The sequence below is a fragment of the Schistocerca americana genome, chromosome 5, assembly GCF_021461395.2.
Source record: "Schistocerca americana isolate TAMUIC-IGC-003095 chromosome 5, iqSchAmer2.1, whole genome shotgun sequence".
In the NCBI taxonomy this organism is placed as follows: Eukaryota; Metazoa; Arthropoda; class Insecta; order Orthoptera; family Acrididae; genus Schistocerca; species Schistocerca americana.
The window spans coordinates 497451697-497523785 of NC_060123.1; positions in this window are offsets into that span (position 1 = coordinate 497451697).

The window sequence follows — 72089 nt, forward strand, 5'->3', positions numbered from 1 at the left end:
TGACTTCACATACGGAATAATATTCAGAAAGGCACTATTTTTGATTATTACAAGATTTATTTTAGAGGGAAAACACGTAACACAGAACTACGTAACAGTCTCAGACATCTTCGCTTTAACTGCACCTCACATCGTAGCAGGATCCTGAGGTATGTGGCGACGATGACACGTGACGCTAATATTTGACGATTCTGCGTCAAAACAAATGTCTCGTGATGCGTCATTTGTTCCAGGTAAGCAAATGCCTCCAGAGCTGTCGCAGCAAGTCTGATGTGGGATTGCAATTCAAAGAGTGCACAGTCATAAACAACAGTTTCTCTTTATTGAGACGACACAATGAAAACTTATTCTGATCAAAGCACAGTTACCGTAATGTTCAAATATGATATCCTGTGCGTGCATTCTTTCGCCAGTAATCCAGCGATTTGCGTCCATTGCGCATGTCAAGGTTACCAAAACAAGCCGCATGCGAAAACTTAGTTCATCAGGAAATAAAAACGTAGAGCAGAGCTCACAGTTTACTCAGTAGTTATCATTGTCTTTCTGCAGTTCAAATTGACACGGTCCATGAATTAATGTAAATCTTTTTCCGTGTCCTAACAAACAAATGCAATATGCTGGTTATGAAGTCACTTCCACAGCAATCAACGTCTCTCTCGTCAACTTTATTATCTCTAGGTAGTTCTGTTTCGATAGCCGAAACAGGCCTCCTTAATGATAGATACATAATGGTACATTCAACACTTACATTCGTAGAGATGTATTTGTAATACCTGAATGTAGCAACATTTATTACCAAGCATGGTACTGATATTCACTTGCTGAGCATTCTCTTCTTTTTGATTTGTTTCAGGTAATATACTCGACACCATCGAAGTCCACAAGACTCAGCTATAATTAAAGTGTCTGATGGTAATTGCGTAAGTACTTACTTTTTTTGTATGACTCGTGAAAAACAAATCTGGAACTTAAGAAGTACCGCTGTAGTACTGTTCGAATACATGCACATTAAGACTGAAGCACAACTGCCTTTGGGGTGAGAACGAAATATTATTAAATATGGAACGTACTTTTTAAATGTTCTGTTTTTCCTTCCACACTGTTATGAATCTTGCATGTTCAGAACTTTCGTACTTCAACTGAAATGTTCGATTTCGTATAAATTTCACCCTGACGTCAGCTAATTTTTATACTTAAATATCCCACATCTAAAGATAATTTCGCATATGTTTGATAGCCAAAACAATATTTTTCTGTAAATATAATTTTATTTTTCATATCGATCCATTGAGCAACATCGACCTTGAACCATGAAAATTACTAATCAAGTTCTTAACTTAAATGAATAAAAAACCACTTTACAATAAAATTAAATTATTGTGCTTCAGTTTTCATGTAAATACGATTTTGTTTTAATTTTTTTCGACAATTCAATCGCCAATTATACAAAGACTGGAAGCTGATTGTTTTTATGTGGTCAAAATTTGCAACTTTCATTGTGAATTATTAGGTGCATAAATCTTTATATAAATAATTACTTCCTGAAAACATAATGTACATTATACCTGAAAAGTAATTCCGAATAACTCATAATAAAATTCGCTTGAACTACACCCTTTTCTAGAAGTATCTCGAAGCTATGTGCGTAATACAGAAATTTTAGGCGCCAGACGCGCCATAATAGTTTTCAGTTGTTGTCGAGACTGGCCAATGTGTCTATCAAGCTCTTTGTTTTTGTTTACCAATTTTGCGAATAGGTTTTTCAGAGAAACAAAAAGGGAAGAAAGATAGTGTAAAACTCTGCTGCAAATTAATTCATTTGTGAGTTATTACTGTAAGAAAAATGAAATCATGGAGCGTAGCTGTAATTCCACACGTAGCTTAAAACTTCATTTTCGGAATTAGGTGTACCTTACGCTAAGCGCTTTTTAGTTTCTCTTAAATCGAACATGTTTCACTATTGTTAGGACATCGTTAATGGGTACAGTACCTATTCTGAAATTATTACGAATGTTACACATTGTACTTTGGCTACACATTGTACAATTTAGGAAAAATAATGTACCTACAGATGCCACCATTGTAAAGGACGAACATGTTTGACTGCTAAAGACAATATTTTTCGTGAAACAAACATGACCGTCAACGATCTTTAACCATAAACGTAAGTTGACCGACGAAGAGCAATTGCAAAAAGCACCAGAGGCAAAATGATTCGTGTAATTTAAATAAGATTAGGGTATGTCATGTTTCAGTCAGATTGTTCAACTTCCAGTGACAGATGGAAAATTAGAGGGCGGGGGCAGTTATACGCATGGCTTTTACTTTTGCTTGGTTTTAGGATATTTATGTGTGTGACACATGAAAGGTAATTGCCTATTGAGAAACTGTTTATCAATGTTTCTTGGAAATTAGCCTGAAATTTCAGCGTTGTCTTTTTTTCTGACAGCTTGTGTCAGTAAATTATTCGATAAATTTAAGCGTGTCGAAACTGAAAGGATGGCGTATTCAACATTTTTTTGGTTTCATAGCACTATAGAGTATTCTTGTGACATGGTAACTGTAACAATGTAACGTACTATACTCTTTCATCGTTAAGAAAACCTGAATTAATTCCGGACTTATAAGACGTTTTGCCTTTTAATGTGAGGAAGCCAAATATTGTCTAATTTTGACAATTCAAAAAAATTTTTCAGTATTTACCATACTTAAAACTTCGGAAGTAAATTCCTTTAAAACAGTACGTGAAACCAAATTTCATAATGCTTTGGTCAGTCCAGTACTAGCAGATGTACAGAAAATCCCAGCCGGCCGATGTGGCCGTGCGGTTCTAGGCGCTACAGTCTGGAACCGAGCGACCGCTACGGTCGCAGGTTCGAATCCTGCCTCGGGCATGGATGTGTGTGATGTCCTTAGGTTAGTTAGGTTTAATTAGTTCTAAGTTCTAGGCGACTGATGACCTTAGAAGTTAAGTCGCATAGTGCTCAGAGCCATTTGAACCATTTTGAACAGAAAATCCCGCACATCATCACAAACTCTGGAAGAGATATGTTAGAACATTATAATAATATCATTTAATGCTTTCTTTTTAAATTTTGTATCGGCAACTGTGAGGCAGTTATGGTATGAACTGACTCTGGAAATCCACAGCAACAGATTTTTCTCTTCATGTGTCACATCGCAGACACAATACCAAAGTGCAGACCAGACGAAGCGTTCTCCCGTATTACGTTAGGGCGTCCAGTTAGTCTCGGCCTAGGGAACATTTTATTTGCCTAGCGAGATGTGTAGCCGTTCACGAATCCCTTGGCACAAAACAAAAAGGAGTCTCTTTTTTTGTAGGGTGGTGGTGGAAGATGGGGGATTGAGGGGAGGGGGGGCGAAGAGTGGGGTTAAGCAAAACAAAACAAGCCTCCTATTTACTGATGAAAGCCAGCCGGGCTGAACGCATGCTAAATATCACAATGCGCCGAGTTTTGTGAGTTTTACTCCGAAACACTCGGGCATGGCTACGGTTTTATTCCAGGGTAAACATTAACAATGGCGGAGCAACCGGATTTCTGCACGCAGTTCGCAAAGCTTTCGGAGAGCCTCATGCATGTGCTGCCCGTTCTGGAGATACGCCTGGCGAGAGCTAACTGGAGTAGTTTGTTTAATGAACTGTTACAGAACGGTGCATATGAAACAGCATGCCGTCTCTCATAACTATTAAGCGACGAAAGGCAAGTCAGTACGTTAAAAATCGAAGTAGCGCAGTTTTTACACACACCTCACCTCGCCTCGCAGTGCGTACTGGATAGATATGTACGACCGTTATCTACTTCTGTATTTGAAACAAAGTTAAGTTTCTTCGAATATTCATGCTCCTAACATTTTCTTACCTGGTAGTCGTAGTGTAATGTTTACTTTAGAGGGTTACAAAATTCCTGCCAGTGAAACTGCAAGGCTAACACGTTCGTAAACATTTATGCAGTTGGCTGTTTCTACTTAAGCAATAACTTGGAACTGTTCCGAACCCGAGAGACACTGTGTCACCCTTATGTATATCCCTCTTGATAATCGTCTTCTTCATGACGGAATGACCATCACCACTCTTTTCTTTTGACGACACCCAAAATTGTAATTAAAAATAAAATGTACAAACGAGGGCATAACATAAAGGTGCAAAGTCACGCAGGAGACAGCCGACCATTGTTATAATACGCAGTATTATTATACGTGCATACGGGCTGACTGAGTCACAATGTAAAAGTCGAACACTGGCCAAGGAATGGCTTTATTGCTCATATGACGAGTTTCGGAATTTATCCATCATCAGATACCCAGGAGCTATTGCTGCACGTAGATATGCGTTACCAGTTGTATACGAAACGCCGGCGACTGTGGCCGAGCGGTTCTAGGCGCTTCAGTCCGGAACCGCGCTGCTGCTACGGTCGCAGGTTGGAGTCCCGCCTCGGGTATGGATGTGTGTGCTGTACTTAGGTCAGTTAGGTTTAAGTAGTTCTAAGTCTAGGGGACTGATGACCTCAGATGCTAAGTCCCATAGTGCTTAGAGCCATTTGAATCATTTTTTTGTACACGAAACAAACATCTGCATTCTGCATCAGGTTGGTAAATGCACACTGCATCAGATACACGTCACGCAAAAATTTAGAAAACGTTCTCACACTTGAACATGAGACTCATTCGAGATGCAGTCAGATGGGGTCCCCAGATTCCGTCCCGGATGGAAGTTGTGGCATGAGCAAGGGCACCTGGTCACCCAAAACGGCTAACATCGCCAAATTCAAAATAACACGCAGAACCCGTGGAGACAAGAGAAGAGGCTAGGAAGCAGGAGAAGAAGAAGAAGAAAAAGAAAAAAAATCAAAGCGCAATACCTCGCTTCAACATTCAATTAATTGGAGTTCAGAGCTGTAAATCATTTGCAAGGAATTCCTCCAAAAATTTAACAATTATAGTGTGATGCAGTGGCTTCAAAGACGACAGTAGAAACAAACTCTTAGACCCTAGACTTCGCAATTAGCTCTGTATAAAAATTGATATGTGCACTCAGAATTATTGCTATTTCACTTAGCACTACGACAGTAAACACAAACTCTGCAGACTACGGCTACACGGCTGGTTCGCAACGGGGTTTCTTGTTGACACCATATGTGGGCGCCTATGAAGGGGCGTTTTTACCTGTCTGAAATGTCTCCTGCAGCTGGTCAGGCCGCAAGCCGGTCACGTGAACTGTGTCCTGTTTTAAACATAGCTTGTTTTCTAGAATTTTTTGCCATTTTCGAGACTCTTAATTTGCACGCTGCGTAATTCTCCCAAAGTTAATAAATCTACATGAATACTCTGCAAATCACATTTAAGTGTCTGGCAGAGGGTTCATCGAACCACCTTCACAATTCTTATTCCACTCTCTTTACGAGAGCGCGCGGAAAGAATATCTTTCCGTACGAGCTCTGATTTCCCTTATTTTAGCGTGGTGATAGTTTCTCCCTATGTAGGTCGTTGTCAACGAAATATTTTCGCATTTGGAGGAGAAAATTGGTGATTGGAATTTCGTGAGAAGATTCCGTCGCAACGAAAAACGCGTTTCTTTTAATGATTTCCAGCCCAAATCCTGTATCATTTCTGTGACACTCTCTTCCATATTTCACGATAACACAAAACGTGCTGCCCTTCTTTGAACTTTTTCGGTGTACTCCTTCAGTCTTATCTGGTAAGGATCCTACACCGCGCAACAGTATTCTAAAAGAGGACGGACAAGGATAGTGTAGGCAGTCTCCTTAGCAGATCTGTTATATTTTCTAAGTGTCCTGCCAATAAAACGCAGTCTTTGGTTAGCCTTCCTCACAATATTTTCTATGTGTATTTAAGTTGTTCGTAATTGTAATACCTAGGTATTTAGTTGAATTTACTGCTTTTAGATTAGACTGATTTATCATGTAATCGAAGTTTAACGAATCCTTTTAGCACTCATGTGCCACTTGTCGCACCATTCAGATACCGTTTCTAAATCGTTTTGCAATTTCTTTTGATCTTCTGATGACTTTATTAGTCGATAAACGACAGCGTCACCTGCAAGTCACCCTAAGTCAGCTGCTCAGATGGTCTCCCAAACCTTTTATATAGATAAGGAACAGCAAAGGTCATATAACACTACCTTGGGGAACGCCAGAAATCACTTATCTTTTACTCGATGACTTTCGTCCTCTCTGTCAGGAAATCACAAATCCAGTCACATAACTGAGACGATATTCCACAAGCACGTCAGAAGCCCTCCGGAAATCCAGAAATACGGAATCGATCTGAAATCCATTGTCAGTAGCACTTAACACTTCATGTGAATAAAGAGCTAGTTGTGTTTCACAGGAACGATGTTTTCTAAACCCATATTGACTGTGTGTCAATAGACAGTACTCTTCCACACAGTTCATAAGTACATAGACCTAAATACTGGGAGTGACAGGGAGACTGTTCAGGGATATGACAGAAATGCTAATTTGAAGCGAAAAACTTCATATCGACATATGCCATATTTCGAATGGTTTTCGAGATAGAACAAGTTTGATGACATCGTTATTTATCGAACTGACGGCTTTACACCATCAGTTGGTGGTTGGAGAGACGACATCACAGTTTCAGGAAGTCTGCGTAAACCACTTGCTGGATCGTGATAACCCCTTCAGCTTCAACTAAGGCCTGAAGGTGGTGCACTGAAGCGCCGAAATTGATGGCTACACAAGAAATGACAACACAAGCAGGGCTGCAGATGTTTCATTTACTTACAATAGTTAACGTTCAAAAGCGCTCTGAACACAATGGGACTTAACAACTGAGGTAATCAGTCCCCTAGAACTACTTAAACCTAACTAACCTAAGGACATCACATAAATCCATGCCCGAGGCAGGATTCGAACCTGCGACCGTAGCGGTCTCGCGGTTCCAGACTGAAGCGCCTAGAACCGCTCGGGCACACAATAGTGAACGGCCTAGTCCTCCAGATCTCGTGGCACAAGGATGGACATACAAAAACTTACACACAAATAGTATCAATCACACTTCACAAACAGAACGCGAAAAGTTGCGCTCAATAATATAAGCATTTTCTTAAAGGTAGAACATTTCAGTGACTGGGGTGAAATCACAAAGGAAGACCCAAAAGGTTCAGGTCTGTGTCCTCGCCTGTTCCTATGGCAGCAAGGCATCCCGAGCAAAGAGGTTGAAAACAACGTGGTAAATTAGGCTACAACAAAACCTCTTAGATATTGGATGGGTAAGACTCGTAAGCGTGCGCAACTATCACGAAGACAAATGTACATGGGGCGTACAATAAGGAAATTTCACTATTTTATAGAAAAAAAACATTTAACACAATTTACCATGTTAAAATAATTTTATTGACATTGTACAATGCCTCCGGTCCTTCATACATAGTCACCGTGTTTTTCCAAACATTTTTGGTATCATGAAACCAGATCTCTCAAACCATTGTTGTAACAGGTCGTGTGGTGTTCTCATAACCTGCTGTTAGCTATTGGTGTTGCTTCATTAGCAGTGTGGAAGTACTTACCTGCAAGATGACCTCTCAGTGGGGGGAACATGTGAAAATCTCTTGGAGCAAAACGCAGTGAATATGAAGGATGAGAGAGCACTTAACAGTTGTATCTTCTGAGTTCCGCCTTGGTTATTCTATCTGTATGAGGAAGACTAGATTCCTCCATTGTGGTTTTACGAGTCAGCCAGTGAAGGAGCAAATCCCTCTGATATTCCAAAAAGATGGCTGCCATCATTTTCAGTTGCGAATGTGTGCCTTTTCTTCTTTTTTTGGTGGCATTTTCGCAAGTTTCTTCCACAACATGTTCTGACTTTTTGTCTCAGGAGTCGAATAATGGATCCAGGCCTCTTTCCCAATGACAAGCCGTTTGAAGGCTTGTGATGCACTACCAGAAACATTCTGGCCGAACTGCTGGTAGAGGAAATCACTCAGCAAACGTGGCACGTTTGGGGATCCTTGCGATGAATGAGCGTCTAGTTGCACCCTAAGTAGTTAGCCGCATTAGGATGTTAATGGTAAATCGACGATCGTCCTCTACAATACTGGGAACTGTAATAACGGCATCATCAGAAGTCATTGTAGTGCGCCTCCCAGTCCGCTGTTCGCCATCCACACCTTTACGTCCTTCCACAAACAGTTCACTCCAATATCGAACAATTGGGATCCTCATACTTCCTTCTTCATAGACAGAGGTTTGCTGCGACAAAACGGATGACAGACCGCAGCTCATATGAAGACACACTCCACCCTAAATGGCAGCGTACTGTTAAGATATTGTGGAGTGGATCATAAGCCGACGTGAACGTTTTCATTATCAATTGAACTCGCTAGTCCTCACGGGTCAAGGGAATAGTTTACTATGCAGAGAAATAAATTCGGAATCGTACTTACTGAACGACGCTGGTACATTAAAAGTGGTCTGTCTCGGAAACCATTTGGAAAAGGGCATAATTATGATCATATGAAGCTTTTTGCTTCAAATGAGCATCTCTGTCACATCCCTGCATATTGGCTATTCCTCTTGGGATACACTGTAAATACTAGGAGCGTTCAATAAGTAATGCAACACATTATTTTTCTGAGTCATGTTGGTTTTATTGAGGGTTCCAATACACCATTTTTGCTACAAAACCCTATTTCTCAATATAACCACCGTTCAATGCGACGGCCTTACGCCATCTTACTGGGAAGGCCTGTTTGCCTGCATTCTAAAATGGTTCAAATGGCTCTGAGCACTATGGGACTTAACATCTGAGGTCATCAGTCCTCTAGAACTTAGAACTACTTAAGGACATAACACACATCCAAGCCCGAGGCAGGATTCGAACCTGCGACCGTAGCGGTAGCGTGGTTCCAGACTGAAGCGCCTAGAACCGCTCGGCCACAGCGGCCGGCTATGTGCATTCTACAGGTGGAAACCGAAGCGAACTTTTTGCTGCATCAGTAAGCTCTCAATTATACACGTACTGCTTACCGCGGAGTGTATGGTTCATTGAGCCAGATTAGTTGCTCTTCATGGTCTCCTTTTCTGAGTCGAGGCCAACTAGTGGACGAGTGTGCCAGCTCTGCCAACAGAGACATCCAGTTGGGCAGTTAAGTCTTTTGACTGTGGTCCATCAGTCACCACGATGATCGAAAACTGAAACCAAGAGCTGTATTGTAACTGAAACGTTATTTACTCCAAACATGATTTCCAATACAGTTACTGGTTTCAGTTTTCACGACTCGAGTACTTTGGCTGCTCTCACACTGTCCTCGATGGATTACCAGAAACTTATTATTGTAGCTTGCGACTGGCTGGCAAACGGGAGATCGGACAGCTTTGCTCGACCTTGTTGGGATGACAGACACCTCACCCAACGCCAAGTCACCGTAGACATTGTCCGCCCCGATAGCTGAGTGGTCAGGGTGACGGATTGCCGTCCTATGGGCCCTGGTTCGATTCCCGGCTGTGTCGTGGATGGTCGTGCGGTAGCGTTCTCGCTTCCCGCGCCCGGGTTCCCGGGTTCGATTCCCGGCGGGGTCAGGGATTTTCTCTGCCTCGTGATGACTGGATGTTGTGTGATGTTCTTAGGTTAGTTAGGTTTAAGTAGTTCTAAGTTCTAGGGGACTGATGACCATAGATGTTAAGTCCCATAGTGCTCAAAGCCATTTGAGCCATTTGTGTCGTGGATTTTCTCCACTTAGGGACTGGGTGTTATGCTGTCTTCATCATCATTTCTCCCCCATCTGACGCGCAGGTCGCCCAATGTGGCGTCGAACGTAATAAGACCTGCACCAAGGCGGCCGGACCTGCCCCGCAAGAGGCCTCCCGGCCAAAGACGCCAAACACTCATTTCCATTACCGCAGACATTCTGCAAGTGCCTATGAATATTGGCGATGCTCTGGTTTGCCGCCAAAGGTAACCCAATGACAGCTCTCTGCTTGGAATGCAACTCAGTTACAGACGCCATTTCGAGGGCTATGTATTGCGTAGCAACCTGTCGAAACTTCATGAAACTGATGCGGGAGTATTCCACGATGTCCCATAACGAATGCCTCATTTTTCAACCTAAACTGAACACAGAAAAGAATGCATTATTTATTTAACGCCCTGTGGATAATGCTCGATTCCTACCCCCCTTCCTCCCTGCCGCCCCCCCCCTTCCAAAATTGACAACCACCGCCCCAGGCGCGCCTCCCTCATTGGACGACCTGCACGCGCCTGCACCGGGTTGCAAGCACTAACTGATGGTCCGATAATTGTAGCACGTATTTGTCCTTGTGGTCTATGCGTATACAAGTACGACACTAGGAGGCCGGCTGCATCGAGCCAGCCACCGCTGCGGTGACAGCAGGCGGCCACACGGCTGTTATCCGGAGCCGCCAGATGCAGCGGGCGTGCAGCGCGCCGCCTATCAGGCGCTGGCTGCGCGCAGTGCAGGGGAACCCCCGGGGCGGCGCCGGCTGATTTACGCCTGCTAGGAAGCGTTTACCACCGCCTGCCGTTCCTGGCGCGCTTATCGCCGAGTCCTCCCAGAGGCACAAATCATAGGCGCCGGCTGCCGCGTTACTGCCGGGGTCGCCGGGACGCCGGGCCGTATACTCGGCCACCTAATGTGCCGGCGGGGAACTCGCGGGGCAGTCCCACTGTCACTTCCACTCCTGAAACAAACACCTGCCCGCTGCACTGTGCCCATCCACTGCTGGCCGCTGGAACGAAATATGACGTTTCTGTAAAGTAGCCACGTACTGTAATAAAACACTGCAAACTCACGATTAACATGATGCTTAATATCCAGCTTGTGGATTAACCGCGCTTGCTTCGGTGACCAAAAAAAAAAAAAAAAAAAAAAAAGACAGTTGTATTGAGTATTCCATGAAGTATTCCGGCACTTCTGAGCTAGCAATGTGATGACATGGTAAATATCAGTCCAAGTCCACTCTTTCAATTGAATTTCTTTACTTCAATAGGCCTATTTCAGTGATAAGTGTCAACGTCTAGGTATCTGCGAATAATACGTAGAATTTTTTCATTATTTGCTTATTTTTTTTTTTTTGTAATTGCATGTTATGGCTATATGTTGTCCGTGCACTGACGTACAAATGTTATGGGATAGTGGCGCACAGATGGCGCAGGTGTGTAGTATGAGCACAACACAAACCCTTTGCCAGCTGCAGTTGCCGGCCGGAGTGGCCGAGCGGTTCCACTCGCTACAGTCTGGAACCGAGCGACCGCTGCGGTCGCAGGTTCAAATCCTGCCTCGAGCATGGATGTGTGTGATGTCCTTAGGTTAGTTAGGTTTAAGTAGTTCTAAGTTCTAGGAGACTGATGACCACAGCAGTTAAGTCCCATAGTGCTCATAGCCATTTGAACCATTTTTTTTAACTAGCTGCAGTTGTATAGGAGAACTTCTCAGAAGAGGTTGTGCAAGTGATTTATGTAACAAGCAACGTCGTCATGAGCTGACAACTTTCGAAGGGGGTATGGTGTTCGGTGACCGACGGATGGGAATTTCGATTTCAGGAGTGGTGCAGGAATTCGTCTTCACACGTTCAACCGTGTCCAGGGTGTATCTTGAATGACTGAGTGAGGGTTTCACAGTTCACAACAGACGATCTACCGGTCGTCGCGCGGAGTGGCTGCACGATTTGAGGCGCCGTGTCTCGGACTGAGCGAGCCCTCTGCCGGAGGTACAGGCCTCCTTCGGGCATGGGTGTGTGTGTGTGTTGTTCTCTGTGGAAATTAGCTTAATTTATGTAGTGCGTAAGTTTAGGGACCAATGACCTCAGCAATTTAGTCCCTTTGGAATTCACATACATTTGAATATTTTGAACTACCTGTCGTCCAGCACCATCGACGACCGTGTCGTCAGTAGTGACAGAATGGCAACGTTGTAATAAACCACGAGCTAGAGACGTATCCCAGGACAGCCCTTAGAAACATGGGTTCCATGGGGTACGTGGCCCGGTGCCGCACACAGGTTCCACCGTGAACCCAACGTCATCGAGCACTACGGTTTGCACTAGTCGCCAGTGGCCAGGGATGGACACTGGTGTAACGTGATATGGTCGGACGGGTCACGATTTCAACTGTACCGTGCCGTTGGGAGGCACCCTGTGTGGTGCAGACCACATGAATCGACGGATCTCGTTGCCAAGAAGATGTCATCCTAGGCGTAACGTCTCTGTAATGTTAGCATACTGGACCCCCTTTCGGGAGAACGACAGCTCAAACTCGTATCTGGCCATTCGGATCTGGGATTCCCTAAATCGCTCCATGCAAATTGCCGGATGGTTCGTTTGAAAGGGCATGGCCGATTTCCTTCACAATCCTAGACGCAATCCGAGCTTGTGCTCCGTTTCTAATGATCGCGATGTCGATGGAATTTGAAACCAAATCTTCCTTCTTTCCTTTCCTTCGTCGCTGTTATTGTCTGGTGTTCAATTTCGTGGTATGGAATGCCTCCACCCCACCCCTAGTTGTTCTGGAAGGGACTACGAATAGTCCACTGTATGTTGAGCTGTTCAGGGATCATGTCCACCCATTTTGATCTTCCAACATTCTGAAGTGCCCAGAGAGTTTCAATATGATAAAGCACCACCACACGTCGCCTATAATTGGTTCCAGGAGAGGTCCAAAAACTCAGATGGCCATCTCGGTGCCTAGATCTGATATCTGGGATGTCATGGAATGCAGGCTCTGTGCCGCGGATTCTGTACCCACAAGCAGACCAGATTTGGCTGCTGTGCTGCAAACGGTTTGGTGTCAGCTGCTTCCATAGGAATGCAAGGGACTTGTGGACTCACATCCATGGCTTCTCACTGCAATCCGCGGGGCCCCATGCGATATTAGGTACCTATCCCGTGATACTAAGTCAGTGTATACACGATATTGGTACCTACGTCTGATTATTCTTGACTACTATATCACATCCTCGGGTACTGTCACTTATTAAATTCCTTCTGTGCTTATGTTTGTATTTTAGCGATTTTGTGACAGCTTGTTGGTCCTTTTTCGCATCAGTGATATATAAATCCTTGTACGTACCGACGATGTATAATAAACTAACGCATTACTAAAAAAATACGGCAGTAAAATTCGCTTACCGAACTAGCAATAACGAATCACGAATCTACTCAGGGAAAACGGAATTACCAGTTCACTCTAGCCAATCAAATGTTAAAATTACGGAAAATTTTACATAGGCCAAACAGGGCGAAATTTGGTCACTTGATATCGAGAGCACGCTAGAGACTATGAGAGTAATGTTTCTACATTTTTTAAACAAACCGAGTACCGCAAAGCAGAACAAGCAATGAAAATCCTGCACATAATACCAAAAGGACTAACGATGTAAGTTCTTGAAGAAAATGGAAATTTAGCAACCGAGAAACATACTAAACGAACAAACATACTTTGGACATAAAAACTGTGGAGAAAATATTATTCAACTCTGAAATTACGATAGTGGATAAACACACATAACAAAAGCGCTTCATAGTCAAAGATAAAATTGCCAGTAAAGATCAAAAGGTTAATCAATTAAGTTCACACTCTACATATAGCTACTTTGTAGCCATATAGCATCGTTGGGGCAACAGTCAAATGTGCTGTTATAAATTCGCCAACATGTAAGTATAAACTAAACTACGTTGGATAGCATCCACTGACTAAAAAAAGGACCAACAGACTGTTACAAATTCACTAAAATACAAACATAGCCGTAGACAGCAATTTAATAAGCAACGTGGCCCATCGATGTGAAATAGAAGTCAAGAATAACGATACATAGGTACCAATGTAAATACACAAATCATATAACCATAATATGCAAATACAGGAAAAAGAAATTAAGCTTGTAACGATAAAATTCTATGTATTATTCTCAAATAGCTTGACAAAGGCAATTATAGCCGAAATAGGCCTATCGCAATAAAGAAATGCAGTTCAACCAGTTAATTTGGGTTTATGACACGTCTGGGATTAGCCCGGACAGTCCTGGTTTTTTAGGAAAGTGCGGGGTAATGTCCGGGTTGCAAAACTGTCTGGGGTTTGAGGATTTATGACTGGCGACGATTTTTTAAAATTCAGACTTGTATGTACGACATCGTGTTTTTAAACTTTCTCTTACGTCCTAGCCTACCTTGGAGCAACCGCTGACCACAAAGGCGTTGTTGACAGTTCTGTCACAGCTCTTCGCTTCGTAGTCGTTTGGCAACACAGCAGTTGCAATGTGTTACGTTGTTTTCGTAGGTAAAGTAACTCAGCTACTAGTTTTTCATCATTTTATCTCTTTTCGTTTCTTGTCCCAGCACTTAACAATGGTCAAAATAAAATGTGAGTGTTTAATGATAACCTGCAATATGAATACAGATTTTTGAAACTTTGCTTTCACAGCAACAATGACCGTGTTTATCGCACACTGTGTACCGGAAAATTTTCTGTTGCATGCAAAGAAATGGGTGGGTTTAAAGACCACGCGAAAAAAATTTAAACATGGGGACCCTATTAATACAGCACCATTGTCAAACATAAGATGGGAACTGGGATCTCATGTCCGCAGCTGAAGACCATTTCTGTACCACACTGCTGGACACGTAACCATTGTGTTTCAGAACATCAAACAGCACATTTCAATTGGTTACAAAGTTATATGATCCAAAATTTTCATCTGCTACTACAAAAGCAAGGCAATTGTTGCTAACGCTAGTTCGCCGTTTATGTTTGATAATGTGTTGAGTTTCTTTGGTATACATTAATTCTGTAACAGTAGGGATGGATATCTGACAATGGGTGGATCAAACAGAAGTGAAGTAAAACTTGATCCGAATGTTGTACGATATATCAGTCTAGAAGAGGGACTTCAAGTTAAACTTTCAAATTTCGATGATTTGTCAGGTGAAACTGCTCGCATTTCGACTCCGTATCTTGCACAGTGTGTGTGTGCCAGAATGCAAACTTGAAGAAAGGTTCGATATATTGCTGATAACGCTAACAAATTTTGGCGGTGTGAAGAGAAAGGTAAATGAAAATGGATTAAGAAAAGTTCAAACAGACCAATTTTGGAAAATGGCCGAACGTCAGATCAAACACCGGCGGATGATGTATAAACTAATCGCTGTTTCAAAAACCTACGGATGCCTGTCTTTGAATGCTGGCTCCTGTGGTGTCACCGCCAGACACCACACTTGCTAGGTGGTAGCCTTCAAATCGGCCGCGGTCCGTTAGTATACGTCGGACTGGCGTGTCGCCACTATCAGTGATTGCAGACCGAGCGCCGCCACACGGCAGGTCTAGAGAGACTTCCTAGCACTCGCCTCAGTTGTTCAGCCGACTTTGCTAGCGATGGTTCACTGACAAATTACGCTCTCGTTTGCCGAGACGATAGTTAGCATAGCCTTCAGGTACGTCATTTGCTACGACCTAGCAAGGCGCCATTACCAGTCACTATTGATGCTATAAAACATGTACCGTCAAGAGCGATGTTCACCAATTATGGATTAAAGTTAAGTATTCCAGAAGCTCCGTACTTTTTTTACTAGACTCAACTCCTTTAACTGTTCCAGACCTCACGCCAGCCTGCGTGAGCTTAAACGCGTGCCTTTCGGCTTCCTCCTAGTGGACTGGCTGTCTTGCCAGTCCACAACAGCTCCAATTTCGGCTGGATTAAAGGTGGGAATCTTCCTACATGTCGGTCGGGGTGCCTGCAAATGACGTATTATATCGCCGAAACTGGTAGCCCAATAAAACATAACAATTTGGAAATTCCCCAGACAGCTGAAAGGTGTTTAATTTGCCATTCTGTACGGAACAGCCGTGGTCCTGCAACCATCGGTGAAAAGATGGACATGCAGAGACTATTTTAGGTATTGGTTGTCAGGCCATATTGTACAAAAACAATTTCTGACAAAAGTTATGTCTAGTGAAAAACAGAAATGAATAAATGAAGTTGGATGTTTCAGTAAATGTTAAAACTTTTGCGTTGTTTCTAAAATATGTCCTGGGTTGAACCCAAAATAATACTGTATTATGTACTAGGTTGGACCAAAAAAAAAAAAGGTAAGCCTTTTAAGAGCTGCACTGTGCAATACACAACTGGACTGACTTTCAATCTGACAACAGATTTTGATCAAAGTGTCACCATCCTCGGGCCATTCCACAGGACTAGACATCCAATGTATGCAATAACTGTACATTGAGGTTCATTAAACATCTATCACCATATACACAAGCTTTATAAACAGTGCGGCACTTACGTATCTATGCATATTATGAATTAAAGTCTCCAGCTGCAGTTTCTGCCTGTATCTGACGCCATTCTCATAATGTACTGTAGAATTTTGATACATTGTTCACTAAACGGCAGAATGATTCTCGAAAAAGGTTTGTGTATATAATTTATCACATCTACATCAGACCAGTCGTCGAGCGGTAGATTCATAGTGCTGCACGTGCAAAGCTGGGGTGGGTCATTGTTAGTTATATAAGGCTATAGCTACAAAAGACATGTTTACCTGTGTGCTTGTGAAGGGCAAATTCTGCCTGAAATCTCATTTACTGGAGCATACTTGTCCTCAGTCATAAGTTCCGCTTCGGACTGAGACCCGATGACCAACAAAGATGTGTTGTCTTATATGTGTCTGGAGACCTCCTACCTCCTCCCTCCTCCTCCCCCCCCCCCCCCCCCCGGGACGGTGCTGGGATACCAGCATGAGTGTCGCTGCGCTCCTTTTATTTTCGCAGCAGCACCCATTCGGTTGTCATCGTAGCATCCTTTAAGCACAGCGGTACAGAGACAATATTCTACGCACTGTCTTGCTGCCCTTCATGATAAGTCGTCCAGGGCTCACATTTCAGCGAGATACTGACCGCCCATGAGAGTTTGCAGTACTTGAGCTCGTGCTCGCCCACCTCATCTTGGGCAACAAGATCGCCGAATCTCTCCCCTATTGAAAACATTTGGAGTATTAAGGGCAGGGCCCTTCAACCAGCTTCGGATTTTTAACAATGTAATGCGCCAGTGGACAGAATCTGGAGGATATGCAGCAGCTCTATCGGTGCTAAGCTTCTGATAAGGGCCAGAGGTGGACCAACGTGTTATTGACCTGCTCAGTTTGAGAAGCTCTTTATTTTTGATAAATCGCCCAATTTTTAGGAAACCGTAATCATTTGTTCGGCTGTAAAAGCACATCAGATGTACTGATTTCCGTCTTATTCGGATAATTACATGGTAGTGCGTCTTTTTTTCTGTTTTTTGCCTTAGTGTGCATCTGTGGCTCGCAAGGTAAAACTGTTACTGACGCTGTTGTACTATCTATGACTCATGTGCACCGAAATCGCATGCTTTTACGATGAGAATTCAGTCGGCGTTCACCCCACTCATAATATGACTGAGCATCTAAGTGAGTTTGGTCCAAAATCTCTTTGACAATCACTCCATGCACCCTGTGGCCGAATGTGACGAAACCTTTCGACAGTCGGGCCGTCCCGCCTCTCCGACCACAGATGCCGTCGCCGCAGTATCGCAACCGCGGCGTGACGCTTCAAAGTCGCTTCGGAGCTCGCCCCACTACTGCGCACTATACTCCCAGCGGCAGGTCGTCATACTTTTTTCGTTCCGGAGAGACATGTCTTATTGGTCTCGCCGTTTTATGTCGCAGCCATCTCCTTTACAACCCCATGGTTTACCGTCCTCCATTCGCTGCGCTCCGCCTCGGAAACGAGATTTCGTGTGACGACTCGGTCCTGAATTCCGAACGTGTCGCGGACTTCGTTACACGTGTGCTCTGAACAATACGGTGCCCTCAGCGGGAGAGATCGTAGCAATGGGCAGGAAATCGAAAAGTTCGATGAAATGTAAACCAGCAATCGATGTCGTCTTAAAGGTTAGAACCAAGCAGTTGTGTTCCACTAGGCTTTTCACTTATCTGTTTGATGGAATAGAGTTATTTTCGTATAACGGTAACTATATTTAACTCAAAAGAAACCCAAATAAGCCGGCCGGTGTGGCCGAGCGGTTCTAGGCGCTTCAGTCTGGAACCGCGCGACCGTTCCGGTCGCAGGTTCGAATCCTGCCTCGGGCATGGATGTGTGTGATATCCCTAGGTTAGTTAGGTTTAAGTACTTCTAAGTTCTAAGGGACTGATGACCTCAGCTGTTAAGTCCCATAGTGCTCAGAGCCATCTGAACCATTTGAACCAAAACCACACAATATGAAAGCCTCTGAAACTCACCATTTGATTCATATGAGGCCTCTGATGCCTGTGATGTCACCGGCAATCACGCTGCTCCTGCTGTCAGAAAGCTCATTCACAGTGATTTCTTGTTTTGTAATTTACGTTTCGAAACATGGGTTAAAACAGTGTGTAGTACCACATTGTACAAATACATCTATAAAAACAGGAAAAAAATTCTTTCTGAGTGTTCGATAAAATGAGAAGATACATGAAATGTGTTTGCAACTCAGTCGTACAGTTCGAAACGAGACAGTGGTCACTATCTCTATATATTTCTTCTGTGACAGTAACAAATATGTTGCCGCTTGTAGCTTAATGGGTAGCGCGCTGGATATCTGATCAAATTTTCACGAGATAGATCCTCGTTTAGAACAGGTCTTGTTTTTCCCTCGCTCCCCTTCCTGTTCTCAGCGCTTAACACTGCAGTCCTCTTAAGTTTACATTTTTCTTAATACCGTTATCTAAGAGCTTTCAGTTCTGTATCATATTTTAATATCTATTTTCATTTCTTAGCTTCATTTCACACCTGATCAATTTGAAATGAATTACAATGATGGTGTTAAGAAATTGCATTTCATGCACGGTGTAGCTCTTTTTCTGAATAATCGTACGAAACAGTTAACAATTTCCGAACACATTGTTCTCCCAAACAAGTCGCTGAAGACAACAGTTTGCCATTTCCTGTTGTAAAACTGTATGATTTTGACAAAGACGAAAATAGGAATTTGCTTTGAACCTACCAGGAAATGTGACAAGGCTAGAGCATTACGATAAATTGAAAGTTGGTCCTGTTTAAGCAATCTAGCTGTTTCAGCAGTAGTTCCGTAAGCAGTACTTTAGGATTCTGCTGCGTAAACTCTTTATACATAAATTTATGGTGGCTGAAATTAATTATCTGGAGGAACAGGAAAACTGCCATGTGTAATGGCATTGATACTATGCAGTTCCCCACGAGTCTTATTACGCTGTCTGAAAATTTGAACATTGAGGAAAAAGAATCTGGAAAACAGTAGTAGTTCCAGCATCAATCACAGCAATTAACAATCAGAATTGTTTCCAGAATAAGATTTTCACTCTGCAGCGGAGTGTGCGCTGATATGAAACTTCCTGGCAGATTAAAACTGTGTGCCCGACCGAGACTCGAACTCGGGACCTTTGCCTTTCGCGGGCAAGTGCTCTACCATCTGAGCTACCGAAGCACGACTCACGCCTGGTACTCACAAATTTACTTCTGCCAGTATCTCGTCTCCTACCTTCCAAACTTTACAGATGCTCTCCTGCGAACCTTGCAGAACTGTGCACGTAAACATGGAATTTCTAAAAAAGCAACAAAAAAATTATTTTCACTCTCCTGTGGTACGACATAGTGAAAGTATATGGTGTATCACAACACTTCCATGCGCTGGTGTTGACAATAAAGAAACGTAAACACAACTAAAACATATGCCGGTCATTCAGTCAACCGTCGCAAGTCGAAGTTTGAGTGCAACGTACACCGGCGAAGAGAACATTCAAGTGTTAACCATCAGTGGAAGATATGAGTTTGCATTTTCCTTGTGTTTCTGTTGCATTTGCTCCGATTTCTCCTACTCCTGCTCATCAGCCATTTTACTCCTACTTTCAAACCACGTACGCCCGGGTTCCCGGGTTCGATTCCCGGCGGGGTAAGGGATTTTCTCTACCTCGTGATGATTGGGTGTTGTGTGCTGTCCTTAGGTTAGTTAGGTTTAGGTAGTTCTAAGTTCTACGGGACTGATGACCATAGATGTTAAGTCCCATAGTGCTCAGAGCCAGCCAAACCACGTACGGGAATTCAGCCAGGTAATATTTACAGCGACCGCCAATATTTCGGCGGGAGTACAGCTCGACATTTTCCAGGCATAACCGACAGACAATATACAACCAAATTTAAAACCACGGTTCTTGGAGTAAATCAGGAAAGGTAACCCACACGCACACTCACTGAACACTAGTGTCACCAAAGATAACCAAAGTCAGAGGTATCGATAGTGAAAGACTATCAGGTGAGGTAACGTTGACTCTGCCCCTCTGTTTTATGATAAGGGAGAGAGCAAGATTCCAAGCAGAGTTTAAACGAAAACGTCCATCCCTGTTTACAGGTTCTCGCTAATTTAATCTCAACAACTTCCTTAATAACACTGTCCCAATAGCTGGCCGTGCATGCCAGTATCTCGGTACTGTTATGTAACATAGGGTGACCACTATCCAAACAATGTTCTCCAACAGCAGATCTACGTGGCTGCTATAATCGTGTGTGTCGTTTATGCTCAGTACGTCGGTCCTCCGTGGTCCTGATAATCTGACCCACGTACGCCATTCCAGACCTACAGAGAATGCGATATACACCCACCTTACGCAAACCATGATCATCCGTAACAGAACCCAAAAGCACTCTAATTTTAGATGGAGGTCGAAAAACACATTTTACATCGTATTTCCGTAATATTGACAGATCTTGTGGGAAGTGCTTCCTGCGTATGGCAAAAGGGCAGTAGACCTAGGTGTTCACTCAGTGTTATCGTCAGTCACCCGATGAATAGTTGATCGATACCGCAAGGCACGTTCAATCTGTATATTGAGAAGTGCTTAGTGACAAGTGTGAGGATGCATGAACGACAACGCATAGGGCAGACGACGAGACAGGTTATGGGAGCATACGGGGGAAGACTTAATGAGGCTCCGCCGCGAAAGGCAACATTTTGTGTTGGGAAAGACGTGCTTCCGCTTTTGGCAATGTTAAAGACAGGCCGCGGAATGGAAGGAAGAAGCCACGGGAAGATACGTGTGCCGGAGCCTCTGCTTTGATTGAACAATCTCCTTCGAAATGTAAACGTGCTTCGGAATTCGGTGTATCGAGGACACAGTGCGAAATCAGATGAAAAAAGACCTTAAGGTCAGACCTTTTCGACCGGCGTTCGTAAACTAGTTATCGATCAGATACGGAGCGGAATGAGCGCGTTTAAGCATGCCGTGCCTTGTTGACTCATGGTTGTGTTTTGTCGATGAATGTGCTAGTTATCGCAGTTCATGTACTGGATATATTGTCGTTTGGGTAAAACAGAATCCTCATTACATAGTTGAGTTAGAAAAGAATCAACTTCACGTAATGATATAGGCAGTGATGACAACATGTGCTCGGACAGTACTTATTGAGGGACTGTGAATGGCGCAAATTATTTAAACATGTTACAAACATGGTTAATATATCAGCTTGAGAAAAGCGCATACGACTGCAGCAAGACGAAGCGCCTCCTCATTACGCTCTTGCAGCGCACGAGTTCCTAAATGAACACTTTCAGGTTCATAGTAACACCACCTCCCTTGAAATGGCCACCGAGCAGTCCTGACCTCACACTGAACAACTCGTTGTGGGGAGTCATTAAGGCGCATGTATCTGCACGTCATTATCCTTGAAACGAAGAAGTACCGATGAGGATGCATTTCACACTCTGACGTCGGACATTCTCAGAAATATGTAAAGAAGAACATAAAGGCGTGTGAACTGTGTTTCAGCGCGTTGGGAGCATACCGGGATATTGAATATTTATGCGTAAGTAAGTACTTGTGTTAAAACAAATCAAATCAATTACCATTCGGTACTGTGGGTACAGGGACATCTCACCCGCTCTGTGGCAAAAACGCAAACACTTCCAAACCTATGCAGGCGAAACATTACATGTGACAATTCGCATTATGTCCAGTTACGTTGGCTACATTGTAATAGCGATGTTGCAATAGCAGCGCCTATGCATTGAGCAGACGCTACGGTTTCCTGTTTCATTTCGTAAATGTAAGCTATTGAACAATTAAAATATATATAATATTTCGTTTTTGACTTGCCATCATTAGTACAACAAATAAGCAACCGCGTAATAATGTAGATATAATCATTACAAACTACACGTTTACAATGACGGAGCAAAGAAATACAGAAAATAAGTATTTGTTGATGAACGAGAGCTTGAAAACAATATACTTTCTGTAATGAGAATGATGCAATAAACGACCGATATTCGTAGCTTTCCATTCGCCATTTTACGGCGACAACGTTGCAATCCCATCCAGTTTCCCATCCTCACTGTAGTCTGAATAAGAGCCAGAAGCTTCTTCATGGTCGTCATCACAAACAGAAATCGAATGAATGTCGTTGTCCACACACAACCCGTTGCAACAATATGCTTAGAGCCGTAACAATACACCCCTTTTCAAAACGGACTTTTCGTTCGTCTTGCGCTTCGTGACAACAATTCGTACTTTTCAGCGTAGTTTTTAGTGACTTTTCCCACTCCCAAAAAGTTCTCTTTCTTTTAACGACACTAGTAACTTTGCTACCGTACCATACTCTTTCCTGTAGTAGAAAGCATAAATATGTCTACGAACTGCACATCTTGAAGGAGTATAAGTCGGTGAAACGGGGAAGCTGCTTCTTCTTATTTCCAGGAGTCGCTAAAAATATATCATCTGATACAGACGGCTCGGGATCGTTACGGCTCACTTCTACATTTTTCAACTTTTGCAATAACACTCGCCGCGCGGGATTAGCCGAGCAGTCTAAGGTGGTGCAGTCATGGACTGTGCGGCTGGTAACAGCGGAGGTTCGAATCCTCTCTCGGGCATGGTTGTGTGTGTTTGTCCTTAGGATAATTTAGGTTAAGTGGTGTGTAAGCTTAGGGACTGATGACATTAGCAGTTAAGTCCCATAAGATTTCGCACACATTTGAACATTTGAACAATAACACTGCCTTGCTTGCTACTGTTCTTGCTCTAATTCCGAAAGGTTTTGAGGGTTCGTTCTACAATTTTATCGGCAGGAACTAATGGCTGTCCATGAATTCTTACGTATTCTTTCTCCTGTTCGTAAAACGAGTTCCCTGTTAGTAGCTTCAGTGCCTCGCATTGTAGCGGCACACCCTGACGCAAAGGATTGTCACTAGGCGAACAAAGTTTTTTCGAGTGTCAGAATTTTCTAAACCACGGCGAAACAAAGCACAGTACAACGCATGCACACACATAGTTTATGTTCACACCAAACAAATCGACCAAAGGGGGACCTGTGACGTAGCTATTAACACGCTTAAATTGGTTCACGCCCCACGCCTAACGCCTCGAGCTTCTCCTTCTTCGGTTGTTAACCTGTTACGCTGCAAGCTTGAAACGCCAGTGTTGGTGGTGACGGTCAACACCATTATTAACACCAAGATACTCATCGAAGCGCGGGAGCACCTACTGCTTGAGGGCGGACTACACGCACGCGCGAGCACACATACCCCCTTCCACACACACACACACACACACACACACACACACTCTCACACACACACACACACACACACATGCGCGGCTGAGAGCGTAGCGCACGCGTAAACTCGGCGGCCCACTAGAGCAAACACGCCGGGGCCACTCTGCGCGGCCCTCCAGTTTGGCGGCGCTAACAGTCCTCAGCGGCCGCCGGCCAGGTGCCAGGCGCCAGCTACCGGCTGCCGGCGCGCGAGTTTGCGCCGCCGGCCGGCGTGTTAGTTAATTTACCTGCCTGCCGGGAGCACAGCTTGCGAGCACGTACTGGCCCCACGGTATGCGGCGCCGGCCTGGTGGCTCACAGCTTAAGCGACCCGCCGTCACGTACTGTTACTAGGAACGCAGTGATGCTGCATGTCACAAAAAATGCTGGAGCACCTTGACACACTATGAGCGGAGGAAAATACACTACTGGCCATTAAAATTGCTACACCGAGAAGAAATGCGGGTGATAAACGGGTATTCATTGGACAAATATATTATACTAGAACTGACATGTGATTACATTTTCACGCAATCTGGGTGCATAGATGCTGAGAAATCAGTACCCAGAACAACCACCTCGGGCCGTAATAACGGCCTTGATACGCCTGGGCATTGAGTCAAACAGAGCTTACGTACAGCTGCCCGTGCAGCTTCAACACGATACCACAGTTCATCAAGAGTAGTGACTGACGTATTGTGACGCGCCAGTTGCTCGGCCACCATTGACCAGACGTTTTCAGTAGGTGAGAGATCTGGAGAATGTGCTGGCCAGGGCAGCAGTCGAACATTTTCTGTATCCAGAAAGGCCCGTACAGGACCTGCAACATGCGGTGTGCATTATCCTGCTGAAATGTAGGGTTTCGCAGGGATCGAATGAAGGGTAGAGCCACGGGTCGTAACACATCCGAAATGTAACGTCCACTGTTCAAAGTGCCGTCAATGCTAACAAGAGGTGATCGAGACGTGTAATCAACGGCACCCCGTACCATCACACCGGGTGATACGCCAGTATGGCGATAACGAATACACGCTTCCAATGTGCGATCACCGCGATGTCGCCAAACACGGATACGACCATCATGATGCTGCAAACAGAACCTGAGTACAGCATCGCAGGCGCTCCTGTCTGTGATGCAGCGTCAAGGGTAACCGCAGCCATGGTCTCCGAGCTGATAGTCCAAGCTGTTGCAAACGTCGTCGAACTGTTCGTGCAGATGGTTGCTAACTTGCAAACGTCCCCATCTGTTGACTCGGGGATCGAGACGTGGCTGCACGATCCGTACAGCCATGCGGATGCCTGTCATCTCGACTGCTAGTGATACGAGGCCGTTGGGATCCAGCACGGCGTTCCGTATTACCCTCCCGAACCGACCGATTCCATATTCTCCAAACAGTCATTGGGTCTCGACCAACGCGAGCAGCAATGTCGCGATACGATAAACCGCAATCGCGATAGGCTACAATCCGACCTTTATCAAAGTCAAACGTGATGGTAAGCATTTCTCCTCCTTACACGAGGCATCACAACAACGTTTCACCAGGCAACGCCGGTCAACTGCTGATTGTGTATGAGAATTCGGTTGGAAACTTTCCTCATGTCAGCACGTTGTTGGTGTCGCCCCCGGCCCCAACCTTGTGTGAATGCTCTGAAAAGCTAATCATTTGCATATCACAGCATCTTAGTCCTGTAGGTTAAATTTCGTGTCTGTAGCACGTTATCTTCGTGGTGTAGCAATTTTAATGGCCACAGCTATTGGTTCTTTGACTGGCCGGTGTGGTGGCACAAAAGAACTAGAACGCATGAAATATTTGTTCCATTTATTACATGAAAGATAAAAAGATTTTCTCAACTTGACACAATTCTTTGCCACCGGAGTGCTTGACAATTCACAATAGCCAGTGACTATCTAAGCATCAATTGATGCATTGGTCAACAACTGCTCTCTTGAAGTACATTGTTCTACATTTACGAAAGAACAAGTTCATCTGAATTACTCATCAGTCTTACTCGATGATAGTAACTGCTTGAACTGTCACAGCAAGCTGGACAGTATATTAAAGTCAAGACGAGGGCGCTGCTATGCTGGGATGTTGGCTTGACGTCTGTTGTGGCTCCCATTGGCCGTTGCGAAATGCAGCGATCCCTCCCTACTGTATGTGGAACCGATTCACGTTGCTGAGTTTGTCGTGGACCGCGGTCTCTGGACGATACCACACTCATAGACTTCATTTAGAAAGTATATTTTTTGAATTACCTCGTGGAAAGCAATTCCTTAGTCCCATTGTGGGAAGATAGTGAAGCGGTGATATGCTCATATAAGTTACTATCCAACATGGTAAAATGTTTTTGTTGTTGTTGTGGTCTTTAGCGCAAAAAGAGATTTCATGCAGGTAGCCTCCATTGCAAGCCGCTTCATCTCTGCATAACCTCTGCTGGTTACATCTGTTTGAACCTGTCTACGTAGCATGGATTCAACAAGTCGTTGGAAGTCCCCTGCAGAAATATTGATTTGTGTTGCTTCTACAGCCGTCCATAATTCTGAAAGTGTTGTCAGTGCAGGATTTTGTGCACGAACTGATCTCTCGATTATGTCCCACAGATGGTCGATGGGATACATATCGGGCCATCTGGGTGGCCAAATAATTCGCTGGAACTGTTCTGCAAATCGATCGCGAACAACTGTGGCTCGGTGACATTACGCGTAGTCATCCATAAAAATTCCACCGTTGTTTGGGAACAATATGTCCAAGAATGGCTTCAAATGGTCGGGATGTTTCTAAGTGAATGTACGGATTTTAAGGCTTTCTACCATTTGTTACATTAAACATTACATTATGAGTAATAAATCAAATGAAAGAGCAACTCATTCAGTTTTTCTTATCAATGTTTAGTGTGACCACCATTCGTACACATCGAGTCCATTGGTGATTTCTTCCCAAGCCTTAATCATAGTATAAAAATGCATATTTGACCGTCAGCTGTTTTTATTTTAAACCTTATATTTTCAGTACTGCTCTGTGTACACTTAGTATGTTTGCTTCTAAAAGTCTTGTGTCGTATATTGATGATCATGAAATGCTTTACATTTTATTTAAGTAATGACAAATGCAATGTGGGTGGCTTAAACAGTTTTATCCCTTATCCTTGAAGATGGTCCATGACTGGATCCTGTTGATATGTGGGTTTAAAATGAAAACAGCACATAGTCAAACATCCATTTTATAGAAATTCTTCCAATCCATAGGTGGCATACAGCAAACCAGTGTTTAACAGTATAGGTTAAAAACAGTCTTGGTTGCAATTTTATTTTATTTTTTTTATTTTTCAACGTCGCGTTTCGCCTTTTTTTAGGCATCTTCAGGTTATCTTTTCTAGATGGACGCGAGAGGCACCAAGATCTGCATAACGCGTTCCCGTTCACATGAGCGAGTATCAGTAAGATGTTATGCAGATCTTGGTGCCTTTCGCATCCATCTAGAAAATATAACCTGAAGATGCCTAAAAAAGGCGAAAAGCGTCGTTTAAAATTTAAAAAAAAATGCTACCAAGACTGTTTTTAACCAATCCATTTTACACGTTACTTGACGGCCATTGAGAGTCACCTTCCTAAAATGCTAGATCATTGTGTGTGAAGTAATTGTTGCATCAACGCTGTTGATTGACTCGGGTAGATCAGCTTGTAGCGGAGGCCCATACACATGATCATTTATGAACCGCCAAAGGTAAAAAACACGTGCGGTCAGATCGTCTATGAACGTGGTGTTAATGCAGAACAAACTCTGCCAATCGGTTCCTTCTATCCAATCCAGCGGTCAGGCACAACGTCGTTTAACCAATAACGTACTGAATTAACAATCAGGGAGGCCACGCACCATCTTGGTGCGAAATAAAGTTTCGTGGTTCAGCTTCTTGCAGTGGAGGAAATGGCCTTAGTTCTAGAGCATCAAGATAAGAAATACAGCTGTTTCACCGAAAAAGAAAGTCCCATAAACTTTCCGCCAGGATATGGCACAAAAACCTTCAATTTAGGGGAGTCTCGTTGCAACTATAAGGTCTCGTGAGGATATGCTGACCTATAGATGTGCATATTATATGTGTTCACGTTTCCATTTATGTGAAATGTCAATTCGTCACTGAAAACGAGACGATCCAGAAGATCTTCACTGTCATGTAGCAACATTCCGTGTGGAAAGTTGGCACATAAACCGTAATCTGTAGGCTTAAGAGCTTGTAACAACTGCAGACGATAAGGACGTATTTGTACGCATCTCCTTAAAAGCTTCCACGCAGACTTCACTGGAGATGCTGGTTCACGGCAGGCATTCCCATCTGATTTCTCGAGGCGGCGCGTTAAGTACTCTTACTCGTTGAACACTTCCTCCAATCACCCTTGATCGTTCCATGCTCTCCCTTTTGCCTTAAAACCTGTAAATTTGTTTTGAAATATACTGCATTTCTTGTTGCCGCAGGATGTGATCCAAGAGAAGTTGTGCCATAATTTTTTTGCTCCTGAAATAAGTTCAGTACTTCCTCTTTAGTTATGTCATCTACCTTTCTGATCTTCAGCATTCTATGGAGCACCGGATTTCAGGAGCTTCTATTCTCTTCTTTTCTGAACCGCCTATCGTCCATTCCTTACCTCGGTGCAAGTCTACACTTCATTCAGATACCTTCAGAAAACTCTTCCTCAAATTTAATGTGTTATTCGATGTAAAAAAATTACTATTTCTATCGCCAGTCTGAATTTTATGTCCTCTATATTGCGGCCATCATCAGCTGTTTTCATTTCCTAATAGGGAAACTTATCCACTACTCTTAACAGAGCACTAAGCGTTTGCTTAAACAAATTATTATTATTATTATTATTATTATTTTATTATTACCATTATTATATTGAAACGTTTAGTATGTGCTATATTGTTATTAAAACAGTAGGCATCTATTGTACACTAGAGGTGGGCGTTACAGCAAGCTATATTTGTGAATGTGTGCAGGGAGTGTGTGCAGGGAGCAGGAAGGGTGTGGCGGGGGTTGGACGCATAACAAAAATCGATGACCTCCTCCCCCCGGAATCGAATTCCGAATCCGCACAAGACGAGCGAGACACATGAAGGCCTGTTCGTCGGTACACAACACGGCAGACGAGACCAGGCCATAACTAAACTTTACAAGAGTTATTAGGAATAATACAAGGCATATAACAGTCGTTCACGTACAGCCATTCGGGTCAATCACCTGTTCGCTGCCCCAGAGAGTAAATCCCTTAAAACAGCTTCTCAAGAAAATTCTGTCGTGACATAATTTTGTGCCCTTAACAGCAAAAGAAAAGGAGAGAGAATTTCATTCTGCAACATCCTGTACTTACAGTGAAGTGAGAAAAATCATGGAATAACAATACGCACATATACAGATGGTGATAGTATCGCGTACACAAGGTGTGAAAGGCCTGTGCATTGGCGGAGCTGTCATTTGTAGTCAGGTGATTCGTGTGAAAAAGTTTTCGACTCAGTTATGGCCGTTTGATGGGAATTAACAAAATTTGAATGAGCGGTGGTAGTTCCAGCATGACGCATGGGACATTCCATTTGGGAAGTCATTAAGGAATTTAAAATTCTGCGATTCACAGTGTGAAGGTGTACAGAGATTACGACATTTCAGGCATAATCTCTCACCACGGACAATGCAGTGGCCGACGGCCTTCACATAACGACCGAGAGCAAATGCGTCTGCGTAGAGCTGCCAGAGCTAACAGAAAAGTACCACTGCGTGAAATGACCGCAAGAATCAATGAGCGACATACGACGAACGTATCCACTAGGTCAGTGCGACGAAATATGGCGTTAATGGGCTATGGCAACAGACGACCGACGCGAGTGCCTTTGCTAACACTACGACATTGCCTGCAGCGTTTCGCCTGGGCTCAAGACCCTATCGGTTGGACCCTAGGCCACTGGAAAACCGTGGTCTGGTCTGATGAACCCCGGTTTCAGCTGGTAAGAGCTGATGGTAGTGTTAGAGTTTGGCGCAGGCCCCACGAAGCAATGGACTCAAGTTGTCTACAAGATACTATGCAAACAGGTGATGGCTCCATAATGGTGAGGGCTGTGTTGGGCTACTTAGAGATCCCTTGAAGGCCGTTCAGGGACTTCACGTTCCCAAACAACGATGAAATTTTTGTGAATGACAATGTGTAATATCACTGAGCCACAACTGTTCGCGATTGATTTGAAGAACATTCTGAACAGTTCGAGCGAATTATTTGGCTGTCCAGCTCGCACGACATGAATCCCATCGACCATCTATGGGACATAATCGAGAGATCGTGAACTAAAACCTGTAACACTTCCGGAATTATGGCTGGCTGTAGAGGCAACATAACTCAACATTTCTGCTGGGGACTTACAACGACTTGTTGAATCCATGCTACCTCGAGTTGCTCCACTACGCCGGGCAAAAGGCGGTCAGACACGATAATAGGAAGTATCTCATGACTTTTGTCGCCTCATTGTTCTCGGAAATGAAGCATGGAAAATGTTGAGATCTCGAAGTTTCCTTGATTACTTGATTCCTTTGCATACAGATAAACTTTTTTTGTTAAAAAGATCCTGAAGATACTGTTATCACGATCAAAGAATGCGATGTTGTAAGTAATGTTATAGTGGGCATAGTGCGCAATTCACGTCCGATGTTGGTAGAATCGGGGGCAAGGAAAAGCAGTTTCAGAGCGGGCGCGTCCTCACTTGCTGGGGAGATACGAGGAGCTCGGCGAGCACTCTTGTGACCCAGTGGGCCTCCTTTGTGTTTGCTCCGCGCCGGCTGCTGAAAGCCCCCGGTCGAACCACTTGTTTCTTCTTGCGAAGGAAACAATCGGACGCCGTGAAAACACCGGCCACCGCGGGAAGCTCCAAGACACAGACGGGGTGTAGTCAGAGTTAATTCTAGGATAGAAACTTAGGTCCGCACTTTCTAGACCTAGTTTTTCATTAGTTTGTACACTCCGTCTACGTTTGTGAAGTCTCTAACAAACTGTTTTGCCTGTACCTGTTGTTACATTCGTTCTCTCTTAGTACATACTTCGACTAACGTTGATATGGATAATTTGTTTGGGGATATGAACTGAACAAGGATCGGAAGAGACAATATCGTATACTTATCACCAAGACCACCATAGCTGTCATCCATTGGAAATCCACTGTCGGATAAACGCCTCTTTTAGATTTCCATTCACTACAATCTTCATGTGGCACCTGCAGCTGCCAACCTTCCTTTAGGTCTTCTCGGTCTTTATCGTCTCTTGGAACGATGGAAAGAAATTTCTTGGTTCATCCCACACCCAATTTCCTGATTACGTGTCCCGCTCACCTCCACTTCATTTCGTTGTACACACGATGTCTTAGCTCCATTCTGTTTCCTAATTCCCTGATCCATTGTTCCCAACAAGCAGCTTTCAACTACTCACTGAGCAACAGTCAGTTATGGAAGGCTTTTCTGTATTAGAAGTCCATTTGTGACCGCCGTAGCTCATGACTGGTAAAAGATACCGTAATTTTTCCTTGTCAGAGTTCAAGTACCCCGGCCCGGTGACTTTGAAAGTCGTCAGGTGGCATGGAAACTGGAGCTCGCTAGCTAGGCGTAGCTATTATATCAGCGAGCGCTAGCGTAGTCGGCTGAGGAGCCGGAACCATGCACCCGTCTGCTGGCCAATTCGAGCTGGCGGCCTTCTTCCAAATCCGCGCTCACATTGTCAGAGAACTCCGTGGTGCATTCGCTTTACTGTGGTCTCGTCCTTGCAACACGCCACTGATTCTTGGTCTCAGCTATCGCTACATCTCAGGTTCCCTTTGTATAGATGTAGTGCAGACGAAACAAGGATGGCATTAAAAATAGACCGGAACAGGCAAAGACAAGTCCACTTGATCAAACATGATTCTCAATCTGAGGATAAGAAGTGAAGAGGTTCTCTGCAAAACTGGTGAGGAGAGGAATGTATGGAAAACAACGAAGGTGGAAAGTGACAAGAACATGTACTGTCTCCGAACATGTACTGTAGCATCAAGGAAAACCTTAAATCGTACTTGAGGGAGCTGTAGAGGGAAGAGAGAACTGGAAATACATCCAATGAAGAATTTCACATAGGAGAGGAATTCGTCGCAGGAAGCATCAAACTGATAAAAAATATATAACTGATTGTGGTTTCTATGAATAGAAACGTAACAGGAGAAGGTGACTTTTGTAGCCGTTAATAATGTTGTATCTGACAAAATACGTATTCGAGATGGCGAGGTTAACATCCACGTTCGTGTATTCGGATCCACGTTTTCCTCTATTTCCTTGTTTGAGATGTTAATTTGCGCGTCACATTGGCTTGAATGTCGATTATGTCGTCGAAGCGTTGACCTTTCCTGTGAATTTCTGCACTTTATCATTCTTTGGTAGGTTATTGCTGATAAGTCTCATCACCGGTGACGATTTTTTCCAGAAAAGGATTGTCCGTCTTTTGTGTTTCAATCAAGTCGCGACTTTCACGCGTCGTTGTTTCTGTTCCAAAGTCAGGTTTCCATACCATTTACTCTTCAAAATAGTCTCGAAAATGTCTTGAACTCTTGAAATGGAGATGTAGCTCCAGTGCGATTTGTGACGCAAGTACGTTGTCACCTACTGTTACAGGTCCATTACTCAATGCTGCCTGCACACAACAGACTGGTCGAATGCACATCTCTTGTTTATAGATATTAGTTAAAACTGTCACAGTGATTACTGCGCTGATGTCACTTTTATGCCAAGAATAATATCACTCTCTTAATTTTTGATGGAGGGTGTACAATGATTTTAAGTGTACTTCCGATGTCATATAGGTCAAGATGTTCGCCAGCAAGGACGTAACCAGATACCATAGGGATCATATTCTTGGCTACAGACTAACCGCACTGGAATGTGAAATGACATTCCAACATAGCCAAGCTTGAGAAATAAGCTGGTCAAAATTCCATCCCTATACGCGCTTCTTTTAAGGACGTAAAAATGAAGATCCCAGTTTCTTTCCCTTATAAATTTTCGAACAGTTGATAAGGAGGGGAAGTGGGTTACCGTAAAAAAAAGACATAGGGAGCTGTTTAAGAAAAATACTGGACTTCATATTTTCGTAACGAACGAAGTTACGAGAAAGTCAGTCATGTTGTTTGATGCGCTACTGATATGTAAACATAATTTGTAAGATAATATTGGATGTAAGGTCCGCATGTTATTTAAAATACTGTTTTTCCTTATGATTCCAACAAGTTTCAGCACCTCTGTACCATCATCAGTAGATTTTCATTATTTAAATTTGTGAAATGTGAACATATTTTTAGTCACAAGTAGCTTGCGAAATTTATATCTAGGGATATCTTTGTTTGTTTTTGTAAACTTAATACAACATTACACGGTTATGCAATAACTTTCGTGTACTACCAAGTACTTGTAGCTTGTCATCCGCAACCAAATGATGTTAATGTGAATGTGGTTGACGAGTTAACACAACACTTTATGTTTTTGAACGTAATTTTTTTGTGTCAAGATATTTGGCGCATACCGTATTTACGCGAATCTACTGCCCACTTTTTTTTAACATACGAAATATTAAATATTGGCGTGCGCATAATATTCGATAACGCATTAGATTTGAGTATAGACTTGTATCATTCACCGGTATTTTTTACCCTATGTGATCTGAAGTAGCAAAACATTTATTAAACTCTAGCAAGAAAATATAGTTACGATACCTGTGATCTAAAGAAAGGAAGACGTAAATCGGTAAGAGGTTATCGAGATGAAAGAGCTGGTATATACACTCCTGGAAATTGAAATAAGAACACCGTGAATTCATTGTCCCAGGAAGGGGAAACTTTATTGACACATTCCTGGGGTCAGATACATCACATGATCACACTGACAGAACCACAGGCACATAGACACAGGCAACAGAGCATGCACAATGTCGGCACTAGTACAGTTATATCCACCTTTCGCAGCAATGCAGGCTGCTATTCCCCCATGGAGACGATCGTAGAGATGCTGGATGTAGTCCTGTGGAACGGCTTGTCATGCCATTTCCACCTGGCGCCTCAGTTGGACCAGCGTTCGTGCTCGACGTGCAGACCGCGTGAGACGACGCTTCATCCAGTCCCAAACATGCTCAATGGGGGACAGATCCGGAGATCTTGCTGGCCAGGGTAGTTGACGTACAGCTTCTAGAGCACGTTGGGTGGCACGGGATACATGCGGACGTGCATTGTCCTGTTGGAACAGCAAGTTCCCTTGCCGGTCTAGGAATGGTAGAACAATGGGTTCGATGACGGTTTGGATGTACCGTGCACTATTCAGTGTCCCCTCGACGATCACCAGTGGTGTACGGCCAGTGTAGGAGGTCACTCCCCACACCATGATGCCGGGTGTTGGCCCTGTGTGCCTCGGTCGTATGCAGTCCTGATTGTGGCGCTCACCTGCACGGCGCCAAACACGCATACGACCATCATTGGCACCAAGGCAGAAGCGACTCTCATCGCTGAAGACGACACGTCTCCATTCGTCCCTTCATTCACACCTGTCGCGACACCACTGGAGGCGGGCTGCACGATGTTGGGGCGTGAGCGGAAGACGGCCTAACGGTGTGCGGGACCGTAGCCCAGCTTCATGGAGACGGTTGCGAATGGTCCTCGCCGATACCCCAGGAGCAACAGTGTCCCTAATTTGCTGGGAAGTGGCGGTGCGGTCCCCTACGGCGCTGCGTAGGATCCTACGGTCTTGGCGTGCATCCGTGCGTCGCTGCGGTCCGGTCCCAAGTCGACGGGCACGTGCACCTTCCGCCGACCACTGGCGACAACATCGATGTACTGTGGAGATCTCACGCCCCACGTGTTGAGCAATTCGGCGGTACGTCCACCGGGCCTCCCGCATGCCCACTATACGCCCTCGCTCAAAGTCCGTCAACTGCACATACGGTTCACGTCCACGCTGTCGCGGCATGCTACCAGTGTTAAAGACTGCGATGGAGCTCCGTATGCCACGGCAAACTGGCTGACACTGACGGCGGCGGTGCACAAATGCTGCGCAGCTAGCGCCATTCGACGGCCAACACCGCGGTTCTTGGTGTGTCCGCTGTGCCGTGCGTGTGATCATTGCTTGTACAGCCCTCTCGCAGTGTCCGGAGCAAGTATGGTGGGTCTGACACGCCGGTGTCAATGTGTTCTTTTTTCCATTTCCAGGAGTGTATTTTCAGTTCTGAATTCTGTTCGCAAGCGTCAGAAGAAATGCATTACAGCCACGAGAGAAAATTTTCTTTAGTTGTCGGTTCAAATAGAACGTGTCTTTTTTGTTTGTTTTCCTATTTCCTCGTTGAAATTTATGTGCTGTCCCGTACATTACAACGCACTGTTGTACTTCTTAACCTCGTTTCAGTATTGTTGGCCTACTACAGTACTTTGCACTGCGTTTTCATTAGGTAGTCACGAAATGGAAGACAAGCAGAGAAGAATATCGTATGAAGCTACTTTCAAGCGTAAAGTAATTCTTTATGCTGAAAAATATGGTAACAGAAGAGCAGGAAGAGAGTTCATTGTAGCTGAGAGCAACGTTCGCTTATGGAAGAAACAGAAATTAGGGTTATTTGCAACTACCGCTACCAGAAAGAAATTCACTGGACCTCGCAAAGGAAGACATCCTGACGTTGAACTAAATGGTTCTGAATTCGTCCGAGAAAAGATGAAGAATAGGCCACCTGTGACCAGTGACACCATAATAAAAAAAAGGTAGGTGGCTGCCGGTCTTACTATAGCAAAGCAAGCGTTTAAGGGTTACAAGCATTGCGGGAGAGGGAGCATTGTCGTGATTAAATATCCACAAGTGGTTTTCCACAATTCTGGTCGTGTTCTTTGGATTGCTTCAAGCAAATGACGAGTGACTTGTAGGTGGTTTTCGTTATTGGCCGTACGGCCACAAGACAGGAATTCTTAATGTACTATCCCCACTGTAATCGAAGAAGAGGAACACATGTGATCGAAGTTGTCGAATTTTCTTAGTTATTGGCTTTTCAGGCAATTTGCCAACGGCCTTGCCGCAGTGATAACGCGGGTACCTGTCACATCACGTAAGTCAAGTGCTGTCGGACTGGGCTAGCGCTTGGAAAGGATGGCCACACGGTCTGCCGATTGCTGTTGGCAAGAGGGGTGCACTCAGCCCTTGTGAGGAAAACTGAGGAGCTACTTGACTGAGACGTAGCGGGTCCGGTCTCGGAAACTGAAACACGGCCGGAAGAGCGGTGTGCTGATCACATGTCCCTCCATATCCGCATCTGGTGACGCCTGTAGTCTGAGGATGACACGGGGGTCGGTCGGTGCCGCTGGAACCGACAGGGTCTGTGGACAGAGTTTACGTTTTTCAAGCAATCTTCATACCCGTTTATACATTTTGCGTCACCTGTTATAACCTTTCGAAGTTCTGGATCGTTGTCGACTTCGACTGTCAACAATGAACTAAATATTCAAAACAGTCGAAAATATAAAACATACGTCAGGAACATGTGTACCAACAAGATAAAAAATAATTTGAAAATTGGATGTATAAGACAGTTTCGAAACAAACTTTGCTGCTACACGTTTCATTCCCAAAACACTCGATAAAACTGCTTAGCATGAGCCAAAGGAAATACCAATACCATCAGCAACCTCTCTGATGGTGATTCGGCGATTTTCCAGAACAATTTTCTATACCTCTACACATCGTCGTCAGTGGGTGATGTGCCAGGGCGTCCAGGGCGGTCGTCTTCTTCAGCGGCGTCTTGACCCTCTTTGAAACGTTTGGTCCACTTGTAAACTCATGTCCTTTAGTAGATTGCCCAAAAGCTAAAGTCAGCCTTTCGAATTCGGTGCTGCATTTTATTCCATTTTCAAGCAAATTTTTAGTGCTAATTCTTTATCTATCTTTTTCGAAAGTAAAAATTCGCCTGGCATTCGAAACACGTACAACCTTCTCGACTGTCGACAATAAAGTAAAAATTCAAAACAGTCGAAAATGCAAACATACATGAGGAACATGTGTACCAACAAGATAAAACACAATTGGATCTCGAATGTATAAGGCCTACGAAATTTAAAAAAAATATTCCAGTTACTTTTTTAGCTCACACAGTAAGAGTTATTTGGGGTAGACAAGATAAATGGAGCACCCCGTATAGCGGCGTGGACAGGAGCGTGCAGCAGTGCACGTGTAGAGGCCGGGCTGTACGCGGAGCGGGCAGGGTCTGGGCCTGGCATAGACAGACGGCCGGCCGGATGAGGCGGTGTTGCGGCGGCGCTGCGGTCGCGCCTTCCGCCCCCGCTTTGAAACTGCGCCGCCCCTGGACACCGCCGCCCTCGGGGTGCGCCTCACGTCTCGCTGGCTTCTGCTGGCTGCTGCGCTGCTCCCAGCACCCGCAGGATAGCAGAGGCGAGGCCGCGGACAGACGTACCAATTGCTAATTTGTAGCGCTCTGCTCTGGTGCGAATTCGTAACAACCCCGAGGCTCTGTTATTACTTGGCCGGCACGGAAGAGGCGCCTCGAAAGAGGGAATTAATCATGGCCAACACCTCTGCGCCGAATGACGTCAGCTGCGTTCGTGTTCGTTCCACATCTCAGTAAAACATGCAGTGCTCCAAAGTAACGGCCAACTTTCGCATAATGTATTCGGTACTATCGAGGCACATAACTACTGAAAACTATAAATACTTTTTTTGCCAAGCTATGAAGTTCTTTTTTTTTTTAAAAAATTGTCATCTGTGCCGGACTCATGCAGCCATCCTCATACATTTTCTTTCTTTCTTTCTTTAGCTCGTGCCTTTTTTCCCGCGGATACGCAGGGTCGGCAGGGTTAATCGGATGTGGCAATGTTAGTTTAAGGGGTGGCCATATGCCTTTCCTGCCGCAACCCCGTACTCCCCGGGAAGGAATTAGCGTACCCCAACTGTCTGCTACTAGTGTAACCCGTGGAATAGTGCGAAAATGTTCAGATGTCTGCGAGCCGTGTAACTTAGGCGGGACGTGGGGACCAGCCGGGTATTCCCTAGGGGGATGTGGAAAACCGCCTAAAAACCTCATCCAGGCTGGCTGGCACACCGGCTCTCGTCGTTAATCCGCCGGGCGGATTCGAACCGGGGCCGGCGCGCCTACCCGAGACCAGGAAGCAGCGCGTTATCGCTATCGGCTAACCTGGCGGGTAGCCATCGTCATACGTATAAGATTTAATACAGTGTAAGGCAATGTACATATTGGATTTTACCCTATAAATGCTAGTAATGCTTCTATGATCGTGGGTCCACTGAACCTACCTATTATTCAAATAATAACAAAAAAAAAGTTTTTCTATTTTGAATTTCTTAGTTAAACTTTGACTTAAACATTAAAAACGTAGTTTTTGGCAAAATTGACGACAGGTACTGTCATTTATTTTACTCTAATTTGCACTTACATAAATCAGTCTAAACTAGGAACATGCTATCGAAAGAAATGTATAGAAACTACTGAACAAGGATAAAAAGCTACACTTTTTCTTAAATCTTAACATGTACTTCTTATAAGCATCGAAATGAAACGTAGAATCTCCTTCTATAAAAGTTTGAGCGGTGACCAAAGTGAGCCAAGTTTACGAGGCTATGCAGAACAGTAGTGCCTCCGAATTTTTATGTGAAAATTATTAAGGCTTTTTAAATAAAAATATTCTACATCATTATTTTTCATAACTGCACATTTGCGACCCTCTGACACTACAGGGCTCCGAATTGTTGCGTGTAACATGGCAGTGTATAAGGTAACTATGTAGGAGGGTGAGAAACATCGTGCTATAATCGCGTTTTGGATTCTAAGAGCTTGTCCACGGTTGAAGCACCCTCCGCTCCAACATGACAGTGCCAGACGAGGACTGCACTTCGCCACGCGGGATTAGCTGAGCGGTCTTGGGCGCTGCAGTCATGGGCTGTGCGGCTGGTCCCGGCGGAGGTTCGAGTCCTCCCTCGGGCATGGGCGTGTGTGTTTGTCCCTAGGATAATATAGGTTAAGTAGTGTGTAAGCTTAGGGACTGATGACGTTAGCAGTTAAGTCCCATAAAACTTCACACACATTTGAACACAGGACTGCACTTCGACAGTGGTGAGCGGTGCAAGCAGAGTTTAGCTTGTGGTTCCGTCAACGAAGTCAGATGTTCTTCAGTGACGGTATAAACCAACAGGCCTCTCGTTGGGAGAAAAGTGTTCGTTGTGAGGGTGCCTATGTTGAGAAATACATATGTAGACATGAAGAACAAAGATGTAGAATGTTACTGATGTTTATTTTATTTAAAAAGCTTCAAAAGTTTTCGCGTAAAAAACTCGGAGGCATTACTTTTCAGCACGGGCTCGTAAATGCACTATTTGCACAGTGGTTTAGAACAAGTCACGCAAACAGACAGCTTGCACGTAGCGCACAAGTGTACAGTGTTTCTCTTTTATTAGGCGGACAGCATGAGCAACTGTATCTCCAGTTTCTCTTCAGTTTAAGGGTTCTTGTACTTGAACTCTGCTAGTTTTTTATTTGCCCGAAATAGTATTTTGTTCTTGATAACGCCATCGACTGCTTTAATAGGATCAAATGGCTCTCTACACGTCTTGATCGAGAAGTGGGTAAGATAGTCTGATAATAGTATGGCTCCTGATACGAACGTATCTTCCAGGCGGTTTATAGCCCTATGAACCTGTTGGCATACAGCAACCGATGGTGAATATAGTAATGTATCTTTTAGAGAACCTAAAGAAATTTGGTTGTTACTCTCTTCTTTTCCAACCAGGTCAATACGATAAGCCGGCCGCGGTGGCCGAGCGGTTCAAGGCGCTTCAGTCCGGAACCGCGCGACTGCTACGGTCGCAGGTTCGAATCCTGCCTCGGGCATAGATGTGTGTTATGTCCTTAGGTTAGTTCAAGTTCTAATTCTAGTTCTGTAGTTCTAATTTGAAGGGGACTGATGACCTCAGATGTTAAGTCCCATAGCGCTCAGAGCCATTTGAACCAATACGATAAATTCCTGTTAGAGCCGTGGCTGAGGGTACCGTGTTCTTGAGTCTTCTGGAGCCAGAAGCTGTTAATCAGCACCAGTTTCACTTCCACATAACCCTTGCTTTTGTATCTGGACTTATCTTGCCATTCCGAGTTCCTCTTCTCTCCGCTTATTGATTTGATAGTGTTTAATAAGTCTGTAGCTAGAATTAAATTTTCACTCTACAGCGGAGTGTACGCTGATATGAAACTTCCTGGCAGATTAAGACTGTGTGCCGTACCGAGACCCGAACTCGAGACCTTTGCCTTTCGCGGGCAAGTGCTCTAACAACAGAGCTACCTAAGCGCGACTCTCGCCCCCTCCCGCCAGTACCTTGCCTCCTACCTTCCAGATTTCACAGAAGTTCGCCTGCGAACCTTGCAGAACTCCGCTGTACAGTGAAAATTTGATTCTAGAAACATCCTCCAGGCTGCGGCTAAGCCATGTCTCCGCAATATCCTTTCTTCCAGGAGTGCTATTTCTGAAAGGTTCGCGGGGGAGCTTCTGTAAAGATTGGAAGGTAGGAGACGAGGTACTGGCGGAATTAAAGCTGTGGGGACCGGGTGAGAGTCGTACTTGGGTAGCTCAGTTGGTAGAGCACTTGTCCGCGAAAGGCAAAGGTCCCGAGTTCGAGTCTCGGTCCGACACACAGTTTTAATCAGCCAGGAAGTTTCAAGTCTGTAGCTAGTAAACCCCCGTGTCCCCTCTCACTGTCATAGACGGCCGTTTTGACTAGCATGTCCGCTGTTTCATTTCCAGGAATGCCATAGTAAACATATCGTACTCTTAATTTCGCTCGTCATTGTACTATGTAAATGGGATATCTTTCCTGAATAGATTTTTCTCCTCAACTTAGTACAGACAGTAATCGTATCGGCCGAACTTTTCAAGCGCTGTAATCGTTATCTCATCAAAAAAATTCGAGAGTGAGTCTTCACGCAGTTGCCTCACCATGTCCACCACAAGCACCTCACCATGTCCACCACACGAACATGTTCGAGAATGTTCCAGGTTGCATTTCGTACTTCCAATTCTTGCCACATCAGGGCTGGACCATAATGAATCGCGATGATTTCAGTTATTGTTTTTGAAAAAAGTGTTATTTCTATATATGTTTTTGGAGAGGGTCCGCCTTGAGCAAAACACAATTTCTATCTTTTCTTTTATTTTCCAGACATGTTTCAATGAAGTTTCTGCATCATCAATGGGCTTTTTACTATCTATTTGTTAAACAGGAAGAATATTCTTTACTACCCGTAAGTTGGAGCTCTTAAGACGGTGTTTACAAATGTTTTCCTGCCTCGGGTAGGGATGTGTGTGATGTCCTTAGGTTAGCTAGGTTTAAGTAATTCTAAGTTCTAGGGGACTGATGACCTCAGAAGTTAAGTCCTATAGTGCTCAGAGCCATTTAAACCATTTGAACAAATCTTTTTTACTACATTTGCTATTTACAAATGTTCTGTACTGCTTGTAAATTTGAGTTTTTAAGACAGTATTTACAAATTTTCCTGTTTAATAGTCACATGATAGAAAGCCCACTGATGACGCTAGAACTTCAGCGAAACATCTCTGGGAAATATAAGAAAAGATAAAAATTGTTCTTTGGTTACGGTGGACCTCTCAAAAAACAAATTTGTTTGTAAACAAACACGGACAGAAGAGCTTCAACTTTTCAACCTAAAGGTGGTAGTGTCATTTCTGTTCGTCTCATGGCATATTATTTTTCAGTTACCTTCTGTACTATACTGTAGCAGTTCTTTCTAAGTACAGTACGAGTATCGTGAACAGTTTTACTTGGCAGTGACATACCACACGGAAAATTACTTTCGTCCTGAAAGTTTCGGACACCAGCCAACATTACGAGGCTAATGATAACGCATACGTTTTTATGTATGGGAATGTTGTACGGAGGGCAGAAAGCATGCTGTGTAAAACACTTTCGACGTGGTTGCGGGCTTACTATTTGGCTCGGTGAGCAGGCAGGTGGATTCCGGCCGGCACCCTTGTGCGAGCCTTTCCGCGCGGGCGACAGCAGCGTCAGGGGCGGCGCCCCGCCACTGGCAGCTCAGCTCCTGTTCTGTTCCGCTGTGTCGACGCCCACGCTGGTGGCAGCCCGACGACGGCGACGCAACCGCCGCGATGCCGCGGGCGCCGCGGCGCCCGCTGGATAATGGAGCATGAATATTTAAACCTTCCTGGCGCGGAAGACGGCGCGCAAGAAAGGCGTGATGCACAGGCGGCGGGATGAGTCACGGCACTGCCGCCAGGGGCGCTGCTGTTGCCGCTCCTGTCTTATTTACGAGCCGAGTTTCCCGGCAACTCACGATTTTGGTGTTTACGTTCTTTTTTCCCCTTTACGTTCCTCTTTCGGCATACCAAAAGAGACTCGATAAATTTTAGGACGTGCCCTGAATGATATTCACGTTTATTTTCGTCTTACAAACAATCTCATGGCGTTGTTGTTTACATCGTACAAGAAGATCTGCGTTCTGTTTGTCATGTCGCTGTCAACAGCCGGAGAAAAAGCCTTTCACTGCAGAAAAAAAAGGCTGCTGCATTTTTTGCGTTGTTAAGCGTTAGAAGGAATTAAGACTATGGATTAAAGCTGGAAAAATGGTGAGACGGAGTGCAGGACTACAAATCGACACCAACAATGGCTAAAGAGCTATCACCGTGCGTGACTGAGTTTTGGTTATGCCAGTTGAGTCATAGTCGTTGCTGCGATCAAAACTCAGTTATGACCTCGCAGATTTCGGTCTCCTGTGGCGTTCAGGTTCACTAAAGGTACAGTGAGAGTAGAAAATAATTCCATCCCTAACGTTGAGTGGGCTCATGAACCATCTGGTCTGTAGGTCGTTGAGACATTCAGCTCTAATCACCTTTCCCTTGTAAGTAAATATCTGCGAAATAATTTCCGCATGAGGTTCCAGTATTCTTTACGTAATAGATTTTTGTCTAGTTGTACAGAGTGTACTTACAGGAAAAAAACTTTCCTATGAGTATATTTGATGCGTAAATTAATGGAATGGAAAAAATCTTAATGTTTTACATTTCTTTAACCTGAGTTGATCAGGGCCATCAGGCCATCTCCTGTATCGGACCAGAGTTTCCCACATATACGAGGGCTGTCCAGAAAGTAAGTTACGATCGGTCACGAAACGGAAACCACTGGGAAAATCCGGTAAATCTTCGCACAGATGTGTTGGTCAGTGTCTCTAGTATGCCCGTCAATAGTGTCGCGACGCTCTTTTCAGTTTTGAGTGAACAGTGAGCACGTAAAGATGCGTAGGGAATAGCGTCTCCCGCCAAGCATGAGGGCCCGGTCAGAGATTTCGCCTGTGTCATGCAGCCCACATAACACAACTGTCGAGCCAATCCTCGGCCGCACACTGCAGGGGCAATGAAGACGCTCCTTCAGCGTTTCCGATGAGAAGTGCTTGATCACCCACAATTCAGTCCACAATTGGCCCCCCTGAGTCTCATTTCTGCTCACAAAAACCGCTGGCCATGAAGACAAAATTTTTCGACAGACAACGAGCTGCAGACCTGGCCGAAAGCACAGGCGGCTGCTTTCTACGACGAGGATATTGGAAAGTTGATACAACACAACAACAAAACTCGAAGTTGGGGCGGCGACTATGTAGAGAAGTAGGTGGAAGGTGTACCTCACTGTTGCAAATAAAATGTTTCTGGTTTTCACTGTGGTTTCCGTTTCGCAACCGATCGTAACTTAAATTCTGGACAGCACTCATTTATCTTTTTTATCTCGTAGTTATCTAACAAGGGGAATTCCCCATCGAACCCCCTTCAGGTTTAGTGGTAAGATGGCACAGGGGATAGTACGTCAAAAACTAAACAAAGATCAAGGACATTACACACATCCATGCCCGAGGCAGGATTCGAACCTGCGACCGTCGCGGTCGTGCGGTTCCAGTCTGTAGCGCCTTTAACCGCTCGGCCACTTCGGCCGGCGATCAAGCAATGAAATAGGGAGAAGGTGAAAGAAAAAGCAAAATGAAAACAGTGAACGGTCCAAGTTTAACAAGTGGAACATCGAGAGAACTTTAAGAGCCGTGGGGTAGTTGTTAAATGTTCACGGTGTTGGACTTTAACACCGACGAGCCGTGTTCAAAACTCACTGGTGCCGTTTATATTGTTACTCTTTTACGAAATTATGAGCTGTCCGTCTAGTCATTGAAATGTTTGTTCCTTTTCTGTAGCCTTGGCAGTCGTCATACTATATATAGTTATAGCACATGAGACATGTGATAAGAATGCGTTACCGTCGCAGGTAAGTGTAATGAATAGTGAGAGCATGCGAGATACCACATAGACGCCTCACAGAAGTGAAAACAACAAATGAACGGGTATAAAGGAATTCAAGAGTCAAAACTTCCAAAACAGAACGGAACTTCATATATGTTTAAAACATATGTTTCGACAGGGCACAGAGAAAGTGTGTGATTGTGAAACTGTTGCGTTCATTTCTTGCTGCTTATGTGCCAAATCACTATGTTCTCATAATTTCCTTGAGAGTGATCACAATCACATTCATACGAACTTCTAAATCCGGCATGGAGGCATATCTCATTCACTTATCAGGCGTACAAAGTAGGTGCGTTGTTAAGTGATTCTTGTCGTACGACATACGTATTGTCACAATTGCCATATATGACACACCAGACGTGTTTTCCGGTGGAGGATCCGGTGTGTTCTAAATACATTGACAACCAGCCACAATGCGTTTCCAGAGTTCATCGATACTGTCATCAGCCATTAACAGTGTTCCAACATTGACATGACTGCGCTTGTGCATATGTCGTAATGGGGAAACCATTGGTTTTCAGATCTGTTCTTTATAACAGATATCGTTGTCTCTTTGTAATCTACGTTCCCTATCTGTTCTATCCTCTGTACACCCGGTGTACACGGCAGTTTCAGGTAAACATAGAGCCTTTAAGTAAATTACTCAATGGCTAATTCGTATCGGAGCTAGTCAAATTTCATGAAGATAACGATTATAAGTTTTCAGATAGTGAGGAGATCGTATGGGTGACATACATGCACGAGGCATTAGCAGCGTAGAAACTTAGAGCTTATACAATACAAGGCTTTCATACTTCATTGAGGCTTGACCCTATTGGATGCGTTTGACATTTTCACTCTAAAACATTCTTAATACAACATATATATGCAAACTGAAGCGAGGAATGAAAATTTGTGCCAAGGCTGGGATTAGAACCCGGGTCTCCTGCTTACTAGGCAGACACACTAACCACCATTTCACCTGCCACAGCGGCTTAACACATCCACACGAACTACCCTATCGCCTCCCTCCTTAATTCAAATTCGAATTTACGCGTATTCCTCTTAAACTCGAACAGCGTTGCAGAGGCTATCCAACTGCACACTGATGTACCAAAACATTGTGATTACATGCTTAATAGTTTGTTTGTCCGTCTTTGGAACGAAATACATCACTGATTCTGCGTATGAGGAATCCGACAGCTTGTTGGAAGGTTTGTGGATGTATGTGGCATTAGATATCTACGCACAGGTCTTGTTGGTTGGTTGATTTTGGGTAGGGGACCAAAGAGCAAATTCATCAATCCCATCGGATTAGGGAACGATGGGGAAGGAAGTCGGCCGTGCCCTTTCAAAGGAACCATCCCGGTATTTGCCTGAAGCGATTTAGGGAAATTACGTAAAATCTAAATCCGGATGGCAGGACGCAGGTTTGAACCATCGTTCTCTCGAATGCGAGTCCAGTATGCTAACCACTGCGCCACCTCGCTCCGTAAAGTTCTTGTAATTCGCATAAAGAATGGGCCGCTGCTTTGTGATGACGTCGGATAACGAACCAGACGGGTTCCTTGGAGTTTACGTCAATCAATTTGGTCACCGAGATATAAACGTGAGTTCACTATAATGCTCCTCAAACCACTGTAGCACGGTTGTGGCTCCGAGGCATGGGCTATTATACCGCTGAAAGATGACATCGCCAAGTGGGAAGAAATCAAGCATGAAGGGATGCAGGAGGTTCGCAGCTCTCAGCATGTCTTTGATTACCACCACAGGTCCCACGCAAGCGCAGGAGAATGTCACCCGTAGCGTAATACTGGTTCTACCAGCCTACGTCCGTGGCGCGCTGCATGTTTCGAGCTGCTGTTCACCTCGACAAAGGCGTTTGTGGAGATGACCAGCGACCTAGTGTAGCAAAAAGAGCCGACACGTTTCCATTGATCGACGTCGAATCCTGATGGTCCCGTACCCGCAACAATCGTCTTTGGGTCAACATCTGGACACGTAGCGGTAGTCTGCTACGAACCTCCATGTTCAACAATGTACGATGTACAATGTGCTCCGAAACGGTGTACTCTTTCGGTACAGGTGCCACAGTTCTGTCCTACTTTACAGAGCAGACAAGTCTCTGAACTCCACGTTCCGTGAAAAGTCGTGGACGTCCAACCACTTAGTGGCAGTTTCACTATCCTTCTGTCTCTTTCCGTAGAGGCTCATGACAGTAGCCCGTGAACATTCGACCAGCTTCGCTCTTTTCGAGGTACCCGTTCACAGGCTCTGCTTTATAATAATCTGCCCCGTCCGCGTCTGCCCCGCTTACAGACTTTTGTTACCGCGTCACGTGCGCGCAACGCCACCTGCTGGCGTCTAACTTCATGGTGGGCAGTGGCCACAATGTTTTGGATCTTCATTGGAATAGGAGCATAGCATCAATCAACACAGGGATCCTGCCTGAAACCAAGGCAGCTGAAATCATATGGTATCAGAGACCTTTTCAAGTGTCGAACATCTATGACATACATGCAGACTGAAGCCACGGTTGAATATTTGTACCGGCCGCGGTGGCCGAGCTGTTCTAGGCACTACAGTCTGGAACCGCGCGACCGCTACGGTCGCAGGTTCGAATTCTGTCTCGGGCATGGATGTGTGTGATGTCCTTAGGTTAGTTAGGTTTAAGTAGTTCTAAGTTCTAGGGGACTGATGACCTCAGAAGTTAAGTCCCATAGTGCTCAGATCCATTTGAACCATTTATTGAATATTTGTATAAAGGCCTGAATTCGAACCAGGGTCTCCTGATCAATAGGCAGATGCGCTAACCGTTACCCTACTCTGGCATAGTGGCTCTGCACGACTGCACGGACTACCCTGGCACGCCTTCCTCCTCAGTCCAAATTCTCATTCACACTTCAGCCCATCTGGTTCAAATGGCCCTAAGCACTATGGGACTTAACATCTGAGGTCATCAGTCCCCTAGACTTAGAACTACTTTAACCTAACTACCCTAAGGACGACACACACATCCATGCCCGAGGCAGGATTCGAACCCGCGACCGTAGCAGCAGCGCGGTTCCGGACTGAAGCTCCTAGAACCGCTCGGCTACAGCTGCCGGCAGCCCACCTGTTATTCACCCGAAACTCGAACAGCATGGCAGAGTCTCTCCGATCTAATCTCACTCTATCAATTTCGTTCAACTGCTCTTCCAAGTCCCTTCCCCATTTATGACAGAATTGGGGCAAACAACGCTTTTATTTCTTCTCCCTGAATTTTAATTCTCTTTCCAAGTTTCTCCTTGATTTGCCTTTACTGCGTGCTGAGAGTACAGACTGATTAACAATCCTGTATCACTGCCTCCTCACCTATTGCTTTACTTTTATACCCTTCATCCCTAAGGTTCCTTTATTCCATTTGGAGATTGTCCCTTCGACTATTCAATCAACAACACTCATAAGCAATAGCTGCACCAATGAGAGTGCATTTTCTGATAGTGGACGTGATATAATGTTCCTCCTCAAAATAGAAACTATGTGGTTCATTTCTTATTACTAAGTGGGAAGAGTTTCACCCTGATAAATTCAATGACGGCTCTTTTCTGTTGAATCGATGGAGTCCTCCAGCCCTTCCGGGAGTCCTTACACTCCCGATCGAATTTTAGCGCAGCCCCTTAAATTGCATTTAAGCGGCGTCCGCCTTGACTCCACGAGGGCAGATTGAAAATGTTTTGTATAGCTGCCGGGGGCTGATTGAGCGAGTAATTGAACCATTATCGGTGTTTACTCTGGCAAGAGGACGACGCACATTGGCTTCGCAACAAGGGGCAGCCCTTTCCTGCAGGGCAACCCTTTCTCTGTCCATTTCTGCTGAGGCTCGGCAGTCACTTGTCTGCGTCACTTGCTACGAGATAAAGACCAAACTCCACCTCTTTAGCCAGAGTATCCTGTAATTTTCTCCATGTTGTCGTTTCTTAATAGAGGTGGAATATTTGGAAGACCGTGTCTCATTGTAACTCGAATCTGCTATATGAGCAGTGCGCGAGCACACCCACAGTCGTGGGATTGATTGTTGTTACATCATCAGCTGTATAAATAAAAAAACGTTCATCTCCGAGATGATAGCTGCCAACACCATGATCTGAATTTACTTATTATAGACACAAACAGTCTCGCAATAGACTTCAGATAGTGAATTACGTGAACGAATGTTTTCTAGACATGCTGGTCGTGGGCACGCTTGTAACAAGCTTTTCGGAGTACTCTCCGTCAGGTTCGTCAGTGAGGACGCTGTAGCAATTTTTCACAATAATCAGCAGACCGTGCCACGGTGGAAGCTTTGTATAAACACTTGCACCTATTACCTTTTCTTTTAATCGCTATAATTTTTAGGACGTAAAACCATTTCGGTTGCTTAAAGATTCCAAATAAGTGTTTGTTTATTTCATCTGCCATTTGTGATAGCATTGTAGTAGTAATGGTAAATGAAAGCACCACAGATTCCGCTACTCTGCCGGCCGCTGTGGCCGTGCGGTTCTAGGCGCTTCAGTCGGGAACCCTGCGACTGCTACGGTCGCAGGTTCGAATCCTGTCTCGGGCATGGCTGTGTATGATGTCCTTAGGTTAGTTAGGTTTAAGTAGTTCTCAGTTATAAGGGACATCTAAGTCCCATAGTGCTCAGAGCCATCTGAACCATCCACTACTCTGCCTGGCAAAGAAAACAAACAAAAAAAAACACCTATCATTTCTCGCAGCTATGATAACGTTACTTGTAGTTGTGTTGGATATTTTATGAGAAAACTGATAATGGCCACTTGTGGAAGTCAGCAGATAATGTGCAAGTGAATGATGAATGAAGAAACAATCATTTTAAAAGTTACAAATAGCCGAAAAAGTCAAGTCTGAGTTGTTTTAAACCTTAAAATGCTTATTTGGGCTGCAGAATAATAAAGAGTGGAAGAAATAGGATCACTTTTCCTTCGTTGTATTTCGTTGTATTCGTAACGATCAAATGAGTTTCCCTCCTAAAGTACGCACTAGTATAGTAATACGAATAGAGCAAGACTCATAATTGGATTTCTTTGGTGCACAATGAGTTCTCTGGGAAGATATGAAGCACTCTGGGTCACTTGCTGTGTTCGAAATAGATTATCGTTTTCTATCCATGCTACAAGTTAGTTTCATATCCAAGAAACTGATAGAAGAAATTCTACCACTCTAAAGATAGCTTGTATTATAGATCCAACCGGTGATCCGAATAAAAGACAGAAAGTGATGTAGACGGTACCCTTTTTCATTGTTCTTACAGTGGTCGTTGTTCACAGAGACATCATGTTTTCACTAATGGACGAGAGGTTTTGTAAGATGCATACTACAAGACGCATACAGTATTGTGCAATGCAACAACAACAAAAAAGTGTTCGTAAAATTTAATTCAGGTCATTAGCAGCTGGACACATGGCTAAGCAAATGCAGATGCAAATACAAACATACACGCCACCATATGTTAAACATGCATGCATACCAGAAAGTCGTTAGCCTAATTTTCCCCAAATGGTGTCAAGGTTAGTTCGACGATCATTCGCTGTGTATCGTTTCATTAGCATTAAAATGTAATGTGGCTTGAATCATTTGGTTGCACGAGCAATGGTTGCCCGTAGCAGTAACATATGCGTTTGTGCTCTGTTTCTCTCTCCCTCCCTCCCTCTCGCCCTCTCTCTCTTCCTCTGTGTGTTTGTGTGTGTGTGTGTGTGTGTGTGTGTGTGTGTGTGTGTGTGTGTGTGTGTGTTCTGGAACTAGCAGTCGACGAAGCCCCAAAGCAACAATTTGTAGCGGCTCTGTCTGGCGTCTGTTTAGCTTTATGCAGCTACAATTATAGTCAGTAGATTTGTACTTCGTACTGGGTTGATCGGGTAAAATAACGAATGCAGAACTGGCTACCGAACTTTGTAAACTAAAACAGACACAGATTTTGCACGCGAACAAGTCTCTGTGGAAGCAAGATGCACTAGATGCACGTTACAGCATAATATCTAGAATGAAAGCCACTAAATAAAGAGAGCACGCTGGAATCCGACGTAGCGGTGTTGAATCAGAGGGCATAAACAATTTCGATTATGCTACCAATCTCAGTCACAACTTTTGTTCTCCGTCATTGACGTTCGTCCCCCATGTTCGAACGGAAAGATTCTCCACACGATATTCATAGAATTTAGCATACTGACAGGCCTTGCACATCAGTTTTTGGGCTTCTTACTGTTCCAATCTTTGTCATAGTTTTCCTACATTCACTACTGATATGAAACCTGTTCTAGAGGGGTGTGTGGCCAGCAAACCAAAAGAAAGAATAGTTCTCAGGTAATTTTCTGCACCTTACGGAACGGATAGAATAATTTTCGTATGACAAACAGTTGAGAAGGTTCATTCTCTCAATATGATATTTGTTGTTTCAAGTACAGCAAAAACCATGAATTTCTTCATGCCGACGACAAACGGGATATGTATTTTCCTCAACATATTCTTAGAAGTTTTGAATCAACCCGGTTCCCAGAACTCCTAAAGATAGACATTGACGGTGGATATTGCATCAAAGACACAGTCCCTTTGACTGTTCAGAGATGTCACTAAACTCGCCCAAAGATGTAAACAACAATGCATGAACAGCGCCTATTAGACGGTGGGGGTTCGACAGCCCATCAGTTCCAGCCATTCCACCAGGAAGGAGGTACACGGCTCGTGTTGTCTGTAGTTCAACCATGCCTAGGCTGTCAATACCGCGGTTCGATCGCGTCTACATTGTTACTTTGTGCCAGGAAGGGCTCTCAACAAGGGAAGTGTTTAGGCGTCTCTGGGTGAACCAAAGCGTAGTGGTTCCGACATGGAGCAGATACAGACAAGAACTGTCGATGACATTCATTGATCAGGTCACCCAAGGGCTACTACTGCAGTGGATGACCGCTACCTATGGATTATGGCTCGCAGGAATCCTGACAGCAACGCCACCATGTTGAATAATGCTTTTCGTGCAGCCACAGGGCGTCGTGTTACGACTGACACTGTGCGCAATAGGCTGCATGATGCGAAACTTTACTCCCGACGTCCATGGCGAGGTCCATCTTTTCATCCAGGACACCATCCAGCGCGGTATAGATGGGCCCAACAACACACCGAATAGACCGCTCAGGGTTGGCGTTACGTTCTCTTCACCGATGAGTGATACTTATGCCATCAACCTGACAATTGTCGGAGACGTGTTTGGAGGCAACCTGGTCAGGGTGAACGCCTTAGTCACACTGTCTAGCGGGTGTAGCACGGTGGAGGTCCCCTGCTGTTTAGGGGTGGCATTATGTGGTGCCGATGTACGCCGCTGGTGGATATGGAAGGCGCCGTAACGGCTGTACGATACGTGAACGCCATCCTCCGATCAATAGTGGAACCGTGTTGGCAGCATATTGGCGAGGCATTCGTCTTCATGGACGACAATTCGCGGACCCATCGTGCACATCTTGTGAATGACGTCCTTCAGGATAACGACATCGCTCGACTAGAATGGCCGTCATATTCGCCAGACGTGAGCCCTATCGAACATGCCTGGGATAGACTGAAAAGGGCTACTTATGGACAACGTGACCCACCAACCACTCTGTGACATCTACGGCGAATGATGTAGGACAATCTGGACCAACCGTGGCTTGATGAACTTGTGGATGATATGCCACGACGAATACGACCTGCTACTAGGTATGAGAGGTACCGGTGTGTTCAGCAATCTGGACCACCACCTCTGAAAGTCTCGCTGTATGGTGGTAACATGCAATGTGTGATTTTAATGAGCAATAAAAAGGGCGGAAATGATGTTTATTTTGATCTCAAAAAAATGGTTCACATGGCTCTGAGCACTATGGGACTCAACTGCTGAGGTCATTAGTCCCCTAGAACTTAGAACTAGTTAAGCCTAACTAACCTAAGGACATCACACACATCCATGCCCGAGGCAGGATTCGAACCTGCGAACGTAGCGATCTCGCGGATCCAGACTGCAGCGCCAGAACCGCGCGGCCACTTCGGCCGGCCTTTTGATCTCAATTCCAATTTTCTGTACAGGTTCCGGGACTCTCAGAGCAGAGGTGATGCAAGACTTTTTTTTATGTGTGGATAACGTGTTTTTTTATATATATGTAGTTAACGCATAAAAGACAAAGAGGAAAGGTCGATGTTGTGCGACCTGTCAATGGTACTACTGGCAGAGGACATATTCACATTGAACAAATATGGTGAAGGGAATCGACTGTGTACTAAGTTTGGCAAACATGGTGACAGTCACCTAAAGTAAGTTACCAAAATCTCATGGAAAGTAATGTTGTGGCTTCTGGGCCCTGGTTCACTCGAATATCAGTCCAGTGTCTTAACCATTAAGCAAACTTCCAGGAACTGACACTAAAATGTAAGAAGATAGGATATTTTCATTATAACAATAAAATCTTCTCGGTGTGATTGTGTTGTATGCAGAGAAGTTGCAACTCTAGGAAAGTAGCGAAATGCAGGAAGACCAGCGGAAGATCGACGCTTGGTGTAGGGATTTGCAGTTGTTTCTCAACCTAAAGAAACGTTAGCTGCTGTGCATAAATCAGCAGAGCAAGGCAAATTATTTTATGTTTTCACTATTACAGAACAGGCACTGAAAGCGGCCGTATCGAGTAAATATTTAAAGTGGAATGACCATTTAAAATTAATCGCAAGTAAGGCAGAGACCAGTCCGATATTCATTAGAAGAAACCTCAGGAAATGTAATCTGCCAACAAAGGAGACAGTTTGCAAAACACTCTGACCAATAATTGAATACTGTTTGCCGATCTGGTATCCGTATCAGACTGCACTGATAGCAGAAATACGGAAAATTCAAAGAAGGCAGTCTGTTAAGAGTTTGTTTAGAAAGACCGAGAGCGAGATGGGGGTTCTCAGCCAGCTGTAGCAACACACGTTACAAGAGAGGTGTTCTAGATCACCGTGTGATTTGTTGTTGAAATTTCGAGAACGTGTCTCTCAAGAAGAATCGACCAGTATACTGTTCCTATATCGCGCTAGTAGGCCATGAAGGTAAGAATTAGAGAGATTCAGTGTCACGCGGAGGCCCAACACATCTTCCCACGCACTATTCGCGACTGTTATCGGACAGTGGGGATGTGATAAGTACCCTCCACCACACAACTACACCTAGCTTGGGAGTACATACCAAAGTCTTGACGTTCAGCATCAAATAAGCCGCCGCCCCTTTCCCAACCCCCAGAAAACACGTAACTAGAAGTTCGGATAGCACGTTCAGGATAATTATCAATTTATGGAACCTACAATAAGCCCGAATCTGTATGGCCGGATGGGTTTCTTTCTTCCCGAGTGAGAGTCTGTGACGTCTCGTTTCGTCTCGGCTCGTTGGTGATTACTGCCCCAGTCGAGATGACGTGGAACGGCGTCCGTCGATCTCAACAACGCCAATCTGTAACCATTATAAAAACAAACTCCTCGCGGGGGTTGGTTATTTCTCAGATACTGTCTTTCAAAACTGATCACATCTCGATGAAGCAGCACGCCGGAGTGTGTGCGCCGCCCTTGCTTGTAATTAAAGCAATGGTGTTCGATGCCTGTCGATCTTCTCCACGTATAAATATAGCTACTGTACCACTCGATAACGCGATGACTCCCTTGATCTGAAATGATAAACAAAAGTCCTTTCAGTGTTCGCGACAAACTTTACAGTTTATGCAAACTTGTAGACTGTAGTTATTGCACCCGGTTTGAGAATGGGTATTCCAACGTTGAAAATATGTCCTGAATCGTCACCCAAGCCGATGCCACATTATGATTTTGGAATGATATTGAGTTGGTAATTATTATGCCGTCGTCAAGGCGTCGCTACGTCGCGTATTCAACAACTACACGAAGTAATTCCAAAGATAACAAACCCTTGGGCAATGTTCAGAATGCGTCGGATTTCGGTGTAACCTATTGTTGTTCACAGTTAAATTGTCACTAAATCGCTTTTCAAATGATTCAAATGGCTCTGAGCACTATGGGACTTAACTTCTGTGGTCATCAGTCCCCTAGAACTTAGAACTACTTAAACCTAACTAACCTAAGGACATAACACACATCCATACCCGAGGCAGGATTCGAACCTGCGACCGTAGCAGTCGCGCGGTTCCGGACTGAGTGCCTTAACCGCGAGATCACCGCGGCCGGCTAAATCACTTTTCACTTTTATGTTATCCGAATAATCAGTTAATTCCACAAATACACATTAAATGCCCATTAAATGATGTAGGCGACACTAAGAATTAGAGCTGAAGTAAAGTTTATTGTTCTTCGTAATTATTTGTCCCTACACTGAGCACACACACCGATATATCATTCGGGGGATTGCGTCTGTAAACATCAGAAATTCGAACTTGACAATAGCTTCTGACAATACGGTGCAGTTGCAATTTCTTCGTGCTTGCGTTTATCTGTTGCCTAATCAAGTTCAAATTGCTCAAATGGCTCTGAGCACTATGGGACTTAACATCTGAGGTCATCAGTCCCCTAGAACTTAGAACTACTTAAAGCTAACTAACCTAAGGACATCACACACATCCATGCCCGAGGCAGGATTCGAACCTACGACCGTAGCAGTCGCGCGGTTCCGGACTGAAGCGCCTACAACCGCAAGGCCACCGCTGCCGGCCCCTATCGAATATAACACAGCTCTACAAAATAAATTTTTTTTTTTCGTTGCCAGGGAAGTTTGAACGAAAATGGGATATTGTTATGATACTCATTCCGAGTATATTTGTACTTTTTCCAAATTGGCTCTGGTTTTTGAGATATAGGTTATTTGTGGAAATGAGAGTTTCATGTGGATAATATCGACTGCAGGGTCCATATATGGTGTAATGTATTTGCTACCTGTTTTTTAATTAGTGATATTGTACTATCTTTATTAAACAATTGTGCTCAGGGAGTGCATCTGTGTGGTTGAGGATTACATCATGCAAACACCACACTGTCAGCATGTGTTCAGTCCTGTTGTGCGGTGCGTGTGTTGAAGATATTGAGGGTTGTGCAGATTTGAATTCGGCGGTACTCGACATTCATTTGTTGGCCGAGGTAATCCCCGCAACAGCCGATAGGTAGCGTTCAGTGTAAACAAGAAAAATGGCGATGGTCGAAAGTCACACACATGTGCAGTGCAGCTTCAAGGAGATAGAACCTTTTCATCGTGACGTAGCAAATAAGAGGTGAGTATTCATTTCACACAAAACAATTAATGATGTTTGTTGGATGTGATTGACATGCAAATACAAGAAAGTTCTGCATAATATGTAGTATTTGTGCAATTTTGTTTTAGGAAAACATGAGTTCTTCACGCCGTCTTTGCGTGAACCATCCAGATGAGTTCTGCTACATTTGTGGTGAATACGTTCTTCAAAAGAACAGGAAGAATATCACTCCTTTGTGAAGGAAGCGTATCTGGCATATTTCGGAATTAAACTTGGAGATTAAGACAAGGCGTGGGCACCCCATAAAGTTTGTAAATGCTGTGTGGAGTGCTTACGGCAGTGGACAAAACGAAAAAGGAAAAGCTTAAACTTCGGAGTGCCTATGGTATGGCGAGAGCAGAAGAACCATACAGATGATTGCTATTTTTGCATTGTTAATGTGAAAGGTTTTAATAGGTTCAAAAAACGAAAGTGGGAATATCCCGATTTGGAGTCAGCAAGAAGACCGGTGGTGCACAGCAACGATATTCCTGTACCAACCTTCACAACATTACCCACGCTAACATCATCAGATGACGATGTGCTCGGCGAGGAATGTACAAGTAGTGGTTCGGAATACGAAGGACGTGAGACACAACCCCAGCAGTTCGACCTGAAGGAGCTCAGTGACTTGATACGAGAACTCAATCTTTCAAAGCAAGCATCAGAACTCTTAGCATCCAGGCTTAAGGAAAAGAACTGTCTTCATCCAAGTGTTAAAATAACAACTTACCGGACGAGAGAAGAAAACCTTCTTCCATACTTCAACCAAGAAGAGGTTATAGTGTATTGCAGCAATATACCTGGACTTTTACTTGAATTGGGGCTGCCGGAATATAGACCAGAGGACTGGCGTCTCTTCATAGACAGTTCCACTAGAAGTTTAAAATGTGTTCTCCTACACAATGGCAATCGTTACGCATCTATTCCAATTGCCCACTCAACAAAACTTTGTGAAGCATATGCTAACATCAAGATGGTTCTGCAGAAAATTCAGTATATGCAGCACCAGTGGTTGATTTGTGTTGATTTGAAATTGGTGAACTTCTTGCTTTTTACAACAAAGTGGATACACAGAGCACCCATGTTTCATCTGTATGTGGGATAGTAGGGCAAAGCACGAACATTGGAAGCAGAAAACATGGCCTCCAAGGGAACATATGGCTGTTGGTGAAGCAAACATCATTAATGCACCTTTGGTTAGTAGGGACAAGATTGTTCTTCCACCATTACATATTAAGTTAGGACTAATGAAGCAATTCACCAAAGCTTTAGACAGAAATGGTAATTGCTTCACATACATCTGCAATACGTTCCCTGGACTCAGTAGTGAAAAACTTAAGGCAGGAATATTTGATGGTCCTCAAATTCGCAGGCTCATCAACGATACCAATTTTACAAGTGTCATGACTGTCACTGAAGCATCGGCCTGGAACAGTTTTGTCGCTGTTGTAAAATGTTTTTTGGGCAATCATAAAGCTCCCAATTACGAGGAACTGGTCAAAAACATGCTCACTAACTTTCAAAACTTAGGAGCTAACATGAGCATAAAATTGCACTTCCTTCACAGCCACTTGGATCGATTTCCTCGTAATCTAGGTGATTTCAGTGAGGAACAAGGAGAGCGGTTCCATCAAGATATGAAAGGAATAGAGGAAAGATATAAAATAAGATGGGACAGGCATATGATGGCAGATTATTGCTGGAACCTGCAACGTGACTGTTCTGAAGAGACCTATAAAAGGAAAGCGTGCAGGAAGCGGTTCGTCATGGACGGAAAATGATATACTTATAGAGAAACTTTTCAATTATGTTTTATACGTGGACAAATGCCTATCAGGTTTTCATAGAAGCTATTTATAAAGATTATTTTCTTTTTTCATTGTAGTTTGTAGTGCTCGAGTTCAGTATTAGCAATTTTTTCTAATTTTTTGAATAAATCATGCATTATCTCAAAAACTAGAGCCAAACTGCATAAATGGTTGCTATATTCGTCCTCAGCACCACTAACCCATCCTAAAGCCACTCAAATATCCTTGGCAAGAAAATGAGTGTTGACCAGTGTAATAAATGAGATTATGTCAGCGATCAGTCTCTTTCTGTGTCCTTTGATGTTCGTAACTATTAAGTATCACGAATCAGTAATCACACGAGTTATTTTTCTTTCATATCAACTATCCCGTTGTCTGTCTAAACGGTAAAGATGATTTTACTTCAGTGCGACTCCTGACTAATTCTTCCAGTCGTAAAACTTTTAAACTTCAGATCGGTTTCAAACCAATCTGGTAGTGCTTAACATGCGTACTACTACTGCAAGAGTACAAGAGAAAAATCAAGTTAACATCTCCATTGACGAGTTATATTGTAGTCACAGCGAACTTACAGCTCGATGCGGCTACAACTCTCTTCTAAGATAAATGTTACCTTTGGTCAATTTATAGTCTGAGCCTTAACCTTCGTAAATAAGAATTTTTGAATTCTTTCTAAAAATTTCTGTTTGTATCACATGGTATTCTTTCATGCAGTCCTTTCTTTATGAGAAGCATTAGTATTTACATAGCATTCTTGTTAATCAAACAGTCAAGAGCGGAAATTTTGTTGTCAGTAGCTGTCATCACTGTCAGGATGACTGATTTTTCTATTCCTTTCTGCAACAAAATGGTGTTCATTAAGGGTTCTCTAGCTGGGATGTTAGAAGTCCAGTGAATCGCTAATGGGCTACCTTACTCCGAATCAACGTTATATGTATACAAGAAAAGAACTACAGTAAATCTTGTGGGTTACGTGCAAAGTGTATTCGCTTTTATGATAAACAAATAAAAGTCGGTAAGAAATATTTTGTCAAAACTCAACAAGGAGACATAAATGTTCTAAATAGAAGACGAGAAAATCGGATGTTCCTCCTTAGTAACGGTTGTCAAAGTAAAGAAAAGGATTTACAACTTTCATTATTGTTTCGAAACACCAGACTGACAATTTATGCGATAAATACATTGTTTGATGTCTATTGGTAAAGCTATAAGATTAAGATTCGATGTAGAAGACAATTGTTGTAAAAATCGATAACAACAACAAATTCGTTTGCCTTAAATCAGAAGCTTACTCTACTACCTGTAAAGAGAATTGACTGAGTGCTGATGAAGATGACCTAATTTTTGTTGAAAGTCGTGACAGATTGCGGTTGTGTGCTGCACCCGGGCTCGAACGTAGATCTTCTACACTGGATTTTAAACACAAATTATCAGTGCGTCAGGAAACATTCCGCTACAGAGTAACATCTCTTCTACGCTCTTTCTTTATGGTCCATAGTAAATCAGTCTCTTAAAAATCATGTGCAGCACTAAAAAAAAACAAAAAAACAAAAAAAAAAACCACAGACGTTGAACCACAGCATTGGCTAAAAAGATCGTCTAAGACTTACCTATCACTAGAAATAAACTTTACGACAAAATCGAACGGATTGTTTTAGAACTTCAGCTGGCATCTATTGCCTTCCTTCATGTAACATGTCTTGGCAACATGGGGGTTATAGGACGGCGTGCTGAAAAGTATTTCCTCCGAATTCTTTACGTGGAAACTCTTAAATCTTTTTTTTTTTTTTTTTTGGGGGGAGGGGGGGGGGGGGGGAAGGAGACGAGACAGCGAGGTCATCGGTCTCATCGGATTAGGGAAGGACAGGGAAGGAAGTCGGCCGTGCCCTTTGAAAGGAACCATCCCGGCATTTGCCTGGAGCGATTTAGGGAAATCACGGAAAACCTAAATCAGGATGGCCGGACGCGGGATTGAACCGTCGTCCTCCCGAATGCGAGTCCAGTGTGCTAACCACTGCGCCACCTCGCTCGGTTTAAGTCTTTTAAATAAAACGAACGTTTTTAGCATTCTACATCTTTATGCTTCATGTCCAGGTATTTGCTTCCATCCGCCACTACAGGGCTCCGAATTGTAGCGTGTTACGCGGAGGTGTGTAACGTAACTATCTCGGTGCCTGAGAAACAGCGTGCTGTAATCGAGTTTAGGACCAGAAGAGTTCGTCCACACATGAAGCACTTTCTCCTTCAGTGTGACATTTCCAGACCACACACGAGCGCTACGACATCTGCAACGATCTGACGCCTTGGGTTCACGCTATCGATCAGTCTCCGTACCGTCCCGACTTGGCCCCATCCGATTTTCGTCTGTTTCCAAAACTTAAAGTTCACCTTCGCGGATTTCACTTTGATAGTGATGAAGCGGTGCAAGCAGAAGTGATGTCGTGGCTCCATCAGCGAAGTCAAACATTCTACTGTAGCGGTGTCAACAAATGGCTCTGAGCACTATGGGACTTAACATCTATGGTCATCAGTCCCCTAGAACTTAGAACTACTTAAACCTAACTAACCTAAGGACATCACACAACACCCAGCCATCACGAGGCAGAGAAAATCCCTGACCCCGCCGGGAATCGAACCCGGGAACCCAGGCGTGGGAAGCGAGAACGCTACCGCACGACCACGAGATGCGGCGTGCGGTGTCAACGATCTGTGGTCTCTTTGGGAAAAATGTATTCGTCGCCAAGGTTGAGAAATATATGTGTAGACACCAAGAATAAGGATGCAGAATGTTAACAACACTTGTTTTCTTTAATAACCTTTAAGAGTTTTCACATAAAAATTGCGACGCATTACTTTTCAGCACGTCCCCGTAGAAAGATACCAACGTACGTGAAAAACGAGGCAAAAACTCTCATTACCTACCAACGTGTTTTGTCTTAGCTATTCACCCCTCATCGCTCCCATCTTCTTCTCCACCCGTTCTTCTGTCCCCGCAAACGAAAACAATTTAGAAAAAAAAGCTAAATTTTAACATAATCGCCTTTCAGTTAGGAAAAAAGAAACAGAAAAGTCATCTACATCGTTCTTAAATAGTTTTTTGTTGTGCCGTATGATGATTACTTCCGTAAAACTGATATTCTACTGTTTTGTACTTTCATATATGAAGCGTGAATGGCGTGGCAATCTGTAGAAACGGTTGAGCTCCACACAAAATTGCTATCGCAGTCACTGCAGTATATTTATTCGTCATTTCTCTTTCATTTCGTTAGATGTGAAATAACTGAATGGCAAATCGTTTTTCAGTGACTGGCATATGTTTTTGATGCGCATTATTTAATTGCATATTGAATTTTCGTTCTTTTAGAGATGGAATGTGTTTCCGATGCATTCACATAGCTGCTGCTGCAGTATAGGATGTAGCGAACGCCGTACGATACTTTCCCTCTGTTGGTCACTCGTGCATAGGCTCTCTCCTAGTGCAGCACGAACATATAAATCCAACTTACGCTCTATGCGTCACATCTTCCATGGTTCATCTTATTCCCTGTTTTGTCATAGCTTGCTAGATTTATACATCTCGACATTATGTACACAATTCCGCCATGATCACACTGAGGAACCTTGAAGATGTGTAGAAGTAATACTTGTGATACATATCATTATTTCGATTCTGTCTGTCTGTGTGTGTGTGTGTGTGTGTGTGTGTGTGTGTGTGTGTGTGAGAGAGAGAGAGAGAGAGAGTGAGTGTGTAAACACAATGAATTAAATTATCGATATGAGAGACTGTAATATTACCACCAAATCATCAGCTACTGCACTTCTCTAGATAAATTAGGAACGAGAAACGTCTACGTTAAAAATTGCTGACATTTTTAGCAACAAAATGACGTGTAAGAAATTTGTCTTCAAACGTAGGTTTCGCCTGTCTGCTTGTATATGCAAAAGGAATAGCTTTATAGGTGCCTCAGTCATCCACAAATTGTAGCAGAAAATCCTTCGAAGAGTAAACACATAGTTTGTTAATAATCTCCTTTATAGCGCTTTACGACCACAACCACACGTTTGAACTCGCACGGTCGTCTTGATAGATATCTGTCTGAATGCTTGTGCAATTTAAACATGAATCAGTTTAATACCGCATAAACCACTTGCATGCGATTATGCTACCGAGTGGGTTAAAAGAGGCTGCTTCTGGTTGTAAAGCGCAATAAACAATATTAGCAACAGAGAAAGTTCTCTTTCTCAGGATTTAGTGCAATAACGATTCAGTTACTCCGATCACAGGCCACCGAAGGTTCTTACATACCGAACTCAAGCAAAACTTGCCTGCTTTCTAATTCTTTTATTCCGTTACAGAGTCTGAATTTACGTGGAGATAAACTTCACCAGAGAATCAGGGAAGCACGGTCTTTAAAGTAACGACGGTTTCTGCCTGAAGCTAGGAGTTTACTGTCACACATTCCGTTGTTGGGAGTACTGATTTACTTTCTTGTGGAATGTACATAGAAAAGTTAGATACAGCAGTGTTCGGCAAAAAACGTGATAGTCTTGTCACGAATGGTAGGACAGCGTATCGAGTGGAGCCTTCCGAGAGGAGATTAAAGAAATGTCTGTACGGCAGGTCGCGTAACTTAACTCACGTTATTTATTGAGGAACGGTGTGCTGAAGCACTCGCCAAAAGAATATGTGAAACTACTAACCAGCCTCAGATGGGATTCCTTATTCACTTCCCCGTAGGGAGCGGCTGGAAACAAAAGTATTCGTGATGTATTGTTTCGTAAAAGTAAAGCAAAAGAAAAGAAAAGAAAGCCAATGGGACTGTGGAAACAGAGGAGGCTGCTCTTTCAACGTGCCGGTGCAAGAGAGCGCGTGCAATCTCAACCTGTTGCCTGCGGCAAATTCCAATCGTCATCACTTGGCTAACAGAGAATCTTTCTGATTGACTGCTTTTAACGAAGCCTAAGATTTACTAACACATAGCTAAGTATGATGCATAGCTAGGTCTTGTTCTGCTGTGTATAACACAGACACGTTTACCAGGCTGAAACGCACTTCAGGCATGTTCAGAGTTAAAGTACGAAAATTTCTTACTGGTCAGAAATTAGGAATGTCTGCATTATATGTACAGTGGATCGACACATTATTAGTACTTAAACAGAGTTGTTGTTGGTGGTCGGAGGTAAGCAGGGGAAAAGTAATTGTAACCCACAGAGACGATGCACTGTTAGGACAGGTCTGGAGAAGGGTGATTTATAAACTCGTCTGGCCAATGGTATTCTGATTTTTCGTATTTTCGTTGAGGTACTTGAGAGGGATTTTAGAGTTGTCGTGGGCTTTCCGACCTTGGACTCTGCGAACCTTGACGTTAACGTGGTGTTTCCGGCCGCAGATACTTTCGCCATGGGTTTTCCAAACGTCCAAGGAAGCCGCGACAGTAGGGGAGGCTCTGCCGACGGTTTTGCAATAAGAATATCATATTTTGTCCAGGCCTAGGACTGGTTATGCACATGCTACATAGGCATATCTGAAAGCTTTTTTTAATTTCTTTATTTTTATCTTTTCATTTGTTTTTCTTTCTTTCTTTCTGCAACATCAGCAAATGTATAAACTTCGTGCTTTATTTTATGAATATTAACTTCTTACTCAATTTTTTGTGAGAAACCCAGAAATGTTAAACATCATAAATCCCACGAGTCGTTATATGATCTTTTAAACTTTTATCAGGACCTATGTCTCTTTTTCATCTTTTTCGAAGTGGCAGGCCAGTGGATTTTTTTTGTTTTGCTTTTCAATGATATAGTATATAATGCTCTTCCATTCAGTTTGTTTATCAGAAAGTACACCTATGGACGTTTTTGATTTATTGAGGAGCTTAGTTTCGCATGCCAGGCTTCGACTGTATTCCACATTTCAAATGGTATACTAGTATTTAGTGACCATATAGTCAAAGAATTTCACGACATATTCTTCATTTGGCATAACCTCCATTATTACCATCCAGGCATCATCAACACTGTTTAATAGAAGATGCGCCGCTGCAGCACCCTTGCGGCAAAGCAATCGGACTTCTTCTCTATGCCCGTACTCGTCCATTAATCCTATTAACACTGATTGAAATGAAAGCTGTAACTGGAAAAGGATGTTTCGGGAACGGGGAGGAGGGGCGGCGGCATTGTTTTCATAGTTTTAATTGTAGCCATTTCAAAGTCTAGCGCTGCAGTTTCCGGTGACCACCCAGACATCTAATTTTTCAATCCAGATAAAACTTTCATATTGACCATAGTCTGGGACCAAAACAAATAAGAAATACCTTCGTGTCTTTTTCCGTGCTTCCGATGTCAACGTGTGTGGTGTACAGTTGCGTGAATTCATTCGACCAGCTGTCAAATGTCCCGTCCTTAATACAGTTTCATTTTCAGACAGGTAAAGACCAACTTATTCCACGGTTTTTCACAGCTGATCACCAGGTTTCTTTCGTCAGGAACATACGCATCAACTAGTTTCAAGAGAGTATTATCTCCAGTTAATTTCAAGATGCCCTCTCTCAGATGAATGTCCAAATTTGTGCCAGGATTCAGGGTCGACCCAGTAGTTTTCCTTCTTGCTTTACGCAATGCAATCTTGAAGTTCTCATAAATTGGCATAAGCCGGCCATGGTGGCCGAGCGGTTCTAGGCGCTTCAGTCTGGAACCGCGCGACTGTTACGGTCGCAGGTTCGAATCCTGCTTCGGGCATGGATGTGTGTAATGTCCTTCAGTTAGTTAGGTTTAAGTAGTTCTAAGTTCTAGGGGACTTATGACCTCAGCTGTTAAGTCCCATAGTGCTCAGAGCCATTTGAACCTTTTCTTTTTTTTTTTTAATTGGCATATTTGCGATGAAATATGAACCTTAATCTCTCAAATCTTGAAATTCCTGTTAAAAAAGTTGGAAAAGATGCACTGTATTCTCTTCGTGGACGCTTTCTGGCAGTTGCACATTCGTTTCTTAATCTGCATATCTACTTCGTCAGGTGGGCAAGAAGATTGCTTCAGGTGGGAAAGAATAATGGTGTTCAGTCATGATTCTGCCATTTGCACTTTTTAAACGGACTCTTCAGTTGCTCTGTTTGGAGTTCACGCACAACCAGTTCGTACATCCGTCACATTTTTTGTGCACCCCGTAACGATGACCATCGACGATAAGAGACGGCTCCCCTTTCGTTGTCGTAATCTTTTCCGTTATTCATACTGTACAGAAGTCATGCAGCTTAGACCTTCGACATTGGCGCTGACTGACTAACAGTGAGAACACATCCGCTGTTGCTAACGACTGGGGGGGGGGGGGGGGGGAGGGCTCTGAGGGGAAAGCCCACAGTGTGAAACTATCTGGTCGGTTGTCACACGGTACCTGTGGCACCTACAAAAGGATAAAAAGCACCACTGTCGTAAAGTCCACGCACCCATTTGAGAACAGGTTTCCCTATAATGAACGAGCACTGTAGCGTTTTGACCCTGTTGTTGAATAGACTTTAAACTACAGATTTTCATGCGCAATAATTCCTGCACATGAAAGTTCCTGCCAGATTAAAACTGTGACCCGAACCGGGACTCGAAATCGGGACCTTTGCCTTTCGAGGGCAAGTGCTCTACCGACTAAGCTACCCAGGCGCGGCTCTCGACCCTCCCTCACAGATTTAATTCTGCCTTTACCTTGTCTCTTACCTTCTAAACTTCACAGAAGCTCTCCTGCGAACTAGCACTCTGGGAAAAGGAGTGAACGTTTCAGAAACTGTTGCTTTGTTATGAACAGATGTACAGCTACACTCAATTAAGCACTGCAGACGGCACAGTAGGGGATACTTCCCGTTGTGCCACAATCTAGGATTCATTGTCGTTCTATATGGAGCCCCAGAAGAACGATTTCGTAAATATCTCCGTGCGTGCGATAATTAATATTGTTCACATGAATGCATGGTGTCTGCTCTTTCGGACATAGCTATCATCCATTCCGGGTGGCGCAGTGGTTAAAGCAGGAGACCTCGGGTCCGAATATGGGTGCGGCACACTTTTCACTCGTCGCTGCTGATTCCACATAAAGAGCTGATGCAGCTGACAACAGTAGTCTCTTCCCTTTCCTTTAATTTCTCCTCCCTGCATCTTAATATTGTATTCACTTCCCCTAAGAGTGCGATAGGTAGAGGGATGTAAAATGTTTCTAGGTTCTTTGCGAAACACTGGTTATGAGCTAATAGGCGGGCTTTCACGGAATAATTAGCGTGTATCTTCAGGTATCTGCCAGTTCAGGTTTCTATCATTTTCATGACACAAACCTGTGACAAATTGTGCTGCTTTCTTTGCGTACGTTTACTATCCCCTGTCAGTCCAATCTGAAACGAGTCTCACACACATGCACAGCATTCTACGATGAATTTCACAAGAGTTTTGTAATATATATACACTACTGGCCATTAAAATTGCTACACCACGAAGATGACGTGCTACAGACGCGAAATTTTACCGACAGGCTGTGATATGCAAATGATTAGCTTTTCAGAGAATTCACACAAGGTTGGCGCTGGTGGCGACACCTACAACGTGCTGACATCAGGAAAGTTTCCAACCGATAGCTCATACACAAACAGCAGTTGACCGGCGAAACGTTGTTGTGATGCCTCGTGTAAGGAGGAGAAAAGCGTACCATCACGTTTCCGACTTTGATAAACGTCAGATGGTAGGCTATCGCGATTGCGATTTATCGTATCGCGACATTGCTGCTCGCGTTGGTCAAGATCCAATGACTGTTAGCAGAATATGGAATAGGTGGGTTCAGGAGGGCAATACGGAACGCCGTGCTGGATCCCAACGCCCTCGTTTCACTAGCAGTCGAGATGACAGGCATCTTATCCGCATGGCTGTAACGGATCGTGCAGCCACGTCTCGATCCCCGAGTCAACATATGGGGACGTTTGCAAGACAACAACCATCTGCACGAACAGTTCGACGACATTTGCAGCAGCATGGACTATCAGCTCGGAAACCGTGGCTGCGGTTACCCTTGTCGCTGCATCACACACAGGAGCGCCTGCGATTGTGCACTCAACGACGAACCGGGGTGCACGGATGGCAAAACGTCATTTTGTGGGATGAATCCAGGTTCTGTTTACAGCATCATGATGGTCGCATCCGCGTTTGGCGACATCACGGTGAACGCACATTGGAAGCGTGTATTCGTCATCGCCATAGTGGCGTATCACCCGGCGTGATGGTATGGGGTGCCATTGGTTACACGTCTCGGTCACCTCTTGTTCGCATTGACGGCACTTTGAACAGTGGACGTTACATTTCAGATGTGTTACGACCCGTGGCTCTACCCTTCATTATGTCCCTGCGAAACCCTACATTTCAGCAGGATAATTAACGACCGCATGATGCAGGTCCTGGAAGGGCCTTTCTGGATACAGAAATTGTTCGACTGCTGCCCTGGCCAGCACATTCTCCAGATTTCTCACCAATTGAAAACGTCTGGTCAATGGCGGCCGAGCAACTAACTCGTCACAATACGCCAGTCACTACTCTTGATTCTTGATGAACTGTGGTATCGTGTTGAGGCCGCATGGGCAGCTGTACCTGTAAACGCCATCCAAGCTCTGTCTGACTCAATGCCCAGGCGTATCAAGGCCGTTATTACGGTCAGAGGTGCTTGTTCTGGGTACTGATTTCTCAGGATCTATGCACCCAAATTGCGTGAAAATGTAATCACATGTCAGTTCTAGTATAATATATTTGTCCAATGTATACGCGTTTATCATCTGCATTTCTTCTTAGTGTAGCAATTTTAGTGGCCAGTAGTGTATAATCCAATGCTGTCCTCGGTCTATCGACCTGTAGCGGCGAAGAGCCTTAAACTGAATGTTAGGGGATACCAGTGTCTGCGGGCGCAGTCCGAAATCTGGAGCAGGTGCTCCTGGTGGTTGTTGCGGCTTCGCGAACAGATACCGTCGCTACGTTTGGCTCGCAGCCCGACATGTCCCTGGCACGATTAAGACAGCGACAACAGCCAGGGTGGGCGCCGCCAGATATGTAAATTGTAGTGTATTACTCAGTGAGTAACTGCCGGTATTGGCCTTCATCAGGTCTCATACACTGAACGTATCAAGGGAGTCAGTGTCTAAGCGTTGTAGTTATACATCGCGCGAATCGTCTTGCTCCCACTGTGACTGGAACTTCAGTCGCTACTCTGTAACACCGAAAGTACTGGTAAATCTTAATGGCGGTAGTAGGACTTCTCTAGTTACAATTACACATCTGCTATACCGGTGCTCTATGTCCTTACACCAACTAGTCACATTAAGACGACCACTTGTCAAGAGCCTGAATAGCCACATTTTGTTCAGGAAGGAGTCAATGAGGTTCGGGAAGATTCCGTCATTAATGTGAAACCATACAGACCGCAGTTCCATGGGTTGCTGAGCTAGGTTTCTTCCTTGAGGATCCATGACGCAAACAGCCCTATCGGTGTGATCCCACAGAATCTCGACAGGGTTTATTTCTGGTGAACTGGTTGCCGGGGGAGTACGGCAAACTCATCCTGGTGTTCTTCGAGCTATGCATGAACACTGTGAGCTGGGTGAGACATTGCATTGTTCTGCTGGCAGTTCTTATCGTGCCGAGGAAAAACAAATTGCAAGTATGGGAAGGCGTGGTCCCGAAGAACAGATGCAGTATTTTGTTGATCTATTGCCTTCCAGAATGATGAGATCTCCCAGAGAGTGCCACGAAAACATTCCAAGGACTATAACACTCATTCCTCCGACCTAGACCCTTCCGACGATAGTAGCTTGAAGTTTAGTTTCAGATATTTCACGCCGTGCACGACAACGTCTGTCCGATGGAGAATAAAATGTGAATCATATGAAAAGGCCACCTGTTGGGGTATTGGCGTGCAAATAGCAGCCTCCGACACCGGTGAACGTCAGCAAGGGTGCATCAGACAGGCGCCTGCTGCGGTCACCCATAAGCAGCAACATTTGCTGAATGGCCGTTGAATATACAGTGTTAGTTGGCCCTCGTTTCACCTGGACAATCATTTGTTTAACATTTTCACGTCTATTCGTTGGTGCACATCTCCGAAGCTGGTTTTCACCCCTGACATCTATGGTCTGTGGTGAACCACAATTGCCTCTGCCCCGGTTTTGGATAGCTCCATTTTGCCATGCACAGTATACTTTAACCGCTGCGGCAGGCGAACAGTTTACACAGTCGGCTCGAAAATACTTCCACCCTTGGCGCGAAAGCAAATGATCGTGCCCGTTTGGACGTCAGATAAATCACTCCGTTTCCGATAACGACTGCCCTGTTGTCCGCATACCCCACTCATGCTTTTTATACACTCCACTACGAGTGCTGCCATCAGCCTTTGGTGAGTGTCAATAGAACACAGGAGGCAGCCACATCGATGATAATGGAGCGTGTATAAAGAGGGATTGCTTAACTGACTTGCTACTCTCGCCAAATCGCTTCAGCCGCTCTACAGACATTATAATATGTGTGCTCTTCCAGCACTGTTGACACTTCAGTAACACCATCTGTTTCGATGTTTTGAAGAGACCACCATACATTAACAGATAAAATGCTTTCTGACACACCTGTATACACTAAAGAGTCAAAGAAACTGATACACCTGCCCAATATCATGTAGGGCCCCCGCGAGCAACACGACGTAACATGGCCTCGACTAACGTCTGAGGTAGTGCTGGGGGGAACTGACGCCATGAATCCTGCAGGGCTGTCCATAAATGAGTAAGAGTACGACGGGGTGGAGATCGCTTCTGAACAGCACGTTGCAAGGCGTCCCAGATAGGCTCAATGATGTTCATGTCTGGGGAGATAGGTGGCCAGCGGAAGTATTTAAACTTTGAAGTGTGTTCCTGGAGCCTTTCTGTAGCAGTTCTGGACGTGTAGGGTGTCGCATTATCCCACTGGAACTGCCCAGGTCCGTCGGAATGCACGATGTACATGAATGGATGCAGATGATCAGACAGGATGCTTACGAACGTGTCACCTGTCAGAAAAAACCTATCTAGACGTATCAGGAGTCTCTCATCACTATAACTGCACACGACTCATACCATTACAGAGGGTCCACCAGCTTGAAAAGTCCCCTGCATACAGGGTCCATGGATTCATGTGGTTGTCTCCATACACGTGGACGTCCATCCGCTCGATACTACACTCCTGGAAATTGAAATAAGAACACCGTGAATTCATTGTCCCAGGAAGGGGAAACTTTATTGACACATTCCTGGGGTCAGATACATCACATGATCACACTGACAGAACCACAGGCACATAGACACAGGCAACAGAGCATACACAATGTCGGCACTAGTACAGTGTATATCCACCTTTCGCAGCAATGCAGGCTGCTATTCTCCCATGGAGACGATCGTAGAGATGCTGGATGTAGTCCTGTGGAACGGCTTGCCATGCCATTTCCACCTGGCGCCTCAGTTGGACCAGCGTTCGTGCTGGACGTGCAGACCGCGTGAGACGACGCTTCATCCAGTCCCAAACATGCTCAATGGGGGACAGATCCGGAGATCTTGCTGGCCAGGGTAGTTGACTTACACCTTCTAGAGCACGTTGGGTGGCACGGGATACATGTGGACGTGCATTGTCCTGTTGGAACAGCAAGTTCCCTTGCCAGTCTAGGAATGGTAGAACGATGGGTTCGATGACGGTTTGGATGTACCTTGCACTATTCAGTGTCCCCTCGACCATCACCAGTAGTGTACGGCCAGTGTAGGATATCGCTCCCCACACCATGATGCCGGGTGTTGGCCCTGTGTGCCTCGGTCGTATGCAGTCCTGATTGTGGCGCTCACCTGCACGGCGCCAAACACGCATACGACCATCATTGGCACCAAGGCAGAAGCGACTCTCATCGCTGAAGACGACAAGTCTCCATTCGTCCCTCCATTCACGCCTGTCGCGACACCACTGGAGGCGGGCTGCACGATGTTGGGGCGTGAGCGGAAGACGGCCTAACGGTGTGCGGGACCGTAGCCCAGCTTCATGGAGACGGTTGCGAATGGTCCTCGCCGATACCCCAGGAGCAACAGTGTCCCTAATTTGCTGGGAATTGGCGGTGCGGTCCCCTACGGCACTGCGTAGGATCCTACGGTCTTGGCGTGCATCCGTGCGTAGCTGCGGTCCGGTCCCAGGTCGACGGGCACGTGCACCTTCCGCCGACCACTGGCGACAACATCGATGTACTGTGGAGACCTCACGCCCCACGTGTTGAGCAATTCGGCGGTACGTCCACCCGGCCACCCGCATGCCCACTATACGCCCTCGCTCAAAGTCCGTCAACTGCACATACGGTTCACGTCCACGCTGTCGCGGCATGCTACCAGTGTTAAAGACTGCGATGGAGCTCCGTATGCCACGGCAAACTGGCTGACACTGACGGCGGCGGTGCACAAATGCTGCGCAGCTAGCGCCATTCGACGGCCAATACCGCGGTTCCTGGTGTGTCCGCTGTGCCGTGCGTGTGATCATTGCTTGTACAGCCCTCTCGCAGTGTCCGGAGCAAGTATTGTGGGTCTGACACACCGGTGTCAATGTGTTCTTTTTTCCATTTCCAGGAGTGTATTTGAAACGAGATTTGTCTGACCAGGCAATATGTTTACGGTTATCAACCGTCCAGTGTCGGTGTTGACGGGTACAGGCGAGGCGTAGAGCTCTGTCGTGCAGTCATCAAGTGTACACGAGTGGGCCTTCGGATCCAAAAGCCCATATCAGTGATGTTTCGTTGAATGGTTCGCATTCTGACGCTTGTTGATGGCCATTGAAATCTGCGGAAGCACTGCACTTCTGACACTTGAACGATTCTCTTCAGTCGGCATCGGTCCCGTTCTTTCAGGATCTTTTTTCGGCCGCTGCGATGTTGGAGATTTGATGTCTTACCGGATTCGTGATAATCACAGTACACTCATGAAATGGTTGTACGGGAAAATCCCCACTTCATCGATACCTCGGAAATAATGTGTCCCATCGCTGGTAGGTGGACTATAACACCACGTTCAAACTCACTTACATCTTGATAACCTACCATTGTAGCAGCAGTAAACGATCTAGCAACAGCGCCAGACAATTGTCTTATATAGGCGTTATCGACAGCAGAGCCGTATTCTGGTTGTTTACATATCTCTGTATTTGAGTACGCATGCCTGTACCAGTTTCTCCGGCGCTTCAGTGTAATTCGCAGCTGACCACCAGATGTTACAAGAGGCAGAACACCGGTATAAATGGAGGCTGGGAGCATTGTGTTGTCAGCAGAGAAGTTGTAACAGTAGAATGGATCGGTCAGAAGACTCCAGTGGCCTTGGACGTGGACTAGTCGTATAATATCACCTGAATATCAGATACATCGCGGACATTTCAAACTCTTTGAAATTGCCCAATTGCACTGTTGGTGACCTGGTTATGAAGTGGAAATGCGAAGGAACGAGCACAGCTGATTTATAGTTTCGGCGCAGCAGTCAGCCATTTTCAGGTTAATTACAAAAAGAATGCACTGTCTGATCATTAGATGAAGACACATTGTCATCAGTGTCATCCACTCTTCTGATTAACAATGCAATCATTCCGTTAATGAAGAGGGCCGATTGCTCAGGTGAAGCTAATATTCAATGATGATCAAAATATTGGGGTCTGGGCGACTGAAAAATTTTTTATCGAAAACTTTAACGTTTAACATTTTGATAGATCGCTGGTTTCCGCTCTCAGCTTTTCAGGAAATAAAAGAACCACTGCTAAACTAAGACCAAGCAGGGCACATGTATTGACGTACGGGATCTGACGAGTATTGCGGAAGATCGTTGTATAAAATCGCATGAAATCAGCTGAAGCAATCACTCGTGAGTTCCAAAGTGCTATCAGCAGGCCAGTTAGCACAGTGACAATGCATATAGAGTTAAGAAGTTAAAAAGAATGGTGTTCAATGAACAAGCAACCCCTTATAAGCGCCGGCCGGAGTGGCCGAGCGGTTCTAGGCGCTACAG